Source organism: Chlorocebus sabaeus, chromosome 17 (assembly GCF_047675955.1).
Source record: "Chlorocebus sabaeus isolate Y175 chromosome 17, mChlSab1.0.hap1, whole genome shotgun sequence".
NCBI classification, from domain to species: Eukaryota; Metazoa; Chordata; class Mammalia; order Primates; family Cercopithecidae; genus Chlorocebus; species Chlorocebus sabaeus.
The window spans coordinates 31,350,076-31,422,164 of record NC_132920.1 but is presented as its reverse complement, the minus strand read 5'-3'; the positions used below and the strand labels follow the sequence as shown (position 1 = coordinate 31,422,164).

General features: G+C 44.2%; 2 protein-coding genes and 1 pseudogene across 4 annotated transcripts; all 3 read left to right on the top strand.

Moving 5' to 3' along the window:
• Positions 1 to 14,049: 14,049 nt before the first annotated feature.
• On the top strand, positions 14,050 to 37,508 carry LOC103221783 (HLA class I histocompatibility antigen, alpha chain G-like). The gene is given in 9 exon segments (XM_073005839.1): positions 14,050 to 14,462; positions 31,929 to 32,156; positions 32,286 to 32,555; positions 32,804 to 33,079; positions 33,645 to 33,920; positions 34,025 to 34,141; positions 34,553 to 34,614; positions 34,721 to 34,768; positions 36,453 to 37,508. Coding segments are annotated over 9 exon segments (1,605 nt in total). The 5' UTR covers positions 14,050 to 14,284; the 3' UTR covers positions 36,603 to 37,508.
• Positions 37,509 to 45,507: 7,999 nt separating this feature from the next.
• LOC103221776 (dihydrofolate reductase-like) lies at positions 45,508 to 46,069 on the top strand (annotated as a pseudogene).
• A 5,081-nt stretch (positions 46,070 to 51,150) lies between these two features.
• On the top strand, positions 51,151 to 54,800 carry LOC119618080 (class I histocompatibility antigen, Gogo-B*0101 alpha chain-like). Of its 3 annotated transcripts, XM_073005837.1 has the most exons (8): positions 51,151 to 51,279; positions 51,409 to 51,678; positions 51,924 to 52,199; positions 52,775 to 53,050; positions 53,155 to 53,271; positions 53,713 to 53,745; positions 53,852 to 53,899; positions 54,063 to 54,800. In XM_073005837.1, exons 1-8 carry the CDS (start codon positions 51,207 to 51,209, stop codon positions 54,065 to 54,067), a joined length of 1,098 nt encoding a protein of 365 aa, XP_072861938.1. In that variant the 5' UTR covers positions 51,151 to 51,206; the 3' UTR covers positions 54,068 to 54,800. The 3 variants fall into 3 exon arrangements, with proteins under 3 accessions (XP_072861938.1, XP_072861937.1, XP_072861936.1); XM_073005836.1 differs by having other exon boundaries at positions 53,713 to 53,899; XM_073005835.1 differs by having other exon boundaries at positions 51,179 to 51,678.
• Positions 54,801 to 72,089: the final 17,289 nt, after the last annotated feature.

The window sequence follows — 72,089 nt, the reverse complement described above, 5'->3', positions numbered from 1 at the left end:
CACAATGGCAGCAAATAAGACTATGTCTGGAACACAGAAGATCTTTTAGAGCATCTCTTAGTAATACTCTGCCCTATAATTAAAGTCAATAAAAACTGTAACAACCCACATCAGGTAGGACTAGTAATGACATAAACACTTCAAGAATGAAGGTTTGAGTCATCCAAGCAGGAAAAGAAACCTAATCACCTGAGGGACTTGTTGAAGGCAATGGGAATATGGGATGGTTAGTAAAAAAAGAAAAAAGTATTTAAACATTAGTTTTGGCTGGCACAGTGACTCATGCCTGTAATCCCAGCACTTCAGAGGCTGAGGCAGGTGGAATGCTTAAGTCTCGGAGTGTGAGACCAACTTGGGCAACATGCTGAAACTCCATCGCTACTGAAAACAAATACAAAAAATTAGTCAGACTTGGTGGTGTGCTTGTAGTCCCAGCTACTTAGGAGATTGAAGTAGGAGGATCACTTGTGCCCAGGAGATGAAGGTTGCAGTGAGCCGAGGTAATGCCACTCCAGCCTGGGCAACAGAACAAGACCCTGTATCAAATAAATCAGTAAATAAATAAATAAATAACCAGCTGTAACCATGTGACCAGTTATAGAACTAAAGATGGCAAACGTTATGAGTATTACTTTCCTATATTTTATAAAGATATTTATGTCTGTGTGTATGTATCCATACACATATTAAGCAAATAGCTTTGTTTTCATCTTTTCCTAATCACCTTAAAACATAAGACATGCTACTAATAGTTCCGTTTTATTAATGATGGTCTAACTTTTTTTAAACATGGTATTTAGGTTACAGTACATCAAAGAGAAGAGGTCATATCATGCATTCCGTTTGAATCTTTTTCTGCAGAAAGGGTTAGTGTGTTTTTAGTGGATGCAAACTAGTTGTATCATCTTTGGCAAATGCATGACTTTATAGTTGTTTTTATTGGAGACTAAGTATGACTTAAAAAAACGTTAATGGGTGCCAAGTTCACAAGCATGGACTGGGATGTTGGGTCTTATGTGTCAATTTTACTAAACCATAGCACCTACTTATATAATCAAACACTAATTTATATGTTGCTATGATGGTGTTTTGCAGTTGTGATTAAAATCTGATGTCAGTTGATTTTACGAGAAGGAAATTACCCTAAAAAATCTGGGTGGGACTTTTTGAATCAGTTGAAGGCCTTCGGGCAAATATGAGGCTTCCCAGAGGAGAAAAAATTCTGCCTGAAGATGACAGTAGCAACTACAGTTTAGGTTTCCAGTCTGCCAGCCTGGTCTACAAATTTCAGACTGAAGCCTGCAACATTGTGACTTTCCAGCCTGCCAGCCTGCGGAGGTGTAATTTGTGACATCAATAATGTAAAACGAGGGGTGGAAAAAGATGTAAAGAAGCAGGCTAGGTGTGGTGGCTTATGCCTGAAATCCCAGCACTTTGGGAGGCCAAGGCAGGCACATTGCCTGAGCTTGGGAGTTCAAACCCAGCCTGGCCAACATGGCGTCTCTACTAAAAATACAAAAAATTAGCATGGCTTGATGGCAGGCACCTGTAATCCCAGTTACTCGGGAGGCTGAGGCAGGAGAAGTGCTTGAACCCAGGAGGTGGAGGTTGCAGTGAGCTAAGATCATGCCACTACACTCCAGCCTGGGTGACAGAGTGAGATTCTCTCTCAAAAAACAAAACAAAACAAAACAAAACAAAACAAAACAAAACAAAACAGAACTCTCATATACGATTGAAGTTGGTTTCAATTCAAGATTGTTATAACTGTATTGTTATATGTAATACCATAGTAATCACAAAGAAAACATACATAAAATATACATGAAAGAAAATGAGAAGGCGTTTAAAATATATTGCTTGAAAAAATTGACTAAACACGAAGGTTGGAATGAAGGACATGAGGGATGAAACAGCTTTAAGACATGCATAAAACTAACATTAAAATTACAGAAGTAAGTCCTTCCTTATCAGTAATTACTTTTAAAGGTAAATGGATTAAACTGCCCAATCAGAACTCAGAGATTATCACAATGGATAGAATAAAAAGAATCTAACCATATACTGGCTACAATATACTCACTTTGCACACAAGGACATACGCTAGTTGAAACTGGAGGGATAGAAAGGGACATTCATGAAAATAGTAACAAAGAATTTTTTATGATCTCTCAAAGGGTTCTGTGTTGGCTGGGCTCAGATAATGGCCTGGGAGTTTTACATGGTTCAGGAATTGAAGTGGAAGGAACCAGATGCAGGCAGGATGGTTAACGGCAGTGCCCAGAACGGACACAACCACACTTCTGCCATATTTTATTTGCTAATGCAGATATCAGATCTGCTCATGTTTAAGGGGATGGAGAGACCATATCTCTTGATGAGGGAGTGGTGGGTCAAACTAAAGAAAAGCAAGTGTGATGGAAGATATTTTTTCAGCCTTCTTAGGAAAATACATGCAATCCAAAACATCCTGTCTGCCAGAAAGGAAGAAACCATCACGCCTTACCCCTCTTCTAAGCCCTGTGATTCTACAGTCTCCTGGGGAAGGACCATGTCTTAGGAAGCAGGTGGGCAGTCGAAGCTCCAAATAAAGCCCCATCTACAGCCACAATTTCACTTTATTTTGATGAAATATTGTGTCATTTTCAATAAAGCGGGGGCTCACGAACTCTTTTCAGGGATCTCTCCAGTGGCGGGGACGATATGCTTCCTCCTCCACAGTTCAACTTTACAGATAAGTGGATCTAGGTCTCAGTTTCAGTTATTTAAAACACTAGAGACTTGGATGCATGCAGGTCACAAAGGGGTGAAAGAATACTCTCTGTCACTTTCCCTTCTCTCACTCACTGCCCTCTGAATAAGAACCTGCTCTACCTTGACCTTTTGAATGGGGAGGACATTCATTCCAGTTTCCAGAGACAAACCTGCTGCCCAAACAGCATGGTTCATTATAAAGACTAAACCCTATACCAAGAGCTCTCCCCTTATCCACCATGGCAGAAAGTGAATCCCATGGAAAGACCCAGAAAATGCTGGCTCAAAAGGACCAGTGTCATGTTCCTTCCACCAAAATGAAGCCAACATATTCATCACAATATGGAGTAGTGATAAGGATATCAAAACGATTACCAAAAAAATTTGACAAATATGTTCTTTTTATTACATCAACTTTTTTTGTCCTCCACATATAAAGAAAATAAGTCTGCCCAGCAGGAGAAGTTGTTCCCCTGGGAGATCATCCTCTTTCCAGTTGAAAATCTGGAACTGGAATCACTAGAATGGAGCAAGGCTTTCTGGTATGACACAGCACTGGGTCTTGGGGCAGCCAGAGTTATGGGGGGCTCACCTTCTGGCTGACATCAATCTTTGACTCTCCATTTTTTTGTTCTCATTGTAGAACAAAATTTCAGAGTATCAAGAGCCAAAGAGATTTACTCTATTTTATTGTTTAGAAAATGCAATCTCAAGGATAATCCAGACTGTTATGGGCTAAATTGTATCCCCCCAAAATTGGCATGTTGATGTCCTAACCCCCAGTACCTGAGAAAATGACTGCACTTGGAGAGGTCCTTAAGGAGGTCATTAAGGTAAAATGAGGTCATATGAGTGTGCCCTGATTCAATGTGACTAGTGTCCTTATAAAAAGAGAAGATTAGACACAGATGGATACAGAGGAGTGACTATGTGAAGACATAGAGAGAATACATCCACAAACCAAGGAAAGAAGCCTTAGAAGAAACCAGCACTGCCAACACCATGACCTTGAACGTCCAACCTCCAGAACTGTGAGACAATGAATTTCTGTTAAGTCACCCAGCATGTGGTACTTTGTATGGCAGCCCCAGCAAATTAAAACAAACATATTATACTGCCCAATGGAGAGTTTTACCTGACTGCACTCTGACTCCAATTCGATCAAGGTCCATATGCTCTGGGACTTCTCCAGCTCCTCATGAGAAATGACAAAGAATGGCATGTCCAGCTCCTGGGGTCCCTGATGGCAATGAGAGGTAGCTCCTAATGGGGGGAGCTTTGGGGTGACCAAGACCTCATAGAGTTCATCACTGTTGGGCCAGTTGGCTTCAGTCCCCTGACCACAATGGATCCATGGGCCTGGATTCACCTCTGATATTCGTGTCTTTTTTTTCTTGGACTTCCACAAGTGGTCTCTGGTAGAGATGGAGGGAAAGGACATAGGGATTCAAAATCCTGACTACCCTAGTGGCCTCCCCTCACTTCTACTCAGAGACAACACGGCCATTTCTCTAAACTCCTTAGGACGTGGCTAAAGTCAGTAATAGAGCACAGGGAGATGCCTTGAATAGAGTTCCAAGGAAGGGTGGCTGGTGCCCTCTAGACCCTTTGACTATACGCGGTGGGCTTCTTTAGCATGAAATGTCCCAGAGACAGCCACATTCTATGCTTGGATCCTCAAACCAAAGTGTGTGAGGGTCTTAGCCCTAGCCAAATGAGCACTGAATTCAAGAGAGACCGGGAAACATTCTGAGTATCGGGACACTTTACTCCTGAATCCTGAATCCTGGAAGTTGGCTTCTGGCCAGGGAGGCAGGTGTCATTATATCTGGGCTGCCTCTGTGAGGCCTCTTTTCCCTCTGCCTTTCACATCTTTCTACCCCTGTTAATCCCAGAACAGATAGAAACATTCTGCCTTCTTAGATGCCTCTTGCTATAAGTTTCAATGCCATTTGATTGAATTAATAAATGAAAGCAACTTTAATACAAGATGAGGTTTAAAGAATGGTATTTGACATGGGTTTAGAATGAATAAATGGATCAAGTAATGGATTTTGAAAAAATTCATGTAAAATTTATTTTTAACCATTTTATTAACCTGACTGTGGAATTAATAAATGATTCCAAATTAATACAAAAAAGTGCAATCACAAATGCACTTCTGAATGCACAGAAGTGTGAATGAGGGGCAATGCATACAAGGAAAAAAGGTGTGTACAGGAAGAAATTCTTCATTCCAGGTTTTTACTGATCCCTCTGGGTCAAGATGGGCTAAAAGTCCAAAAATCTGCTTTCCTCACATGGAAAAAATATTCAGCATAAAATACAACTGATTGAACACAATTATCTATGCTTTAAATACATTAGAAAAAACCAGTAAGGAAAAATAATCCTACCATCACTAAGATTTTAAATTATAATAAAATAAAGCCTAAAAATGTATCTTTTGTTCCCAGTTCCAATGATTATAGGATTGCAGCGTTTGGCTTTCAAAAGACCATTTAAAACGACTCAGAGAAGTTTTCTTAACAAACTCCATAGCATGACCACAGCTAAACCTATGCGCAGTAGTAGAAGTAAACAACGACACCGCTGCCTTTAAAATTTCATTTTGAAAAGCATGTTTGAAAGTGGCTGACTAGCTCCTAATTTAATCACTACCATTTGAAGTCATATGTTAGATTGGCAAAATCGTCATAATTTTATGTATTTTATTTTTGTAATGCAAGTGCTTCACTCTGCTATCTGATAAAAGAAAATGTCAAGCCAGGCATGGTGATGCGTGCCTTGTAGTCCCAGCTACTCAAGAGTCTGAGGCAGGAGGAGTCATTAAGTTCAGGAATTCAAGGCTACAGCAAGCTATGATGGTGCCACTGCACTCCAGCCTGTGCAACAGAGAGAGAATACACTGTTAATGTAAAATCTTAGTGTTAGGAGTTCAATCTTGAACTGATTCTGTGAGATTCTATTTGAGAGAAGCTGTTGTGTACAATGAGGTTTGGGGAATATCAACAAGAAGTAAATGCCAACATTGCTTCTAATTTACAAACTAAAAGGAAATTCCATGAACTTTTAATGCTAAGTTAAATCATTGTAAAATGAATGACAAAAAATTATCCTACGAAACATAACCAGTTGCTAGATATATCTGAATATTAATTAGATAAAAAGATGAATGAAAGACATGTTTTAGGAATAAAAACTATAAAAGAACTGTAAAAGCTTATCACGCCCTTGGCTGGAGTTACATAAAGTTACTACTCATCTGTAAATTGGGATTCCCATGGTGGCTACTTCTTAAAGTTGATACAATGATCAAATATGTGTGTGTGTGTTTTTAATTATGATACTTTAAGTTCTAGGGTACATGTGCACAACGTGCAGGTTTGTTACGTATGTATACACACGCCATGTTGGTGTGCTGCACCCATTAACTCCTCGTTTACATTAGGTATATCTCCTAATGCTATCCCTCCCTCCTCCCCCAACCCCATGACAGGCCCCAGTGTGTGATGTTCCCCTTCCTGTGTCCAAGTGGTCTCATTGTTCAATGCCCACCTATGAGTGAGAACATGCGGTGTTTGGTTTTTTGTCCTTGCGTTACTTTGCTGAGAATGATGGTTTCCAGCTTCATCCATGTCCCTACAAAGGACATGAACTCATCCTTTTTTATGGCTGCATAGTATTCCGTGGTATACATGTGCCACATTTTCTTAGGGGATTAAATGTGTTTTGATCCATCAAAAGCACCTAGAAAAGTGCCTGAGACATAGTAAATGCTAAAGTCTCCCTAAGTAAATAAAAAATGTATAAAAATGATGCTAAATTCAAGGTCCTGATCCTCTGCACACACCCAATGTGTTTAAAATTCTGTTCATCCTCTCTTCCACATTCACAGTGAAATGTTTCTGATTAACTTAATGGGCTGTGTGAGGTGTTTATCATCTTTTACATTAAACTTGGTACATTGTACAACACTCTTATATTGTAATAATTTACCAAGCTAACACAGGCTTACCTTGTTTTTAATCCTTTTCACACACAGCATAGAACTGTATTGCTATGTTTTTAAATTTCAGATTATTTGAAAAATATTTACACTATAGTAGTCAAACAGTAATAATTACAAGCAACTTTGATAAAACATTTGAAATTAGAGAACTATATTTAGAATAAATTTCTCACCTTACAGAAAAATTTCTTATTGAAAACCCCTTTATTTCACATACAAATAAGAACTCAGAATATTTTTCTATACTCAGAACAGAGATAAACAGAGTCCTTTCGTGCGGTTTGGGTATTTTATTAGATGCTGAGTTCAAGAAAGTCTCACGCCGAAGAACCTGAAATTCCGCTTTTCTTTGAAATGGAGTCTTTTCAAAGTTAGTAACAATGAAGCTGTCATTCACATGATGGATGGCTGCACAAAAAGACAGAGACAGCGGATGCTGCATTTTGTTTTTGTAATGTTGCCTTGTCCACAAGGCACTATTTACACTTAAATCAATTAAAATTACATTAATTTTAAAAGTCGGTTTTCCCAGGTTCTCTCTTGTACTAGCCACATTTCAAGTACTCAGAATTCATGGGTGGCTGGTGACTGACGTAATGAACAGCACAGATACAGTCATTCTATCACCACAGAAGGGAGCTGGACAGCAGTGTTCCCATGTTTTAAGGACAGAATCCTGAGTATAATTATAGGATGATGACAATTCCGAGTTCCCATTCCAATTCACGGTCTCTTCTCTGATGAGTGGTGTAGGGGGAAACCCATCTCTTTTGTGAATAAAGGTTAATTTTTCCAACTACAGATAAGTAGTTAACATTACTTTTTTTAAAACCAGTTTTACACTGTTAACTTATAACCAAAAGTGCGGGGCATGAATTATATTTACATTTTAACATATGGTTTTAAAGGGAAGATCCGTGTGAAAAAGAAACAAAACTCAGAAAAAAACCCCAGAAGTTTTCATACCAATTCCCATAGTAATAACAATCCCTTTTCTGTCATTAGAGTTCACCCTCATTCTGATTTCATAGTAATCCTGTTCATGTCTTTCTTTAAAGCTTTATCCCTTGCATACATTTCTAAAACAACATAGGCTATCTCAAACTTTATATAAATTTTGAATTTTTTATACAAATGGAATCATGCTGTGTATATTCTTACAATACCTCATTTTAGCTCAAATGCATGTTTGCTAAGTTGTTATAGGTGTCTGCAGAGTGTTCATGTTTATTATTTGTAACATTTCTTTGAATAAATACATCATATATTAAATTAACCCTTCTCTCTTTTATGGTCACTTCATTTGTTGTCAGATTTTTTAAATTGCAAGCAACGCTGTTACAAGCCTTCTGGCGCTAGTATGTCGGCACAATGAGCACATATCTGTCAAAATTATACACCTAGGAGTGGACTTACTGGTAAATGTGTATGATAGCCCACCCAAAGAGATGATGCCATGCTGCTAGACAAAGTGGCAAGTAGTGTGTGGTAGATCTTGATGGTCTGTATTCTCACCAATATTTGGAACATTCATTGATTTTAATATAGAAATTCTAGTGGATTTTTCAAAATATCTCATTATGTTTTCTTCATTAAACTTTATTGAGATATAAATCACATACTATTCACCCATCTAAAGTATACAATTCAATGACTTTTCACATATTCAGTTTTAAATCTGCACATTTAATTTTAGAACATTTTCATCATCCTGAGATAATCCATGGCTTTATGTCTCTCTATACATGGAAGTAAATCCATAAATTTTGAGTTTTCACTTCAAGAGTGTTTTTTCTATCATTGGCAACTTTCCTAGCTTGACAAGCACCTTTCCAAGTACCTTTTAAAATTCTATTTTTAATAGAGATTTCATTCAGTAATCAGATTTGGAGAGTACTGACAAGTTTTGCCACATTGAGACTTAGAATTCATGAACATGGAATGTTTATTTATTAAATACTCTTAAATAAAGTATTGCTGTTTTTACTTGTGCATCTTTTAGTAGATTTATTCCAAAGATCTTGAAATATTGTGCTAATTCACAGTATCTCTTTCTTGGTTGAATTTCAGTGTCAGTTGTGGTATGTATAAACATAAATAATTTTTTATAGTTTTAATTCAATGACTTTGCTTAAAGCTTTTATTAATTCATGTAGTTTATACATTCTCTTGCCTGATTGCACTAGCTAGGAAATCCATTGTAATTTTGAGTTCAATGGAGAGGGCAGGCCTGCTGGCATCTTCTCTGTGCCCTCCTGATCCACGCTCCATATACTCTCCCTGCTCTGTGTCCTGGACACTGTGCTGCATGGCTTACTGGACCACAAAAGGCAACCTTGCTGTCTGGCTTTTATTTGGGATCAGCTAAATGGGAGCATCATCATAGAGAGAGTGAAGAGGAGCACTGGTTGGAGGGATTTCTCCCCATGACTTTCAGTATTGACACAGGGAGAAATGAGACATGATTGACCTGGATTCATTAATATGGTATCTTCACCCAGTATCTTAAATTAAATGTGTTATTTTGAAAACCTAAGAGTGATGCTAATAGTCAGCCAGGTTAGCTAATTAAAACCCGAACTCAACTGTGGCCTAGCACAGTGTTTCTCAAATTTGACTACACTTTCAATCACATGGGAGATTTTAAATAGCCCCAGGTCTAGATCAACACATAAAACCAATGAAATCTAATTCATCAAAAGTAGGATCCTGGAAACAGTATTGTTTCGAAAACTCTCCAGGTTTGACTCCAATCAGCAGACAAGTTAAAAACTAGTGGCTCAAAGCAGTGGTTCTCAATATTTCATATGTATCTAAATCATCTGGGAATTGTGACAAAACTAAACAGGCCCAGATATTATTCTAATATAACAGGCTAGAGCCTTGAGTTTATTAAAAGAAATCATCTCTCTAGATTTTGCTATATGCAACAATTGGTGAAAAAGACTAGCCTATATCAACAGAATCCCTATCACAGGCATACTGCAGAGGAAAGTGTCTTGAACACAGCTGAGAGAGACGGAAAAGTGGGAATGTATCCATTATGTGCAACCTACTTAACATCTCCTAACCACATCTCCCTGAAGGGCTGAGAGGATGCCCCCTCACCAAGGCAGTAAGGTGCCACATGACACATACAGGTATAAAAAGTGCTAGGTCTCCTGAACAGTCACCAACCTTGAGTCCTGGATATTCAGAAATTCTTATCTAGTAGCTACACCAAAGCCAGTTGATATGTCAGAGCCCCTCAAATAAGCAGAAGGCTGGTGCCTTTGAGAAAAGACCCTATAATTCACTCCGAGATACATTCTTTTTACAGGTCTTTCCCAGGGGAACATTTAGTCATTTATCGCTGTCCCCTGGGGAATGGAAAACCCCAAATAATCTGGGAGCTCAACTTTAATGTCTTTAATCCTGCCAAAGATTACCCTGGGGTTAATACTTTGTTGTAACCTGTATAAAAATATTTCCCTACACTAAATGTAGTGAAGATATTCTACTATATTATTTTAAAGAGATGAGTACAATAGCACTTTTTTTTTTTTTACAAGAGATGAGTACAATTGCATTTTTCCATATAGATAACCCATTGTTCTTAAATTATTTTCTACATCGTTTTCCTTTACCCACCGATCTGTAATGTTGCCTCTGCCGTACATACGTTCAGGGCTTTCTATTCTGTTCCAAAGTTGTAGTTTTCTACCCCTGACTCAACATCCCGACTCTCTCAACATCCTGACTCTCTCCATTAAAATAACTCTAATATAAGTCTTAATACCTGCTAAGGAAATTCTCTCTGCATATTATTCTTACTTAGAGTGTCACAGTTACTTTTTGCCTTTCATATTTTGATATAAGGCTTAAAATTGACTATGTGTCACAAAAATGCTTGATAAATGTTTGATTAAGATGTATTTCAGTTCTTAGAGCACCGTAGGAAATTAATCTTTTTTTTTTTTTTTTTTTTTTTTTTGTGATAGAGTCTCGCTCGGTCGCCCAGGCTGGAGTGCAGTAGCACGATCTCATCTCACTGCAACCTCCGCCTCCTAGGTTCACGCCATTCTCCTACCTCAGCCTCCAGAGCGCTGGGACTACAGGTGCCCACCACAACGCCCGGCTAATTTTTTGTATTTGTAGTAGAGACGGGGTTTTACCATGTTAGCCAGGATGGTCTCGATCTCCCGACCTCGTGATCCACCCGCCTCAGCCTCCCAAAGTGCTGAGATTACAGGCGTGAGCCACAGCGCCCGGCCATTAATGTCATTATTATATTGAATCATCCAAGCCAGGATCTTGGTAAATTGATTCAGTTAATTCATTGTCTTCTTTAATTACTGTCTTCTATTATTACTCAGTAGAGTGTTTTAAATATCCCAATTGATATCTTGTATAGAGTTTGTTAGGTTTAGTTTTAGAAGTTTATATGTATGCACTTTTGCTGTATCAATTTTTTAAAAATTTTCATTTTCTATCTGTGCAAAACAGCTCTATAATTTCTTCTACCTACTATGCAAAAATATCTTATTAGCTTCAAGCGTGTTCTAATCATTTGTATTTTCTGCATTCAGCATATCACCATTTGCAAATTATAAGAGTTCTGTGCCTTCTTTTCAAACCTTTTTATGTGTATTTCTTTTCTTCTTTACAACACTGGGAAGATCCTCAATTACAATTTTCAATAAGAGCAGTGAAAACTGCTGGCCCACCCAAACAAAAGTTGAGCGGCAACTCCTGAGAACTGACTGTGTTGCTCTTATGCGTCAGTCCTTTGGGACCCATCCTAAACCCAGGGATTTACAGTGCCACAAATGCACCCTGCAGCCTTTAGATGTAGCCTTTATCCACCTAGCCCTCGAAGGCCTCAGACACTGCCCAGAGCAGCCAACATCACCCAAGACAAAAGCGGCCCCGCAGCTCAACTTGCTCTTCTAGATTTCTGCCTTCTGCTGGTTCCCGGCCTGGCAAATCTTTACTGCTTGGTTAACCCCTCCATACTTTCCATCAGATTTTTCAAATATGTACTCTTTTCCCACTTGCCCAGTAGTACTCAATGGGAGGGATGATCCAAACTGCATAATTAATAATTGCTGAAAACTAAAGTAGAATGTACGATTTTTATGTCATTGTCACGTGCCAAGAGAGAAAATGCATAGGTATCAGTGGTGACTACTTAAACATGTGTAACTTAGAGATAGTAAAAACAAAAATGTTAGATAATATCTATTCCAGATTAAAATATATATCAATAAACTCAAACTTCTAGGAAAAATATCTGCATATGTAATATATGACTGTGACTCTGATAGACAAACGTGGGAATATAGTATGAAGACACTTCTCATCATCTTCACTCTATGAGGCAGATAGTGTGAAATGAGACCCAGGGATTTGAAATGTGTTGCAAGACTCTGTGAAAGGCACTAGAGTAAGTTCTACACAAATAAATCAAAGCAATGTCCTCATAAATTACATTGGGCTTATCTGTGAGATGCATGTCCTTATCAAAATGGAGTTAATTCTAGGTAGGTGATCTTGGTTAAATAAAATGGACTCTGACTCACTAGCTACTGGTCCACCATCAGTTTTTCCCTTTACTAAAAGGGAGGCCCTACCCTGAGCCAGCATTTCCCAAGAGGAGGTCTCTTACTGACATCAGCTTCTGACAGGGTAAATTTTCATGGGAACCCAAAGAGAAGAGGAAGAGCTCAAGAAAAAGTGCCTAAAGAAATGACAAGAATGATAACATTTTACACTTTTGTTGTGCTATATGTCAAATAGTGGTCTTAGCACTTTAAAAAATGCCAATTTATTTTATTGTGACTACACATCTATGGCTTGTGCCTGTTATTTTTCCCTTTTATAGTTAATGTCATAGGAATGAAGATCACACACAAGTAGGGATGGATCTGGGTTTGCACCCAGACAATCCTGCCCCAGGGCCATGCTCACACCACTGCACTTTTCCAGAATGTGAGGGTAGGCGGAGAGTCCAGCTCAGGGAGAGAGACGGGACTAAGAGAAGAAGAGTGGGCCGACTGGATCACTGTGGTGGTCTGGACCCACGATTCCAGGAGAGAAAGACAAGGATTATGTCATTCAGGAAAAATATCCAAAGTCTCTGGTTTAAACTTAAGCATCTCCAGCTCTAGGACAGGTGGCTGGCGGGTAAGACAAACTAAGCCAAAGTCGCAGCTCTGAAGATTTCCCTCTCCTGAGAATTCTGCAGGAGTTTCCCTGACCCCATGGCCACCTCTCACCCTTTGCTCTTGATTTTCCCCCAGGACTGAGGACGGCGTCCTATCTGGTTTCCATTGGGTCCGGGGTTCTAGAAAAGCCATCAGAGTGAGTGGAGGATGAGCTTCATAAAGTGGGAGATCTCCAGGATCCTCCCTGGATCCAAGATACCCGGAGAAGCCGGGTCCTGTGTCCCGGAACTCCCTTCCTGCTCCTCTGCGGACCCTGACTTGGGGAGACCTGGGCTGGTGAGGAGAGGATCAGGATGAACTGGGCTGGGGAGGCAAGAGGGAAAGGGCGACTGGGAGGGCTCAGCAGCCCCTCTCACGACGCCTCTGCCCCGGGCTGGGGTCTGCAGACTCCTCAGGCCTTTGTCCCAGAGCCGCCGCCCCACGCCACCCTCCCCTGGTTCCCGTCCCTCTGTCCCCTTCCTACCTTCCCCGACACAGTAAGAAGCTCCCAAGTGAGCGGCTCCGGTGCCGGGCGGGGAAGTGGGAGGGAACTCGGGAGGCTGGGTCCCCGCGGGGAGGCGGAGCGAGGGCGTCCCAGAGACAGGGGCGGGTGGGGACCCGAGGGGAGCGGGGCGGAGTCCCAGGGTCCCTGTGCCTCTCCCGCCCGCAACTTGTCGGTTCCTGGAGCCCAGGCCCGCACCCCGGGTACCTGAAGGCGGTCGGGCTGCGCCTTCACCATGTGGGCCCTGAGCTCCCAAGCGGTGCCTTCGTGGGCGACACGCAGTTCCTGAGCTTCTACAGTCGCGACGAGAATCAGAGCGTGAAGCCGCGGGCGCCGCGGGTGGAGAAGATGGGACAGGGCTGTGGGCGCCCTGAGGAAAGTTCTCGAAGACCGTAGGGAATGTGTTACTGAGGGGCCTGAGGTTCCTGGGCCGGCACCACCACCAGGGTCAGCCGGTGAGTGACCTCAGACTCCGGGCACAGGTGTTGGTCCCCGCATCCCCGACCCCAGAGGTACGAGCCCGGATCTCCCAGGGATGGGGGTCGGGGCCTCAGCTGATCCCTCTAAGGTGGGGAAGCGCTGGGGACATTTTGCTCCAAGTTTCTCTTTCCTTCTGGATCATGACTGATTTGTGCTGTGACCAATCACAGAGGGAGGAAGGAGCTGGGGTGGGCGGGGAGACCTCTCTCCCCTCCCCGGCCCCGCCTCCAGCTCTCCCTGGGGCAGGTCCGGGGCACCGCATCTGCAGATGCTACTGCCTGGCTGGGTGGTGACTCCGGACAGGAGCTTCCTCGGGGGACACTTTCAGTCCACCTACGACAGGGAGATTTCATGTCCCTGAACGAGGGCCTGCGGACCTGGACAGCGGCTCAAAGAGCGGCTTGGAGGATCCAGCGCACTTGGGAGAGGTTCTGGACCGCGGAGGCCACAAGGGAAGCCCTGATGGGTCACAGCATTAGGTGGTTGTTCAGACACCTGGAGCACGGCAAGGAGACGCTACTACCGGCAGGTACTGGGGTCCTCCGGGCCGCACGTCAGGACCTCTCGGAGCTGAAATTATGTTCCTTGGAGGCATCCATATTTGAGGAACGAGGGGACCGAACACAGTCTCCTCCTCCTCCTCCTTCTCCTCAGCATTTCTACTGCGGGGTTGGGGATTCTTGCCCAGGCTCCTGAGGCTGTCCCGAGGGTGGGTGGGGAGGGAGGACAGAGAGAAGGAGTGCAGGGAGGTAAACAAGAAAGGACAGTAGTTACTCTTGTCAACAGTGACGTACATGGGTCCAGCTTCACCGGGAATCTTTTCTTTCCTGGTCCTCTGTGCCCAACAATTACATATAGTCTTTAACTCAACCGGAAGATAAAACACCAGGAAACGGAATCAGAGACACAGTGGATGAAAGTAGCACGCAGGACTGCTAGGTTGTAATAGAACGTAGCAGATGTATCGAAAGTTATAAACGTTTTTGCAAATCAGAAAAGAAACCGACATTTTAAGACTGAAAAGTGATATCACCAATGTTAGAACCAAAAAACTGGGACCTGAGGGTGTCTCACCCGAGGGGCTTGAGTTAAACTCTGTTCCTGTTTCTTCTGGAGCCCCGTGGAGACTCCTGCCGTGCAGCAAAGCCTGGGAGGGGCCCCTGGCTGTGGAAGACAGGCTGAGATGTCGTCGTTGAGATAGGAGGAAGGGGACCTGCTGGACTCCCGGAGGCCTGGTACCCAGGGAAGGCCAGTTCCTGGGGCTGCCTTTGGGCTCCAGAATCTTGATCTAAAGTTAGGTTTTCCCGCTTCTCCGTGAGCTTCCAGGAGCAGGGCCACATGGGTCTCAGAAAGTCCCACAGTGCCTGGGAAGTGGGTCTGTCTCTTGTGGGACAAAAATTCTCAGGTCTTTCTCTTTCAGATTCTTACATTTCTTAAAAGAAATTGAATTGGAATTACCCAGGCCCCAAACTGAATTGATGAATTGGAAGTGTGTAATGTGCGTGTGTCTATCTGTGCACATGTGGATGTATAAACAGGTATGGGCGTCTGTGGGTATGTGTGTGTTTATAAGTGTGTATATGTATGTATCTGTACATATTTATGTATATAAGCAGGTATGTGTATGTATGTATGTGTATGTGACTTCCTCATACTTGGCACCACCTGGCCTTTACCTGGTTTTTCCCTACACTGTAGGTTGTAAGGGACAGAACAGCTCTCCACCTGCAGGCATGGAAGGGGGATCAGGAGAAGTGTTGGGGAGAGCTGGTTTCATCACACTTGGAATAAGGAAACAGGACATAAATGGATGGGTCCCACTCTTTTACAGAATTGTGCCTTTAAAAAAGTGTCAGTCACGTTCCTAAGGGATTTACATGAATTAAATCATTTAAACCTCACAAGAGCCCTATGACCTAGAGACAGCTATCAGCCCCATTTTCAGACAAGGAAACTGAGGTCACTAGGAAGTTTAGTAACCGTCAATAGGGTGACTCATGTCTCTAAGGAGACAGTCTGACTGCTGAGCCCACATGACTGCCCTTTCACACTCACCCTCATACCCATCTGCTGGCTCCCTGTGGGTCACCGCCTGTGGGCTCTGACCAGCTTCCCTTTCTTCTCCGGGCACAGAGACTGGACCAGAGTTTATTGCATTTGTCACAGTCCCGACGGGGGAGTCATGGGGTTGAAGTGACCCATAGGCTGATGGAATGTGCTTGCTGGATGCAGGGGAAAGGGAGATTTATATCTGCCCTGGAGGGAGTCAGTGGTGTTTGCATCATGGCATACGAGGTGCACTATCTAGAATGCTGAAGGGTAAAGACCAGCGGGGGCCATGTAGAGTCTATTCGTCACTGTTTTGTTTCACAGCCTGCATGGGCCTGAGAGCGATGGGGTGTTCACTCATCTCCTTCCAATCCCTGATGATTCCTGACCTCTCTTCTTCCAACTGGTAATACCTGCACTCAAGGTTGAACCATGAGGAGGAGTCTACCCACACCCCAGACCACAGCACTTCCTCCTCTCTGTCTGCCACTCCCTAGTGGGGCCTCCTGGATGGTGTGAGAGGACAGCAATGGAGATAGTAAGAGAACTTTACATTTACATTGGTAAAGAGAAAGCGGGATGTCAACCTAGGAGAAAGATAAGGGCTGCCACAGGGAAGGGGATGAGAGAAGTTCTAACTGGCCCCAAGGGTCACTTAACTCAATGAAAGCTGTGGGAAGTGTTTTCAGCTATCTATTTCTATGTAAGAAATTGCCACAAACTTAGCAGCTTACAACAACACATATGTATTATCCCACATTTCTATGGGTCAGGAATCCAGACACAGCTGTGCAGCTTTCTCATATGATTTTCATCAGAATGCCATGGCTAGGTCTTATCTGGAGGCAGGGGAAGGATCCACTGCCAAGCCCCAGCAATTGTTGGCAGGATTCATTCCTCCATGCCTGTTAGACTGACAGCCTCAGTTCCTTACTGGCTGGTGGCCAGAGGCTGACTTCAGTTCCTTGCCACACATGCCTTTCTGCTTCATCAAAACTTGCAAACAAAGAAGGCAGAAGACAGAGCCATCTAGTAATACAGGAGTGGGGCTGTTATGACCTCATCACAGAAGTGGCATCATTTTTGCCACATTCTGTTGCTTAGAAGCAAGTTTAGGTCCCACTGGTTCTCAGCTGAATGAGATGCCACGAGACAGGATCACTGGGCATCATCTTAGGATCTCTATGCACAGGCTGGATCATGACTGAACAAGATCATTACAAACCTGGGTCGCGGACTGGGCCAGATGATCTGTAGAGCTGAGCTGTGTTTATGAAATCAAAGCCCTGGAAACAAAAATCAAGAGATGCCCACTGGAAAGGCTGGTCTTGCATTCTGTGTGAAAGCTAAGATGTCATTCTCTCCAAATATTTTTCTCTATTGGTTTTCAAACCTCCTGCATCTGTAAAGAAGCAACACCACTAAACCTATGTGTTTTTTTTTTTTTCATTCGAGTGTCATACTGTTAGGCAAATCTTCTGCTTTCACTATTTCTTCAAGCTTGTTTTCATGCAGAATCCCACAAACTTCTGGTAATTATACTTTGTTGATTTCTTTTCCTTCACTCAGTTTATTTTTTAGTGATTTTATTTCTCTTGTATGGATAAATTAGTCAATTTAATTAGGGAATTTGTGTCTTCTAAAGAAATCTTTCTACTATTTTTTGGACCATATGGGCTAAGATCCTCTTGCCAAGCCTCAGCTCCCTTCCCACATGGACACAAGACAAAATTAGTCGGGGCCCTGGGAAGTCAGGGATTGGCATAGTTCTTAAGCAGGACCAGACATGTAGGTCACAAAGATATAAGGCAGATACCTTTGATTTCCTTATGTCCCTGATGACAGCATACCTGGCACTCAATACCTGTCTGTAGAGGTGAACTCAACTAAACTCCTTCCTGATCACTCAATACCATGTGAGCCCAAGCACCTGTTATGTCATGGGCCAAATTTGCTTGTTTTATGTCATTTTTCCAGATGGGGTGCTGTTCACATGGGGACCTTTCTCCTTTTCCACCTCATTTTCCATGTGTGAAACAGTGGATCTTGATCACTCAGATCTCTCAGGGTCCTTTCTACCCTTTCCTCCATCCTAATATTCTCCCTACAGTTCCCGCCAAGGTTTCCCCGAACCTCTTCTTCTCCATGTATCCAGTCTAGCATCTCTCAGTTCATTCTTCACACTTAACCCAGAGTGATTCTTCTGGAATGCAGATCTGATCAAGGTTCTTCCTGACTTCAGTGCTGCCAATGCTGCACATTGTCCTCGGATAAAAGCCAAGGTTCTCCCCAACCCCACAAGCCTTAGTTGTTGAACCTGCTCACTGCTTCAAGCTTGCTTTTGGCCCCTGTGCTCCTTTCTCTCTAATCTCCACCCTGAACTGCTGGCAGTTCCCCCAGACTTCCTGTGTGCTCTGTCTTCCAAGCCTTTGTTTGTGATACTGATTCCCTAAAAGATTTCTCCTACCATTCACCTGGATTAACTGTGTTCCTCATCCAGTTCTCTGTTTAGACATTGCATCCTCCTGGAAGCAGTTTTCCCGCACTTATTATAGTAGCCTGCATTTACCTGTTTTTTGAGTCCCCTTGTGGAATCTTTGATGTTTCACTCACTGAGGCCTAGGAGAGCCTGACACATAGTAACTGCCTAATAAATGTTTGCTAAATAAATGTGGGGTTCACCATGAGATACCACCTTATACATGCAAGAATGGCATTAATTTGGCTGAGTGGTGGCTCAAGTCTGTAATCCCAGCATTTTGGGAGGCTAAGGCAGGCAGATCACAAGGTCAGGAGATTGAGACCATCCTGGCTAGCACGGTGAAACCCTGTCTCTACCAAAATACAAAAAATTATCCTGGTGTGGGGAATGTGCCTATAGTTGAACCTACTCAGTAGGCTGAGGCAGGAGAGTTGCTTGATCCTGGGAGGTGGAGCTTGCAGTAAGCTGAGATAGCACCACTGCACTCCAGCCTGGGAGACAGAGCAAGACTCTGTCTCAAAAAAAAAAAAAAAAAAAAAAAAAAAAAGGAAAAGAAAAAGAAAAAAATGTCATTAATTATAAAGTCAGACAATAATACGTGTTGGCATGGATGTGGTGAAGAGAGAACACTTTTACACTGCTGGTGGTGAGAATGTAAATTAGTACAACCACTATGGAAAGCAGTATGGCAATTCCTTAAAGAACTAAAACTAGATCTACCATTTGACCCAGCAATTCCACTACTGGGTATCTACCCAAAGGAAAATAAGTATTATATGGAAAAGACACATGCACACACATGTTTATAGCAACACAATTCACAATTGCAAGGATATGGAACCAAGCTAAGTGCCCATTGACCAACCAGTGGGTAAAGAAAGTGTGATGTGGGAGGTTAAGATGGCCAAATAGGAACAGCTCCAGTCTGCAACTCCCAGTGTGAGTGATGCAGAAGATGGGCGATTTCTGCATTTGCAACTGAGGTACTGGGTTCATCTCACTGGGGCTTGTCAGACAGTAGGTGCAGCCCACGGAGCAGGACGGGGCATTGCCTCACCCGGAAAGTGGAGAATTCCCTTTCCTAGCCAAAAGAAGCCATGACAGACAGTATCTGGAAAATCGGGACACTCCCACCCTAATACTGTACTTTTCCAGTGGCCTTAGCAAATGGCACACCAGGAGATTATATCCTGTGCCTGGCTCGGAGGGTCCCACACCCACAGATCCTCGCTCACTGCTAGCACAGCAGTCTGAGATCAAACTGCAAGGTGGCAGTGAGGCTGGGGGAGGGGAGTCTGCCATTGCTGAGGCTTGAGTAGGTAAACAAAGTGGCTGGGAAGCTCCAACTGGGTGGAGCCCACCGCAGCTCAAGGAGGCCTGTGTGTCTCTGTAGACCCCACTTCTGGGGGCAGGGCATAGCTGAACAAAAGGCAGCAGAAACTTCTGCAGACTTAAATGTCCCTGTCTGACAGCTTTGAAGAGAGTAGTGGTTCTCCCAGCATGGAGTTTGAGATCTGAGAACTGACAGACTGGCTCCTCAAGTAGGTTCCTGACCCCGAAGTAGCCTAACTGGGAGACACCTCCCACTAGGGGGCCGATTGACACCTCATACAACCGGGTGCCCCTCTGAGATGAAGCTTCCAGAGGAAGGATCAGGCAGCAACATCTGCCATTCTGCAATATTTACTGTTCTGCAGCTTCCGCTGGTGATACCCAGGCAAACAGGGTCTGGAGTGGACCTCGAGCAAACTCCAACAGAGCTGCAGCTGAAGGTCCTGACTGTTAGAAGGAAAACTAACAAACAGAAAGGACATCCACACCAAAACCCCATCTGTAGGTCACCATCATCAAAGACTAAAGGTATATAAAACCACAAAGATGGAGAGAAACCAGAGCAGAAAAGCTGAAAATTCTAAAAATCAGAGCACCTCTTCTCCTCCAAAGGAATGCAGCTCCTCACCAGCAATGGAACAAAGCTGTATGGAGAATGGCTTTGACGAGTTGAGAGAAGAAGGCTTCAGATGATCAGTAATAACAAACTTCTCCGAACTAAAAGAGGATGCTCGAACCCATCACAAAGAAACTAAAAACCTTAAAAAAGATTAGATGAATGGCTAACTAGAATAAACAGTGTAGAGAAGTCCTTAAATGACCTAATGGAGCTGAAAACCATGGCACAAGAACTACGTGATGCATGCGCAAGCTTCATTAGCTGATTTGATCAAGTGGAAGAAAGGGTATCAGTGATTGAAAATCAAATGAATGAAAAGAAGTGAGAAGAGAAGTTTAGAGAAAAAAGCATAAAAAGAAACAAACAAAGCCTCCAAGAAATATGGGACTATGTGAAAAGATCAAATCTACGTCTGATTGGTGTACCTGAAAGTGATGGGGAGAATGGAACCAAGTTGGAAAACACTCTTTGGAATATTATCCAGGAGAACTTCCCCAACCTAGCGAGGCAGGCCAACATTCAAATTCAGGAAATACAGAGAATGCCACAAAGATACTCCTCAAGAAGAGCAACTCCAAGACACATAATTGTCAGATTCACCAAAGTTGAAACGAAGGAAAAAATGTTAAGGGCAACCAGAGAAAAACGTTGGGTTACCCATAAAGGGAAGCCCATCAGACTAACAGCGGATCTCTCAGCAGAAGCTCTACAAGCCAGAAGAGAGTGGGGACTGATATTCAACACTCTTAAAGAGAAGAATTTTCAACCCATAATTTCATATCCAGCCAAACTAAGCTTCATAAGTGAAGGAGAAATAAAAGCCTCTACAGAAAAACAAATGCTGAGAGATTTTGTCACCACCAGGCCTGCTTTATAAGAGCTCCTGAAGAAAGCAGTAAACATGGAAAGGAACAACTGGTACCAGCCACTGCAAAAACATGGCAAATTGTAAAGACCATCAATGCTAGGAAGGAACTGCATCAACTAATGAACAAAACAACCAGCTAACATCATAATAACAGGATCAGATTCACACATAACAATATTAACCTTAAATGTAAATGGGCTAAATGCTCCAATTAAAAGACACAGACTGGCAAATTGGATAAAGAGTCAAGACCCATCAGTGTGCTGTATTCAGGAGACCCATCTCATGTGCAGAGACACACATAGGCTCAGAATAAAGGGATGGAGGAAGATCTACCAAGCAAATGGAAAACATAAAAAAGCAGGGGTTGCAATCGTAGTCTCTGATAAAATAGACTTTAAACCAACAAAGATCTAAAGAGACAAGGCCATTACATAATGGTAAAGGGATCAATTCAATAAGAAGAGCTAACTATCCTAAATATATATGCACCCAATACAGGAGCACCCAGATTCATAAAGCAAGTCCTTAGAGACCTACAAAGAGACTTAGACTCCCACATAATAATAATGGGAGACTTTAAAATTTTTTTTTAATTATACTTTAAGTTCTAGGGTACATGTGCACAACATGCAGGTTTGTTACATATGTATACATGTGCCATGTTGGTGTCATTTATGTTAGATATATCTCCTAAAGCTATCCCTCCCCCCTCCACCCACCCCATGACAGGTTCCGGTGTGTGATGTTGCCCAACCTGTGTCCAAGTGTTTTCATTGTTCAATTCCCACCTATGAGTGAGAACATGCGGTGTTTGGTGTTCTGTCCTTGCAATAGTTTGCTCAGAATGACGGTTTCTAGCTTCATCCATGTCCCTACAAAGGACATGAACTCATCCCTTTTTATGGTTACATAGTATTCCATGGTGTGTATATGCCATATTTTCTTAATCCAGTCTATCATTGATGGACATTTGGGTTGGTTCCAAGTCTTTGCTATTGTGAATAGTGCTGCGTTAAACATACATGTGCATGTGTCTTTATAGCAGCATGATTTATAATCTTTTGGGTATATACCTAGTAATGGGATGGTTGGGTCAAGTGATATTTCTAGTTCTAAATCCTTGAGGAATTGCCACACTGTCTTCCACAATGGTTGAACTAGTTTACAGTCCCACCAACAGTGTAAACATGTTCCTATTTCTCCACATCCTCTCCAGCACCTGTTGTTTCCTGACTTCTTAATGATCGCCATTCTAACTGGTGTGAAATGGTATCTCATGTGGTTTTATTTGCATTTCTCTGATGGCCAGTGATGATGAGCATTTTTTTCATGTGTCTGTTGGCTGCATAAATGTCTTCTTTTGAGAAGTGTCTGTTCATATCCTTTGCCTACTTTTTGATGGGATTGTTTGATTTTTTTCTAGTAAATTTGTTTAAGTTCTTTGTAGATTCTGGATATTAGCTCTTTGTCAGATGGGTAGATTGTAAAAATTTTCTCCTAATCTGTAGGTTGCCTGTTCACTCTGATGGTAGTTTCTTTTGCAGTGCAGAAGCTCTTTAGTTTAATTAGATCCCATTTGTCAATTTTGGCTTTTGTTGCTATTGCTTTCTGGTGTTCTAGTCATGAAGTCCTTGCCCATGCCTATGGCCTGAATGGTATTGCCTAGGTTTTCTTCTAGGGTTTTAATGGTTTTAGGTCTAACATTTAAGTCTTTAATCCATCTTGAATTAATTTTTGTATGAGTGTAAGGAAGGGATCCAGTTTCAGCTTTCTACATATGGCGAGCCAATTTTCCCAGCACCATTTATTAAATAGGGAATCCTTTCCCCATTTCTTGTTTTTGTCAGGTTTGTCAGAGATCAGATGGTTGTAGATGTGTGGTGTTATTTCCGAGGGCTCTATTCTGTTCCATTGGTCTATATCTCTGTTTTGGAACCAGTACCATGCTGTTTTGGTTACTGTATCCTTGTAGTATAGTTTGAAGTCAGGTAGCATGATGTCTCCAGCTTTGTTCTTTTGGCTTAGGATTGTCTTGGCAATGCAGGCTATTTATGGTTCCATATGAACTTTAAAGTAGTTTTTTCCAATTCTGTGAAGAAAGTCATTGGTAGCTTGATGGGGATGGCATTGAATCTATAAATTACCTTGGGCAGTATGGTCATTTTCACACTATTGATTCTTCCTATCCATGAGCATGGAATGTTCTTCCATTTGTTTGTGTCCTCTTGTATATCATTGAGCAGTGGTTTGCAGTTCTCCTTGGAAAGGTCCTTCACATCCCTTGTAAGTTGGATTCCTAGGTGTTTTATTCTATTTGAAGCAATTGTGAATGGGAGTTCACTCATGATTTGGCTCTCTGTTTGTCTGTTATTGGTGTATAAGAATTCTTGTGAGTTTTGCACATTTAGAAAACCTGATCATCTCAGCTCAAAATGTCCTGAAGCTGATGAGCAACTTCAGTAAGTCTCAGGATACAAAATCAATGTGCAAAAATCACAAAAACATACAAAATGACTTAATGGACTCTAGGGACTTGGTGAAATTTGGGAATAGGGTGGGGTATAAAAGACAACAATGGGTACAAAGTACACTGCTCGGGTGATGGTGCACCAAAATCTCAGAATTCACTGCTAAAGAACTCACACACATAACCAAAAACTACCTTTCCCCCAAACACTATTGAAATAAAAAGCTTTTTTAATAAATGTGAGGTTGATTTGTAATTTAAAATTTATTTTGAATGGCTACTACAAGAAAAAGATTTAAAAGATTATAATAATAAAAATGTGCATAGAGTGAAAAGCAAATTTCCTCCTCCACCTCATCCACATTTTTTCCAAATTCCTTGCCTGGACACAACCACTGTTACCAGTTTCAGCAAGAAATTAAGACAGAAATTAAAGTTCTGTTCCTCATAATATACCTAGTAATGGGATGGTTGGGTTAAGTGATATTTCTAGTTCTAGATCCTTGAGGAATTGCCACACTGTCTTCCACAATGGTTGAACTAGTTTACAGTCCCACCAACAGTGTAAACATGTTCCTATTTCTCCACATCCTCTCCAGCACCTGTTGTTTCCTGACTTCTTAATGATTGCCATTCTAACTGGTGTGAAATGGATCAATTATCCCTGCTTATACAGTAATCCCTTCTTTTCCCAACAGCCTCCTAGCCTGAGGAACCCAAATTGAACAGGTAAAAAACATACCCCTAAACGTAATGTAACTTGTGTTCTGTTCCATGGTAGGAACCTCCTTCTCTGGGATCCCAAACTCCTAGACAAGCTGAGTATGTCGAGGGGATGGGAAGCACCAACACCCCACGTGTGTTACCGGAAGTGCTAGTGAGTATAGTCATTCATTCTTCCACCACTGGTTGTTAGAGACTTACTCTACCTGTTGGAGACTTGGCACCATGTAACAGCTGCTGGCATAACCTTAGTGTGTGCTTCATCCTGAAGGACATTACCCATCCTGATAGGATGTGATCTTGAAGATAAAACCCAGTTGCACCCTCAAGAGAACATTCCACTGCTCTGTCAGCTGGCAGCGTGTGTGGTGCAGTATAGGGTAGAACCAGAAGGTCTCATGGTCATGTGTCCACTGCCAGACGCTCTTCACTGTAAAGTAGGTCTCTTAGTCTGGGGCAATGTTATGTGGGTCCCCTATTAGAAGATCATACATATGTGAGCCCTTGAATAATGGTTCTGAGTGTGGCACTGTGGAAAGAAAGAACAAACTCATACTCCTAATACAAGGTCACCTAAATCTGAAAGAACCCCTGACTTTTTCATTGTGAAAAAGTAAAAGTATAATCAATTTGCCACCAAATTGCTCATTGACCTCCGTAAGTGAAGGTAATCTGTTGGAGTTTGTTTATCGCTGGAAGGTAGGTTGTGACAATAACCATGTCAGCCATGCTGAAGGGAGCCCAAGCCTTGGGTGCATCTCTGCCACCATAGATACTACTTTCAAGAGCCTGTTTCATGAGCACTGGGATGGTTAAGGACAGAGGCTGGCTGATGTGTAGTGAATGATTCATCCTGTACATGTGGTTGTTTAGACTATTTGTATAGAGGCTAATTTTTGCTGAGCATTAACATCTCATACAAAAGATCCTAGCACTTTGTGTGTACTGTATGCGTCTTTCCAGATATTCCTGTTCCTGATCTTCCAATCTTGCTCCTTCTGGGCCCCTGACCCGCTGTTTAAGCCATTTGCCGTTGCCTAGGAGTCTGTGCATATTCTCACCTCAGGCCACTTCTGTCTACACAAAGTGGGCGAATCAGAGCCCCACCTGCCTATTGGCAGGACCCTCTTCAACGCTGTCTCTGCTCATTGCCGAGTTGCCCACACTGCAGGCACACTCTACTGCTGCCTCATACCAACGCACTAAGCTGGCATGTTTATGAAGAAGCTCAGAATTTTCCTTTTAAGTTAGCTGGTCATAGAAACTACCCATAAGGTCATTGGTGAGAGTCGAGGTCAAGGCAAAAGTCCAGCAGTGCGAGGTGACATGAAGTCTGAGCAAGGTCTTTATGTAATTAACATCAGTACTCAGAACATACATACTTTAACCCAAGGGTCAGCCCTTGGTTTCAGTAAAGGCCCAAATGGTTTCCCTTCGCTGTATGTGTGTTCATTCCCCTCCCCGAAGCTATGTGTAACCCCATAGGGATCACAGAGGTTCCCATCAACCACAGCCAGTTACATCCACAAAAGCCTTGATCCTTGTTAGCAGATGGGAGAGGGTGGCTTTGAAGATTGAAATCCCTCCTTCATAGGACTCTGGATACTTACACAGTTGCTTCCTCCTGTGCTTCTCCATGAATCTCAGCACTGTGTTTGGGACACCATCTGCACTCTTACTCTTCACGCAATTCTGTTTGCTCCCCCGATGGCTGCTTTTCCTTTGAAGCACAACAGTGGCCATCACGTTCTTGGCTTGAGGGTTACTGGCTTACTCTGTGGGATTCTGGGGTCAGTTCCTTCCCTTTTTTAGCCATCCTTGTGCTTCACAAAACTTAGCTTCACAATTATACTCATCTCTCTCTGTATGCACCTCTAAGACATTACTGATAAAACAACTGAGTTTTTTTGAAATTACAAAAACATGCACAAGAAAATGTTTATGGGGCCAATTGATTAGCATGGAAAAGCATAAACCTTCCTGTTCTCTGCCTCTCATTAGAATTTAATCCCCCAAAATTGAACTCGTTTCAAACTTCTGGATTAACTAGGAGTTGCTGTAGCCAGCCCATTCTAGGCAGCATCCTGTAAGCCCCTGGGATTGGCGGACACAAGACCACTTTTTCCATTCATATATGTGGTTCTGTTCTGGTCAGATCAGTGGACTTCCAGTGCCCTTCCTGAATATACTGAGGTAAATTACTCAGACCACGAACTGACATTTTTGTTTTGTTTTTTTTTTTTTTTTTTAGACGGAGTCTCACTCTGTCGCCCAGGCTGGAGTGCAGTGGTGCGATCTTGGCTCACTGCAAGCTCCGCCTCCCGGATTCATGCCATTCTCCTGCCTCAGCCTCCTGAGTAGCTGGGACTACAGAGGCACCCGCCACCACGCCTGGCTAATTTTTTTGTATTTTTAGTAAAGAAGGGGTTTCACTGTGTTAGCCAAGATGGTCTCAATCTCCTGACCTTGTGATCCGCCTGCCTCAGCCTCCCAAATTGCTGGGACTGCAGGCGTGAGCCACCGCACCCAGCCCACAAACTCACATTTTTTAAATAAATAAAATAGCAGCATAGTTAAGAATTTATTTATCCTGTTACTGGGTATGTACCTGAAGGATTATAAATCATTCTACTATACTATAAAGACACATGCACACATATGTTCATTGCAGCACTATTTACAATAGTAAAGACTTGGAACCAACCCAAATGCCTATCAGTGAAAGACTGGATGAAGAAAATGTGGCACATATACACCATGGAATATTATGCAGCCATAAAAAAGAATGAGTTCGTGTCCTTTGCAGAGACATGGATGAAGCTGGAAACAATCATTCTCAGCAGACTAACACAGAAACGGAAAACCAAACACTGCATGTTCTCACTCATAAGCGGGAGTTGAACAATGAGAACATGTGGACCCGGGGAGGGAAACATCACATACCGGGGCCTGTTGGGGGATGGGGGCAAGAGGAGGGATAGCATTAGGAGAAATACCTAATGCATGTGGGGCTTAAAACCTAGATGATGGGTTGATGGATGCAGCAAACCACCATGGCACATGCATACCTACATAACGAAGTTGCACATTCTGCACATGTATCCCAGAACTTAAAGTACAATAAAAAATAATTTATTTCATTTGTACAGTCCATTAAATTTTTTGGACATTATTTAAAACTGCACTTTTCATAGTTTCTGATACATCCTAGCTCCAATAAATAACTTGCTAAAATGACTAAATCTCATAGATATATCAATGGTTTACATCATCTAACGGCACATTTGCTTGTCAAACTGAGGTCAGCCAGTCCACCTTCATTCACTGTTAGTAACTCATGTGCTGCATTGTTAAAAACCCAGCATCACCTCATATCCCCTCTAGTGTCTTCTCTGTAGAGGAGAATCCAGGCACTATATCTCCCAGGATCCCCTTCCCTGTATAGTTCCAGTTTACATTTTCCAGTGAGAGAGACTTGCACGAGAAATGGGGCCCAGGAGAGATGGCGGGACGGGCCTGTAACCATCAGTGGTGGCTGCAGGTAGAGGAGCAGGCAGATGTCAGGTTCTCAGTGGCTTCCCTGCTAGGCTAGAGACCCACCTGCTTTGCCTGTGCAGACTAAGATGAGTGATAAGAGCTTTCTCATAGGTTCTGCAGAATATAACAGTCTTGCAGCAGGATTCTGAGAATCTCCCATTCATGCTTCAAGCTGAAGTCTTCAGTATATGCTTCCCTGACCTCCCAACTGCAGCTTTCAGGAGCTCCAGTGGTGACTGGTATTATTATAGTATCCTGCTGCTGCTATAACAAATTACCACAACTAAGTGGCTTAAAACAACACAAGTGTATTCGCTCACAGTTCTGGAGGTAAGAAGTAAAAAATGGGTCACTATGGGCTAAAAGTAACATGTCATCAGAGCTGCATTTCTTTTGAGGCTCTAAAGGAAAATCTGTTTCCTCACCCTTTCCAGCTTCTTGGGGCTGCCTGCATTCTTTGGCTTGTGGTCTCTTCCTCCATCTTCCAAGTCAGCAGTCACATCACTTTGACCTCTGATTCTGTTGCCATAGCTCTAACTCTGATGCTGCTCTCTACTCCTTTCACTTATAAGGACTATTGTGATTACATTGAACCTACCCAGATAATCCAGGATAGTCTTCCCATCTCAAGAGCCTCAGCTTAATCACATCTGAAAAGTTCCTTTTGCCCTATTAGGAGACATTTTTACAAGTTCCAGGGATTAGGACACAGACATATTTAGGAGACCACTACTCTGCCTATCACATGACTTCACCAATATTTGTTACCCGTGGTTTCCAAACATTAGTGTATGCTCTTATTTCTATTTATTCCTGAAATACCAGAGTGAGTCTGTTTTTCTGAAAACGGCTCCCTAACGCCCAGAGGAGCTCAAAAATTTTCTGTCTGTTGTCTCAAAGTCTCCAAATTGTACTGATTCTTCAGTGTGCAATGGCTGTAAATTAGGCAATAATCTTGCTGGGGTGTTGGAGAGAGAAGAAAGGGAATGACTAGACAGCCCTTCTGATTCTGTCCCCTGTCCCTGATGGCTGGCTGTCTTGAGCTGTAAGCCAGTTTCCCTCCCACGTAGACCCGGTCATTTCTGACTCCCCAAGAGGTTTTAACAGTATTCATATTCACTTCCTTCATCAGTCATCTTCTTGTTTTATGTCTCCATGTTTGCATTTTTCTTCTCTTCTACCACTGTAGTTCTGCCTTGATTCTTCTGCCATTGCCTCCCTTTTACACGCATGTGCTTCAACCAGTTCTCTAGGAAGACATTCCAGACAGCTCTTTATCGTTTGTTACTATATTTGACTGCAGAGCTTTCAAGATTTGTAACATTTTATTTTTAAATTTTTGGTGTAAAAATAATTCATGCTCACAATAGGAAATGAAACAATCAAAATATGCATAAATATACTTTTAAATCTCTCCTGTCACTAAATCCAAACCCACTTTACTAAGGTGATTACTATTGTATCAGCCTTCTCTCTGCATGTCTACTTTCTTCACTTGCATGCAAACCATACTGAGTGTTTTTATCTGGTAGCTTTTGTTGAACTGAAATGACTGTAAATTTTATATGTAATTTAATCATTTTCCAGACAACTTGTGATATAACTTAAATAGTATAAAATCCACACATTCAAAATATACAATCTGGTGGCTTTTAGAATATTCACAGTTGTGCCTCCAGTACCACAATCAATTACAGATCCTTTTATCTCCTCCCAGCCCTGCAGAAAAATCCATAACCAAAGCCCAGGCCTAAGAAACTACCGACCTATATTTTAGCTCTACAGATTTACCTATTCTGAACATTTTATGTAATGAAATTATACAACATGTGGCCGTTTGTGTCTGTCTTCTTTTACTTACCAGAACGTATTCAAAATTTGAATGAGTCGTAGCTTGTATCAGTACTTAACATCTTTTTCATTGCTTAATTCTATTCCATTGTACGGATATATCACAATTTATTTATTAGTTGGCAACATTTTGGTCCTTCTCATTTGGATTATGATGAATAATGCTGCTACAAACATGGTGTATAAGTTTTTATGTGAACTTATGTTTTTATTTCTCTTGGGTATACTGTAAACATAGGAGGGGATTGCTGGTTCATGTAATAACTTAATGTTCAACAATTTGAGCTACTGATAGCCTGCTTTCTAAAGGCTATGTCTCTTAAATCCCCACCAGCAAAGTGTGAGTGTTCTAGTATTTCTACATTCTCATCAACACTAATTATTACCTTTTTAATTATGGCCATTCTAGTGGGTGGGAAATAGTATCTCATTTTTGGGTTGATGTGCATTTCACTGATGGTTAATGATGTTGAACATGTTTCTATGTGCTTATGAGCCTTCTGTATATTATTTGTCTTATTATTATTTTATTTATTGTGTATTATTATTATTACTAATATTATTATATTGAGTTACAACCATTCTTTATATATTCTAAATACAAGTCCTTTCCTTGCCAGATGTAAGATTTGCAAAAATTTTCTCCCATTCGATGAGTTTCTTTTCACTTTCTTGGTAGTGTCCTTAGACTCACACATTTTTAATTTTGATGATGTTCGATTTATCTTTTATTTCCTCTTTTTGCTTGTGCCTTTGGTATCATTTAAGATCAGGTATTTTTACCTAATCCAAAGTCATGAAGATATATACCTATGTTTTCTTCTAAGAGTTTTCTAGTATTAAGTCTCACATTTAGGTCTTTGATACACTTTGAGGTAATTTTTATATGTAGTGTGAAGTAGGGATCCAGCTTTATTCTTTTGCATATGGATAGCCTGTTGTCTCAGCACCACTTGACGAAAAGATAATTTCTTCCCCCACTGAATTATATTAGCACAGTTTTCAAAAACCAATTAACCATAAAAGTGAAGAGGATTGCTGGGCCCTCAATTATGTTCTGACTTCATTCTTTTTAATGCTGTTGTAAGTTGGATTTTTAAATAACATTTGTATTAATGCATTGATACTCTATAGAAGCACATTCAATTTTTGTGTTTTGATCTTGTAGCCTACCAGTGCGCTAAACTCATTTAGTATTAGTAGTTTAGTAGTTGCTAAACTCATTTAGTGTCCAGATAAAATATGCACACTGCTTAGATGTGCATAGTTCAGGAAAACAGGCGTCCTTGAAGAACGTTGGGACTGCATGGAGCACTCCCAAATTTGAGGTGATGACTACAGCCTCCCGGTTGCAATAGACAGTAACAAACTCTGCTTCTTTGTATTCAAGAGATGTTCTGGACTCACGCAGGGAAACTCGGGCTAGGGAATGAAGATAATTTTAAATGCAACAACTCAGAGTCACCGATCCATAGTCTGGGAAAGTAAAACTTAGGAGCTTTGAGAGTTTAATTGTAATGCTGTTTTGACACAGGTCTTTTACAAATTGGAATTCTAATCATTCAGGGATTACCAATATTGTGCTACCTACTGTATTAATAAACAAAAAGGAAACTGGTCTCTATGAGAATCTCTTTATGGTGCCTTCAGACAACACTTCACCAGGTTTAGAGAGAAAACCCTTGTCTCTACACCTCCATTCCCAGGGCGAGCTCACTCTCTGGCATCAAGTTCCCTGTGGTGAGTTTCCCTGTACAAAGGTCCAAGGGGAGAGGTAGGAGTGGGAGGCAGGGAGTCCAGTTCAGGGTCGGGGATTCCAGGACGAGTAGGGAAGGGGAAGGGGCTGGGTGCAGCCTGGGGGTGTCTCCCTGGTTTCCACAGACAGATACTTACTTGTCCAGGACTCAGGCAGACAGGGTGTCAAAGAGGCTTGATGTAGGAAAAGAGGGATCAGGACGAAGTCCCAGGTCCTGGGCGTGGCTCTCAGGGTCTCGGGCCTTATCTGCACTGGGGAGGCGCAGAGTTGGGGATTCCCCACTCCCCTAGTTTCACTTCTTCCAACAGGTGTCGGGTCCTTCTTCCAGGATACTCGTCACGCGTCCCCAGTTCCCACTCTCATTGGGTGTGGGATGTCTAGAGAAGCCAATCAGCGTCGCCGCGGTCTCAGTTCTAAAGTCCCCACGCGCCCACCCGGACTCAGAGTCTCCTCAGACGCCAAGATGCGGGTCATGGGGTCCCGAACCTTCCTCCTGCTGCTCTCGGGGGCCCTGGCCCTGACCCAGACCTAGGCCGGTGAGTGCGGGGTCGGGAGGGAAATGGCCTCTGCGGGGAGGAGCCAGGGGACCGCAGGCGGGGGCGCAGGACCCGGGGAGCCGCGCGGGGAGGAGGGTCGGGCGGGTCTCAGCCTCTCCTCGCCCCCAGGCTCGCACTCCTTGAGGTATTTCAGCGCCGGCATGTCCCGGCCCGGCCGCGGGGAGCCCCGCTTCATCTCCGTGGGCTACGTGGACGACACGCAGTTCCTGCGGTTCGACAGCGACGCCGCGAGTCCAAGGTTGGAGCCGCGGGCGCCGTGGTTGGAGCAGGAGGGGCCGGAGTATTGGGAAGAGCAGACAGGGCTCGCCAAGGCCAACGCACAGACTTTCCGAGTGGGCCTGCGGAACCTGCGCGGCTACTACAACCAGAGCGAGGCCGGTGAGTGGCCCCGGCCCGGGGCGCAGGTCACGACCCCTCCCCACCTCCCACGGACGGCCCGGGTGGCCCCGAGTCTCCAGGTCCGAGATCCGCCCCGAGGCCGCGGGACCTGCCCAGACCCTCGACCGGGGAGAGCCCCAGGCGCCTTTACCCGGCTTCATTTACCCTGCGAGACGCCAAAGTCCTCGCGGGTTGGTCGAGGCAGGGCGGGGCTCGGTGGGCGGGGCTGACCGCGGGGGCGGGGCCAGGGTCTCACACCCTCCAGTGGATGGCTGGCTGCGACCCGGGACCCGACGGGCACCTCCTCCGCTGGTATCACCAGTTCGCCTACGACGGCAAGGATTACAACGCCGTGAACGGGGACCTGCGCTCCTAGACCGCGGCAGACACGGCAGCTCAGATCACCCAGCGCAAGTGGGAGGCGGCCCGCGAGGCAGAGCAGTGGAGAGCCCACGTGGAGGGCGAGTGCGTGAAGTGGTTCCGCAGACACCTGGAGAACGGGAAGGAGACGCTGCAGCGCGCGGGTACCAGGGACAGTGGGGAGCCTTCCCCATCACCTCTAGATCGCCCGGGATGGCCTCCCATGAGGAGGAGAGGAAAATGGCATCAGCGCTAGAATGTCGCCCTCCCTTGAATGGCGAATGGCATGAGTTTCCCTGATTTCCTCTGAGGGCCCCCTCTGCTCTCTAAGACAATTAAGGGATGACGTCTCTGAGGAAATGGAGGGGAAGACAGTCCCTAAATACTGATCAGGGGTCCCCTTTGACCACCGCAGCAGCCTTGAGCTTTTTCTCTCAGGCCTTGTTCTCTTCCTCACACTCAATGTGTTTGGAGGTCTGATTCCAGCTTTTCTGAGTCCTCGGCCTCCACTCAGGTCAGGACCAGAAGTCCCTGTTCCTCCCTGAGAGACTAGAACTCTCCAAGGAATAGGAGATTATCCCAGGTGCCTGTGTCCAGGCTGGTGTCTGGGTTCTGTGCTCCCTTCCCCGCCCCAGGTGTCCTGTTCATTCTCAGGGTGGTCACTTGCGTGCCGCTGGGGTGTCCCATGAGAGATGCAAAGCCCCTGAATTTTCTGGCTCTTCCCATCAGATCCCCCAAAGACACACGTGACCTACCACCCCATCTCTGACCATGAGGCCATCCTGAGGTGCTGGGCCCTGGGCTTCTACCCTGCGGAGATCACACTGACCTGGCAGCGGGATGGGGAGGAGCAAACTCAGGACACTGAGCTTGTGGAGACCAGGCCAGGAGGAGATGGAACCTACCAGAAGTGGGGAGCTGTGGTGGTGCCTTCTGGAGAAGAGCAGAGATACACGTGCCATGTGCAGCACCAAGGGCTGCTGGAGCCCCTCACCCTGAGATGGGGTAAGGAGGGGGATGAGGGGTCATGTCTCTTCTCAGGGAAAGCAGGAGCCCTTCTGGAGCCCTTCAGCAGGGTCAGGGCCCCTCACCTTCCCCTCCTTTCCCAGAGCCATCTTCCCAGTCCACCATCCCCATCGTGGGCATTGTTGCTGGCCTGGCTGTCCTAGCAGTTGTGGTCACCGGAGCTGTGGTCACTGCTGTGATGTGGAGGAGGAAGAGCTCAGGTAGGGAAGGGGTGAGGGGTGGGGTCTGGGTTTTCTTGTCCCGCTGGGGGTTTCAAACCTCAGGTAGAAGTGTTCCCTGCCTCATTCCTGGGAAGCAGCATCCACACAGGGGCTAACCCAGACTGGGGCCCCGTGTGCCAGCACTTACTCTTTTGTGCAGCACATGTGACAATGAAGGACGGATGTATCACCTTGATGGTTGTGCTGGTGGGGTCTGATTCCAGCATTCATGAGTCAGGGGAAGGTCCCTGCTAAGGACAGACCTTAGGAGGGCAGTTGGTCCAGCACACACACCTGCTTTCCTCCTGTTTTCTGATCCTGTCCTGGGTCTGCAGTCATAGTTTTGGAAATTTCTTTTGGGTCCAAGACTAGGAGGTTCCTCTAAGATCTCATGACCCTGCTTCCTCCCAGTCCCCTCACAGGACATTTTCTTGCTACAGGTGGAAAAGGAGGGAGCTACTCTCCGGCTGCGTGTAAGTGGTGGGGGTGGGAGTGTGGAGGAGCTCACCCATCCCGTAATTCCTCCTGTCCCACATCTCCTGCGGGCTCTGACGAGGTCCTGTTTTTGTTCTACCCCAGGCAGCGACAGTGTCCAGGGCTCTGATGTGTCTCTCACGGCTTGAAAAGGTGAGATTCTTGGGGTCTAGAGTCGGGGGCGGGGGAACAGAGGGGAAAGGCCTGCATAATGGAGATTCTTTGATTGTGACGTTTCAAGTGTGTGGTGGCTGTTCAGAGTGTCATCACTTACCATGACTGACTTAAATTTGTTCATGACTGTTGTTTTCTGTAGTCTGAGACAACTGTCTTGTGTGGGACTGAGATGCAGGATTTCTTCACACCTCCCTTTTGTGACTTCAAGAGACTCCGGCATCTCTTTCTGCAAAGGCATCTGAATGTATCTGTGTCCCTGTTAGCATAATGTGAGGAGGTGGAGGGACAGCCCACCCCCGTGTCCACCGTGACCCCTGTTCCCACGCTGACCTGTGTTTCCTCCCCAGTCATTTTTCCTGTTCCAGAGAGGTAGGGCTGGATGTCTCCATCTCAGTCTCAACTTTATGTGCACTGAGCTGCAACTTCTTATTTCCCTACTGAAAATAAGAATCTGAATATAAATTTGTTTTCTCAAATATCTGCTATGAGAGGTTGATGGATTAATTAAATAAGTAAACCCTAGAATTTGAGAGAACAAATAAAGACCTGAGAACCTTCCAGAGTCTGCATGCTCGCTGTGCTGAGTCTGTTGCAGGTGGGGGTGGAGAAGGCTGTGAGGAGCCCAGTGTGGACTGAGCCTGTGGCTAGTTGCTGTTCAGTTCTTTGTGGACTTTATGTGGTCAGTCCTCAGCTGGGTCACCTCACTGCTCCATTGTCCTTGTCCCTTCAGTGGAAACTTGTCCAGCGGGAGCTGTGACCACAGAGGCTCAGACATCACCAAGGGCGGCTCCTGCGCACGGGGGTCTCTGTGTATTCTGAGACAAATTTTCAGAGTCATTCACCTCCTGCCCTGCTTCTAGAGCTTCTGTTCTGCTCTGCTTTCCTGCCCTCTCTTCCTATCCTGGTTCTAGTGATCTTGGTGCTGAATCCAATCCCAACTCATGAATTTATAAAGCAGAGTCTAATTTAGACTTACATTTGTCTCCGAAATTGGACCCATCAAGAAGGACTGTTCTTTCCTGAAGAGAGAACCTGGATGTGAGCTGCAGTGTGCTGTGGGGGGTGGGCACCAAGGGAGTGATTGACTGTGGAAAAGAATGAGGGCAAGGACTGAACCCTGGACCTCCAGTTGTAAGGGATGTGATCAGACCACACCCAGAGCAGACTGCACAGTTCTGACCCCAAGTCTAGAGGACACTTAGGCAAGGAACTTCCGTGTGTACAGGGATCACCCGGACGTGGTGCTGAGATCCAGGAAGTCTGGAGTCGAGCTACAGATTCTGTATTTATGACAAGGCTGGAGTTCATGTTGCTGGTCTCCAGATCACACTTGGAGTATCAAGAACATGAGGATCCCACATGTCTGAGCATCAGCCTCACCTCTAGGGCTTGTTATATAAACGATTCCTTGGTCGTATGCATAATACTCTGAGACAGGGGTTCTGGGGGAGTGGCCTGAGTATTTTCTAAGCTCCCGCCAGCAATCCTGTTGCTCAGCTAGATCAGGAACCACTGAGATCAGAGATCAGAGAGTGCCCAGGGTGGGTGGATGGGGTGGGTTTTCAAACCTGTTTAAAAGAGGATTTTTCTCACAGAAAGAAAAGGGAGGATGTGTGTCATCAGTTATGAGATGTGACATTCCCTGTTGTTCTCTCCACAGTGGGGTAGAGGCCAGGTAGAGAATTCAGGATGTGGCTGTCACACAAGGAACACCTGTGAATGCCGCTCTCTGACACCCGCCCACAGACTCATTTCCCACTCACTTCTTGGAGCAAACCATGGAAAACACATTTCTGTAATGTACACATAAAGTCGTATATCTGGTATTGGGGGCTAGTTTTATTGTGGGGAAGGCCACAGAAGCAGGCTGGAAACTACACATCCAGGAACAGAATCCACAGCCCACCCTGGATCAGGTCCCTCCTAGGAACAACTGCCCCTGCTGCTGAGTACAGACGCCACTGCTCACACCTCTGACACCCTGGTGCTGGACACTGGACCCTGAGGCCAGGACAGATGTCACTGCTGCACCTGGAAATTGGACATCACTACTGCCATCAACCATCTTTACTAAAATGTTTTCTGTACAGTCCCAGCCTCTCTGTCACCTCATTCTGGCTCAGAGGCTGGCAGTGATATAGGAGTTAAGAAGAAATTACTTAGACAGGTAGTGAGGGTTTGGAAGGCTTTTAATGAAAAGCAGGCTCCAAATTATATTCTTTTCTAACAAGGTGCAGCCTGTAATATCAAGCTTCAGACATAGACAAGTAAGCTGGAAGCTTGTATGGGTAAATGCCGGCAGCTGTGCGAATAGGAATCGGACACCTGCGACTGGGCATGTTCACACTGGTAACTCCATCTTCCCTACTCTGCCAGGCTCTTCCTTACAGTAAGGAGCAGACAACATGGCATTGGCCAAGTGGAAAGCCCATTTGTATAATAGGATGAGGGTGGGATGAACAGCCTTCCACACGCACTATGTAAATATCACACCTGGTCCAACCAACCTGTGGGCCCTACATAAATCAGACACCATCTCCTCAAGCCTGCCTGTAAAATCCGATGCACTCCCATTCCAGGTCAGAATTCCCTTTTGGGTGCCCCTCTCTCTCACAAGAAGAGAGCTGTTCCCCTTTGTCTTTCTTTTGCCTATTAAATACTTTGATCCTAAACTCACTCCTCGTGTGTCAGTGTCCTTTATCTTCTTGGCGTGAGATGACAAACCCTTAGTATTTACCTGAGACAATGAACCTCTTCAGCAGGTGGTCATCGGACTGGTGGAGCTGAAGACGCATGTCCATGATCAACTGCAGGGGTGACTGGAATGTTGTCCTCTTCCAAGAAGGGAGGTGGTGTCTGTCTCTTCTCAACATTTTGCATGTTGTAAACCAAAAATAAACATCAAAGCCACCCCCTCCTTACAGTCTCAATTGACACCCTCAGCCAGGGGGCTCAAAAGTTAACCTGAAAGACTGGCTGAGGCCACCATGGGAAGCAGGTGTTGAACATGCCTCATTATGCCCTCTTCCCTTTTGGAATTCAGGAAAAGTTGACCAGCATTTGCCACCAACACAGACCTTCAATCTGATCAGAAACATTTACAATCTATTCTCTCTGAAGCCTGGCACCTGGAGGCGTCATCTGCATGAGAAAATTTTGGACTCTACAACCTCTTATCATAACCCAGACGTTCCTTTCTATTGATAGTAACTCAACCAATTGCCTATCAGAAAAACTAAAAATCTAATTATAACCCAGAAGCACTACCCCGCAACCCTTGCTTGCTTCATATTGTCCCAACTTTCTGGATCGAAACAACGTATAGCTTAAATGTATTTGATTGATGTCTCATATGTTCCTAAAATGTATAAAATCGACCTGTGCCCCAACCACCTTGATCACACGTTCTCAAGGTCTCCTGAGGACTGCGTCATGGGCTGTGGTCCCTCATTTTTGGCTCAGAATTAATCTTTTCAAATATGTTACCGAGTTTGACTCTGTTCATTGACAGTGTGGAATTCTGGTGTAGTAAGAGGGTTCAAGTGCCGGAGTGTGAGGGGTGGGAAAAAGTGACACATTTTAATTATTGGAGCAGTGATCCAGGAAGAGAACTTTATCTAGTACCTGGTAGGCACGCAGAGTGGCTGAATGAGCCAAGACTAATAAATAACATATTTCCACTCATTCCTTTGAGGATAGATTATTACATCAAGTTTTTGTCTATCCCAGTTTATAGTCTAGATTGTTGGAGTGGCATTGTGTGATGATGAAATGATTATTCAAACATCTTTCCTCAGCATTGTTTCTTACCAGGATTAAAACACCCAGGTTTGTAAGACCTCAGAGGATCTGGGTCCACACCGATGTTTTATATTAATATCTATATTTTCTTGTGTGTGGAAATATTTCTGGGGAGAGAATCTCTAACATTTATTAGTTTTTATGTGACACCTTCAAAGGCCTAAAAAATCCTAACTTCTAGGTTAGAGGTAGGACCACTCCACGTCTGGACAATGAACAGCTGGTAGTAACCTGTGTTTAACAGCTTAGGGACGTGAAGTAAATGCTTACATTTTGTTTATCTTTTCCTCTGGGACCAAAAAGATAGAGGTGTACTTGCTTACTCTTACTATAAGTTTCTCTCTGTGGGATGGTGATGGGGTTTTCCTCCCCCCAAATTTCTGATTCTCCATAGCAGCTGGGAGTCCTAGAGTTAGACTCCATTCTGACACTAACTACCTGGAGTTCACCTCGGGCTCCCCAGGTTTAAGGTCCAGTCTCACAAGTCTGTCCTCACTTCAGAGGCAAGTCACAAGTATCGGGTCCCAGGTTACCTGCACTTCTGTCTATTATGGCTGCAAAGTCAGGGGTCTCTCACCTCCCAAGGACTGATAATTCTTAAACTAACTCAAAGAACTCAGGACGTTGCTATAGTCATGTAAACCAAAAAATGTCTGAGACAGGTCTCAGTCAGTTTAGAAGTTTATTTTGCCGAGCTGAAGATGCACCTTGGAAACAGAGACACAAATCATTGTAGCATCTGTGGCCCATGCTTTTTCCTAACAGGGTTTTGAGGACTGCAATATTTATAGGGGAAAGAGCAGCCAGGAGAGGAAAAAAACAGTCAACTATGCATTCATCTCGTGCTCAGCAAATCTGCATTTTACATAAGATAAAGTAAACTTTGGGTAGAAAAGTCACTGGCTTGGTGAAGGGATGATGTCTAGTCTTGTCTTTGTCTTGTACCTGTGAAGATAAGCTGTTAATTTACACTGTCAGGGGGAAATTCAACAAAACTCCGTTTTAGAGTGAAGATGTTGGGGCCCACAAGGAATTGTCTTGTGAGCAGTTTGTGAGGGAGGCCACCTGGGGAGATATGGGGTCTTCTATCTTTGCAGTTATTTGTTTAGGAACAAAAGAAAGGCAATTTTTCCATCACTCAGTCTCCAAACTTAACTTTTCCCTTTGGTATAGTGAATTTGGAGTCCTGAAATTTTATTTTCCTTTCACACTCAGTATTGCAGTTTTTTTATTTTTATAGCTTAAATCCCTACCTTTTTGGTACCCGGGACCGGTTTCACGGAAGACAGTTTTTCCATGGACCAGTGGAGGTGGCGGAAGGCAGAGGGAAATGGTTTTGGATGACACTGTTGCACCTCAGATGATCAGGCATTAGTGTTTCATAAGGAGCATGCAACCTACATCTCTCGCATGCAGAGCTCACAATAGGGTTCGTGCTTCTATGAGAATCTAATTCCGCCACTGATCCGACAGGAGGCGGAACTCCGGTGGTCATGCTCATGCTCTCTCACCCATCGATCAACTCCTGCTGTGCGGTCTGGTTCCTACCAGGCCAGGAACTTGTACCAGTCCGCAGCCCGGGGGTTAGGGACCCCTGGTTTAAATTATGCCACTATAGCAGAACACCTGAGACTGGATCACTTATAACAAACAGAAATTTGTTTCATTCATGGTGTCAAGGATGGGAATTCCCAAATCAAGGGACTGTATCTGGTAGAAAACAAAAGGGCAAGAGAGGGTGAGAGGTAGGGGGTAAAGGAGGTCAAACTGACAGCCTCAGGTCCTTTTATCATGAGCCTTAATCTATTAATGAAGGCAGAGCTCTGATGGTCCAATCACCTCTCAAAGGACCCATTTCTTAAAAGTGTTGCATTCGGGAAGAAATATCCAACAGATGCTTTTTTGGGGAAACATTCAAACCACAGCAGTTACAAAGGATACAAATGGGCAGCCAGATGAAGAGGTGCACAGGGTGAGGTCTGGAAGGGCTCTGAGCACAGGAGCCTCTGTCCCCATGGAGATGGAGTTCACCACCCTCCCAGCACGTGGACAGAGGGATGTGCTCACCAATTGGGAAGCTCTCTGAAACCCAATCTCTAGAGGTTTCTATGTAAATTTCATTGTTTGACAAGATTAATTAAATCACCGGCCATTGTGTGACTGAACTCAACCTCGAGCCTCTCTTTCCTTCCCAGACTTTAGGGATGGGGCTAAAAGTTCTAATCCTCTAATCACAGCTTCATGTTTCTGGCAACCAGCTCCCATTCTAAAGCTATCTAGGGGCCCCTTACCCCACAGTCATCTCATTGCCATATTGAAGTCATGTTTATCACTGAGGAGATTGCAAATGTTTTAGAACATGGTTGTCAGGAAACAGGGACAAAGACCAAATATGTTTGTTGGACCACAGATCACACCCTGGTTTTGACCACATTATCTCTTCTTAAAATATTTATTATTTTATTTTAGAGTTAATCTCTTGCTCTGTTGCCCAGGGTACAATGCAGTGGCACAATCATAGCTCACTGTAACCTCGAATTCCTGGACTCAAGTGATCCTTCTGCCTCGGCCTCCTGAGTAGATAGCATTACAGGTGCACACCACCATGCCCAACTAATTTTTACATATTTTATAGGAATGGGTCTCACTATTTTGCAGAGGCTGGTCTCAAATCCTGACCTTAAACAATGTTCCTACCATTGCCTCCCAAACTGATGGAATTACAAGCGTGAGCCACTGTGCCTGATCAATCACAGATCTCCTATACCAGAGGAATGATAACAGTGAAAAGATCCTGGTACATTACCAGAATCCTCTTTAGTCATTAACAATTATCCCAGTGCAGTCCAAAAATAGGAATAGTCTCAGCAACATATGGCTGCACCCTTTCAGGCATCTGGTGAAATTGAGCTAAGAGACAATACTCTCTCTTACTTATACCTCTTTTGAGTAGTTCATGTAACATTGGATTTTCCTCATTACATAACCCATTTATTCATTTATTTACCCTCAGCTACTATTTCTCCTTCTGTTCATTTATACTAAACATTTACAATTTCAGAAGGAACACTAGGCTCTGCTGCTGTGCTGGCTTGGACTGCAGGGACCAATACTGTTCTAGCAATTGTCTCGCATCATCCATTCCAGTTCATGGAGGGTAGGGTTATGCAGGTAGAGAACTGGGTGGCTATCTGACCCCAGGCAATACAGCTGCATTCAGTGTTAGTCCCAACTTTGCCAGATGCAGTGAAGGCACAACCTACTTCTCCAGGCCCTTAGGAATTATTACATAAAAGACATAAAATATATTTACAGTTTCTTGCTTAGGAATAATTCCTGTTTCTGGACTCTATTTGCATCCCTAGTCCTCGGAGCACTGCATCAGGGATGAGAAAAGCAAGTTGAGGTGAATTACAGTCATTATTCCAGTGTCCTCCCACCATGGGAAGGAATATATGTAGATCACACCAGCACCTTCCCCTGATCCACCAGGAAAAGAGAGGATACTCTCATGTCAAGTGTGAGCACACTCATGAAGGTGTATAAGCCCACCTTTCATACTTGTTTCCCCACTCTTGCTTTATACACCCAATGTTTCTTGGCTATTTTAATTTTCTATGGAACTCTTCCTTTGAGGAGGATGTCTCTCTGACCATTGTTGGACATTTTGAGCAGGTGCATTTTCCGGTGTAAAGAAATATGACTCAGTGGTCCACATGGTTGCAGTACCTCCCATTCAAGTTCTTTGTAGCACTCTGACCATTTGTATCTGAGATAAAGGAGGAACCCCTCTTAGAAGCCTGCCAGGGCCTCCCAACCTGGAAATAAAGAAAAACCTTCAGTTCCTTCAAGAGAAATTCCAGGCACCTGGCCAGCCCTAAAAAGCAAGTGAATGACCTTATAAACAAGAAGGTAATGATAGCTGAAAACAATAGCTAAGGAAGTTAAAGTCACAGGATGTTTGATTCTCTACAGAAACTAAAAACATCTTAACATATGTCCCTGAGTTGTTTTTCAGAAACACGAGATCCCACCTAATAGATCCACTGACAGGGAGACCTTATAAAGGGGAAACTGAGGACTGAACTCTGACCGCCGTTCTTTGTTCTAAATTTCTTCCTGAGGGGACTGGAGAGAGTCAAGGCCACAGGCCAGATCTGAATATTCCTCTCTACTCCCCTAGCTGTATAAGGAAGCTTTGCTTCCTTATCTATCACAAATCAGAGAATCTTTAAATCTACCTAAGACCTGTAAGCTCCCTCATCAGGATTTTCCACCTTTTAAGACCGAAACAGTGTATCACTTCTATGCATTGATTTATGATGTTGCCTGTAACTCTGCTTTCCTGAAATTTGCCCCTGCCTTTAAAAATCCTTGTTTGTGAGCCATCAAAAAGGTTGGGACTTAAGCGTGAGTTGCCCGATTCTCCTTGTTTGGCGCCCTGCACATAAATGCCCTCCTTTCTCTCACTACAATCTCAGTGTGGATGTTTGCTTTTACTGCAACATCCCAGGTGAGTGGACCCCAGTTTAGTCTGGTGACACACCTACCACCAGCTGAACAATGTCCTCTCCAGGGTGAGGATCTATTCCTGTCAAGACCCATTTGCTGCTTCCTGGGGCTAATGGTATCAGTCTAACTTGCCAGCTATGTATTTTCAAGGCTTCTCATAAGATAATCTGCCACATAGGCATATGTTCTCTCTCTCTTTTTATTTTTTTTGTTAAAGAAAGCCCTTCTTATGTGTATTTTGTGCCTGTGATGTGTGGAATGCAAGAGGAATATGTCTTGATTCCACCTATCTCTGCATTGCTAAGGCCCCAATGTCTACTTATTTCACGGACTCAGGCGATCACCACAAGCAAACGTGGATTTTTTGTTGTTGTTGCTTTTGAGATGTGGTCTTGATATGTTTCCCACTTTATAAATAGTTCATATTTCCTGTCCCTTCACTATTGATAGACAATTGTGTTGTATCCAGATTTTACAAGTCGTGCTGCTATGAAAAATATTTTAATATATTTTGGCACACACATACAAGTATTTCTACTGGTTGATAACTAAGAGTGCTATTGCTGGGTCATCGGTGAGTAGATGCTTGGCTTAGTCTCTGGTTAACAAATTTCTAGTAGTAAACAAACAGTAGAGGAGCGTGAATCTCTTAGAAATTATCCGGATAATAAACAAGGAAGGAATGAGAGACCGAGACTCTAATAACTCTTTTGCAAACCATCATGAGTTAACGAATTTAACCATTGAACAGCAATGGCAATTAACAACACAATAAATCAAAAAACTAATGTCAGGTTCTTCCTCTTGATGGAAGAACACAATACAGCACCATCAAACAAGTACAAGTGACAAAGAAACCAAGCCTGAATATAAGCTAGCCTTCATAGCCAATTACCAATTTAGAGGCAATACAGATAATAAAAACACATATTAAACAATGGCTTGGGGAGCAATCAGCAAACTGCACACTATGGGAAGCTCTACCATACAATATAAATTTCAAGAAAGAATCTATAGAATAAAAGAGAACAAAAGCATATTTCTAGAGGTAAAACTAAATTATAATTTTGGATGATAAAAATATAAAATAGAACAAAGAAGTGATGATGTGAAAGTCAGGATGTATTTTCATTTGGGGGAGGAAAGAGTTTACTGCTGAGCTGGGGAAATGATGGGGCTTCTGGTTTGCTCCACAAACGTCTATTCCTGGTGGTTAATGGGTATTCGCTTTTTATTCAAGGACACAAATTTTAGACTGTTTCTTTTTCCTTCTGGAGTCCTACATTTTATTTTATGACACAAAGGTTAAGGAAAAACTAATTTATAGAGTATGGTTACTGTTTTGCACAAAGCCCCCCCCCCCCACCCCATCTTCCCTCTGAGCATCCAGAACAACCAGCAGACCCAGGACCCCCAGCAGGCGTGACCTCACTTCTAGGTGTGCATGCAGCTCACATCAGCAGAGGCAATATGCAGGTCTACTCCTTAACTCTTGGAAAAACCTGATAGGACACAGCTGAGGCGAAGCTTTCCCCACCATCTGCAGGCTCTTGGCCATCAGTGTAGAGGGAGCGGGTCCTCACCTCTCCCACAGGCACCTTCACAGCCACAGCCTCCTCTCTGCATGGGGAGTTCATGGCCCTTCCCCTGAACACGGTGACGTGGATCTCGCCAAAGGTGGAGATGACACCATTCCTCCCCCCACTATCTTTTGCTATAGAGCAACTGGAGTACGTTCCACCCACACACAGGACAGGGAGCTGACAACCAAGGAGGGGAGGATCAATACTCCAGCTTTCTCTACTGGTAATAACTTCTCTCCATTGGCATAATCTTGTTCATAGTCTCCAAATTATTTAAACTGCTACTATATCTTTAGTGGCATATTTATCTATCATAATGTTATTTTATTCTCAATTACCATTCCCTATTTTATTTCTGCCTTCAAAATAAAACAGTTGCTTTTGGTTGGCTGGGCCCTCAGCAGTGGCAGCTGCCAGGTCAGCCTTGGTGAGTGGCGCCTCAATTGCTGTGCCCCTGCAGTGTCCATCGCAGCCACTACGGCCACTTTGTGCAGGGACTCCATGAGCAAGCCCTGTGCGCTTCTCTTGCTTTACAGGAAACTTGACCCAGGCTGGTGTCCAGTGAAGAAATCCCAGGTGCATGGAAAGGAGAGGAGGGTCTCAGGGCTGTGAGTGATCTGCAAAAGGAAGCGCATGGACCACCAGGTGGCGCTGCTGCGCTGCTCCTGCTCCCAGGAGGTGAATGCTCAGGATGAGCTTTGAGGTGGAGAGAGGGATATCATTGTTCATCCTCCAGGTTCAGAGTAAAAACCTTTCGGCCAATCTTGGCCGCGCATTCTGGTGTAGCGAGCGGGCTCGGAGGTGCTCACCGCTGCTGTCATGGTTTGTTTGCTAAACTGCATCGTCGCTGTGTCCCAGAACACGGGCATTGGCAAGAACGGGCACCTGCCCTGGCTGCCGCTCAGGAATGAATTTAGGTATTTCCAGAGAATGACACAAACTCTTCAGGAGGAGGTGAACAAAATCTGGTGTTATGTGTAGGAAGATCTGGTTCTCCATTCCTGAGAAGAATCGACCTTTAAAGGATAGAATTAATTTAGTTCTCAGCAGAGAACTCAAGGAACCTCCACAAGGAGCTCATTCTCTTGCCAGATGTCTGGATGATATCTTCAAACTTACTGAACAACCAGAATTAGCAAATAAAGTAGAGATGATTTGGATAGTTGGTGGCAGTTGTGTGCATAAGGAAGCCATGAATTACCCAGGCCATCTTAAACTATTTGTGACAAGGATCATGCGGGACTTTGAAAGTGACACAGTTTTTCTAGAAATTTATTTGGAAAACTATGAACTTCTGCCAGAATACCCAGGTGTTCTCTCTGATGTCCAGAAGGAGAAAGACATTAAGTTCAAATTTGAAGTATATGAGAAGAATGATTAATATGAAGGTGTTTTCTGGTTTATTTTAAGTTGTTTCCCCTCCCTCTGGAAAAAATTATGTATTTTTCCACGAGAAGAAAAAGACTTTTGTTGACTTTGGATCTATGAATAATTATTTCTAAGCAACATGTTTTTATCCCACACTAGTCTTGAATATATCAGATACCATTTATGAAACATTCTTGCTATAACTAAGTGCCTCTCCAAGACCCCAACTGAGTCCCCGCACCTGCTACAGTGAGCTGCCATTCCACACCCATCGCACATGGGACTCTGGCCAGTCCTTGACATTGTCGGGCTTTTCAAATGTCGGTAGTATTTATGAAAGATGAAGATGCACATACCTTCCAACTGAGCAATTTCACTAGTGGAAAATACCGAAATCTTCCTACGTGTATATCTAGAGGTTTGTAGGCAAATGTTGCAGCCCTGTTTGTAACAGTGAAAAATTGAAAGCAACCTGGAAGTCCAGTGATGAGAAAATTAATATATTTCGGTCTTTTGGGGGACCCAAAGCAGCTTCCAAGACTGAAATTTCAGCAAAAGCATTTTATTTGCTAGGTCTTACCAGAAATCATCAATTGAGGTATGGAGAAATGGAACTGAGAAGGTAAGAAAACCAGTTTAAAGTCAGCGAGCAGGTTCTCATTGGTATCAAGCTCCATACTGCTGAGATACAGGGAAACGGAGGGGAGAAAGCTGGAGTATTGATCCTCCACTCCTTGGATGTCAGCTCCCTGTCCTGTGTGTGGGTGGAACGTGCTCCAGCTGCCCTATAGCAAGTCCCAGGTGTTTGCAGTAAGAAGCTACTGGCATGCATGGGAACAGTGAATGGCAAACACTTAAAGCAATTCCATGTTTAAGTATATAACCTCTTCATATATATTTTTTTTTGGCAGAGTTTCACTCTTGTTACCCAGACAGAGTGCAATGGCGCGACCTCAGCTCACTGCAACCTCCGACTTCCCGGGTTCAAGCAATTCTCCTGCCTCAGGCTCGCAAGTAGCTGGGGATACAGGCGCGCACCACGACACCCAGCGAATTTTGTGGTTTTGGTGGAGACAAGTTTTACCATGTTGGTCAGGCTGGTCTCGAACTCCTGACCTCAAGTGATACGCCCGCCTCGGTCTCCCAAAGTGCTGGGATTACAGGCGTGAGCCACCGCACCTGGCAGATCTTTATTCTTTTTATGTAATAAAAAGTATAAAGCCACACATAGTTTATTTGAAATATTTTATGATTTAAAAAAATACAGAAGCAGGAATACCAATTCTAAATTCAAGTGAGGGATCGTGGTAGTTTGAACCACAAGGTTGCATGTAGTAAGACACTGTGATTTAAGATATATTTTAAGGTTGGAAGTAGCAGGATATTCTGATGGAGTTTGACTTTGGTTTTGGGCCCACTGAGTTTAAGATGCCTTTGAGAAACGAAGGAAGAAGAGAGAGAATGAAAGAAAAACTGGCCAGGCACAGTGGCTCACACCTGTAACACATTGGCTCAGCATTCTGGGAGGCAGAGACAGACAGATCCCTTGAGACCACCTTGGGCAACATGGTGAAGCCCCATCTCTCCAAAAAATACAAAAGTTAGCTGGACACTGTGGCGCCCACCTGTAGTCCCATCTGCTCAGGCGCTGAGGTGGATGAACTGAGCCCGCGCGGTCACGGCTGCAGGGAGTTGTGATTGTGTCACTGCACTCCAGCCTGGGTGACAGAAGAGACCCTGTCTCGAAAAAGAAGCTGAAAGCAATGGAAGCATGACTTCAGAATTCTAGAAAGAAAGTGATTTTCAATGGATAAATCTATATTCAGCCAAATAATCAAGGGTGAAGGTAAAATAATACATTTTTAGGCAAGCAAAGACTCAGGGGTTACCTCCATGGATCCTTTCTTGGGAAGCTATTGGAGAAAATACTCCAGCAAAATGAAGGAGGAGACAAACCAGAGAATGACACGGATCCAGCAAATAGGATCCAACACAGGAAATATTCCAGCTAAGGAGCTGGCTTAAAAAAAAAAAAACACACACAGTAAAAATATTAATAGGTTAGCTGGGTAGAATGGCTCATGTCTGCAGTTCCAGCTATTCAGGAGGCTAAAAGCAAGAGGTTGGCTTGAGTCCAACATTTCCAGACCAGCCTGGCCACCATAGTGAGGTCCCTTCTCTTAAAAATAATAATAGGTTATTGCCAGATTTGGGGTATTTGGAAAGAAGTTCATTGAAGATAAAGCAAAAGTGAAAAAAACAAGGGGGAAGGGTGGTTAGGCAATCATTAATTCTAGGGCAGAAGGAAGTACAGGATAGGAAGTAAGAGCATATTACGCTGTTTTTCTCAACAATGAGCAATATGTACATAGTCGTAATGATGTGGTGACTGCTTAGCCCCTAACTCCGGTAACTAGTTTGGGACAATACGGGAGGAAAAGTAAAGATAGTGATGGTGTAAGAGCTAAATCCTCATCTGTCATTCAAGAAATCACTATAAAATGTATAAAATAATCAAGAAATGACTAAGTAGTTATGTGAGGAGAAAAACAGAAGACATTGCTAAAAGAGTTAAAAGTCATTGCTCTGAAAGATTAGGAGGGACAGGGCAGGGGACGGTTAGGATGCATTATAAACAGAAGAGGCTTTAAAAAATCACAGGTATTAATATATGCACCCACTTGAAAAACTGAAAACATAATAACTTGGAAAAACCCATGAAGGCAGCTACCAGAAGGAAAAGCTGAGAGAATGAAAAGTGCTTGTCTCTGGAAAGAACAAATGGCAGGACTGTTGCTTTCATTGTAAGACTTTTAGAGCCATTTGATTTTACTTAACCATTTTCATCTATTTCTTTAATAAAACAACTCTATCATAATAAAAAGTTACATTCATTCATAGAAAACAAACAAACAAAAACCCTTCGTGCCCAGCCCATCTCATTCTGGGAGTGTGTGAGGGATGAGGGCAGAGGGAAGGGCTGGGGAAGCAGGAGGTAAGGAAAAGAGCAGGGGAAAGGACTCCAAAGCAGTGGAGGAGCCTAGCAGGGGGTTCTGTGCATTCGGTGTTTCTCTACTGGGCAGTGTGGTAGTTACACGACTATAAATAATTACCAAAATTCACCAAAAAGCACAACTAAAACTGGTGAATTTTATTACATGTAAATGCCCTAAAAGCAAAAAAAAAAAAAAAAAAAAAAAAAAAAAAAAAAAAGGGGGGCGGGGGAGGCATAAATAAAGACATTTTTAGATCATCAAAACCATAAAATTCATTTCCTAGGGATCCTGTACTATATTTAATTTTAAAGAAAGTTCCTCAGGGTGAAGGGAAATGATACTAGATGGTGACCCAGATACACAGAAAGGAACAATGAACAACAGGAATGATGCATATACACGTGTCACATTCACACTTATTTTCTTAATTTCCTGAAGACATGTGGCTGCTTGTCTAAAACAAAAAGTATTACACTGTATCACTGAGTTTATAATATAGATTGACGTAATATATAAAACAGTAATAGCATAATGGTAGGTTAAATGAAACTACACTGTTACAAGTATCCTTTATTTTGCCGGATGTAGTTTAATAGAACTTGAACTTCACTGTGAGAAGTCAAGAAATTGGGTTTCCATTCTTACAACAATAACAAACTAGTGTAAAGAAATATAGCTAAAAGCCACTAGGAGAATTAAAACTATAAACTAAAAACTGTTTATTTGACACATAAGAAAGTAGCAAAGGAGGAACAGAAACAAAAAGATAGGAGACAAATTGAAAACATTTAGCAAAATTGTAGACCAAAATCCAACCATTGTTAAGTGAAGAAATGACAGGACTTTGCTCACATTAGCAGGACCGCTGAGCACTGTGGGGAGAACAGACATGGGCAGGAGGTGAGGGACAGTGTTAGTGCCACCATTCAGGAGTGACAGGGTAGCGGGGACTTAGGGGAAGGGGGGGGTGTGAGGGATGAGAGGGGCAGGGAGAAGAGCTGGAGAAGCAGGAGGTGAGGAAAAGGAGAGAGGAAAGAATTCTAAAGCAGTGGAAGAGCCTAGCAGGGGGTTCTTCGCATTCGGTATTCAATACATTTTGTTGGACTTCCTAAAAACTAATTGGCTCCTTATGATTAAAAAAAAAAAAAAAACAGTTACAAAAATGCCAAGTGTCCAGATAAAATATGCACGCTGCTTAGATGTGCAGAGTTCAGGAAAACAGGCAGTGCTTGAGCGTCCCTGAAGAGCATTGGGACTGCATGGAGCACTCGCAACTTTGAGGCGATGACTACAGGCTCCTGGTTGCAATAGACAGTAACAAACCCTGCTTCTTTGTATTCAGGAGATGTTCTGGACTCACACAGGGAAACTCTGACTAGGGAATGAACGTAATTTTAAATGCAACAACCCAGAGTCACAGATCCATAGTCTGGGAAAGTAAAACTTAGGAGCTTTGTAATGCTGTTTTGACACAGGTCTTTTACAAATTGGAATTCTAATCATTCAGGGATTACCAATATTGTGCTACCTACTCTATTAATAAACAAAAAGAAACTGGTCTCTATGAGAATCTCTATGTGGTGCCTTCAGACAACACTTCACCAGGTTTAGAGAGAAAACCTCTGTCTCTATACCTCCATTCCCAGGGCGAGCTCACTCCGGCATGAAGTTCCCCGTGGTGAGTTTCCCTGTACAAAGGTCCAAGGGGAGAAGTATGGAGTGGGAGGCAGGGAGTCCAGTTCAGGGACGGGGATTCCAGGACGAGTAGGGAAGGGGAAGGGACTGGGTGCAACCTGGGTGGTCTCTCCCTGGTTTCCACAGACAGATCCTTGTCCAGGACTCAGGCAGACAGTGTGACAAAGAGGCTTGGTGTAGGAGAGGGATCAGGACGAAGTCCCAGGTCCCGGGCGTGGCTCTCAGGGTCTCGGGCCTTGTCCGCCTTGGGGAGGCACAGAGTTGGGGATTCCCCACTCCCCTAGTTTCACTTTTTCTCCCAACTTGTGTCTGGTCCTTCCTCCAGGATACTCGTGACGCGCCCCCAGTTCCCACTCTCATTGGGTGTCGGATGTCTAGAGAAGCCAATCAGCGTCGCCGCGTTCCCGTTCTAAAGTCCCCACCCGCCCATCCGGGCTCAGAGTCTCCTCAGACGCCGAGATGCGGGTCATGGCGCCCCGAACCCTGCTCCTGCTGCTCTCGGGGGCCCTGGCCCTGACCGAGACCTGGGCCGGTGAGTGCAGGGTCGGGAGGGAAATGGCCTCTGCGGGGAGGAGCGAGGGGACCGCTGGCGGGGGCGCAGGACCCGGGGAGCCGCGCGGGGAGGAGGGTCGGGCGGGTCTCAGCCTCTCCTCGCCCCCAGGCTCGCACTCCTTGAGGTATTTCCACACCGCCGTGTCCCGGCCCGGCCGCTGGGAGCCCCACTTCATCTCCGTGGGCTACGTGGACGACACGCAGTTCGTGCGGTTCGACAGCGACGCCGAGAGTCCGAGAGAGGAGCCGCGGGCGCCGTGGGTGGAGCAGGAGGGGCCGGAGTATTGGGACCGGAACACACGGATCGCCAAGGGCCACGCACAGACTGACCGAAGGAACCTGCGGACCCTGCTCCGCTACTACAACCAGAGCGAGTGGGGTGAGTGACCCCGGCCCGGGGCGCAAGTCACGACCCCTCCCCATCCCCCACGTACGACCCGGGTCTCCCCGAGTCTCCGGGTCCGAGATCCGCCCCGAGGCCGCGGGACCCGCCCAGACCCTCCACCCGGGAGAGCCCCAGGCGCCTTTACCCGGTTTCATTTTCAGTTGAGGCGAAAATCCCCGCGGGTTGGGCGGGGAGGGGCGGGGATCGGTGGGCGGGGCTGACCGCGGGGGCGGGGCCAGGGTCTCACACAGTCCAGAGGATGTACGGCTGCGACCTGGGGCCGGACGGGCGCCTCCTCCGCGGGTATTACCAGTTCGCCTACGACGGCAGGGATTACATCGCCCTGAACGAGGACCTGCGCTCCTGGACCACCGCGGACATGGCGGCTCAGAGCACCCAGCGCAAGTGGGAGGCGGCCGGTACGGCGGAGCAGCTGAGAGCCTACCTGGAGGGGACGTGCGTGGAGTGGCTCCGCAGACACCTGGAGAACGGGAAGGAGACGCTGCAGCGCGCGGGTACCAGGGGCAGTGGGGAGCCTTCCCCATCACCTCTAGATCGCCCGGGATGGCCTCCCATGAGGAGGGGAGGAAAATGGGATCAGCGCTAGAATGTCGCCCTCCCTTGAATGGAGAATGGCATGAGTTTTCCTGATTTCCTCTGAGGGCCCCCTCTGCTCTCTAGGACAATTAAGGGATGACGTCTCTGAGGAAATGGAGGAGAAGACAGTCCCTAGAATACTGATCAGGGGTCTCCTTTGAACCCTGCAGCAGCCTTGGGCACCGTGAATTTTTCTGTCAGGACTTGTTCTCTGCCTCTCACTAAATACCTTTGAAGGCCTGATTCCAGCTTTTCTGAGTCCCTCGGCCGCCACTCAGGTCAGGACCAGAAGTCGATGTTCCTCCCTTAGAGTCTAGAACTCTCCAAGGAATAGGAGATTATCCCAGATGCCTGTATCCAGGCTGGTGTCTGGTTTCTGTGCTCCCTTCCTCACCCCAGGTGTCCTGTTCATTCTCAGGGTGGTCACATGAATGCTGCTGGAGTGTCCCATGAGAGATGCAAAGCGCCTGAATTTTCTGACTCTTCCCATCAGATCCCCCAAAGACACACGTGACCCACCACCCCGTCTCTGACCATGAGGCCACCCTGAGGTGCTGGGCCCTGGGCTTCTACCCTGCGGAGATCACATTGACCTGGCAGCGGGATGGGGAGGAGAAAACTCAGGACACCGAGCTTGTGGAGACCAGGCCAGGAGGAGATGGAACCTTCCAGAAGTGGGGAGCTGTGGTGGTACCTTCTGGAGAAGAGCAGAGATACACGTGCCATGTGCAGCACGAGGGATTGCCAGAGCCCCTCACCCTGAGATGGGGTAAGGAGGGGGATGAGGGGTCATGTCTCTTCTCAGGGAAAGCAGGAGCCCTTCTGGAGCCCTTCAGCAGGGTCAGGGCCCCTCATCTTCCTCTCCTTTCCCAGAGCCATCTTCCCAGTCCACCATCCCCATTGTGGGCATTATTGCCCCGGCTGTCCTGGCACTTGTGTTAATCGGAGCTGTTGTGGTCACTGCTGTGATGTGGAGGTGGAAGAGCTCAGGTAGGGAAGGGGTGAGACGTGGGGTCTGGTTTTTCTTGTCCCTCTGGGAGTTTCAAGCACCAGGTAGAAGTGTTCACTGCCTCATTACTGGGAAGCAGCATCCACACAGGGGCTAACCCAGCCTGGGACCCTGTGTGCCAGCACTTACTCTGTTGTGTAGCACATGTGATAATGAAGGACGGATGTATCACCTTGATGATTATGGTATTGCGGTCCTTATTCCAGCATTCATGAGTCAGGGTAAGGTCCCTGCTAAGGACAGACCTTGGGAGGGCAGTTGGTCCAGGACACACATCTGCTTTCCTCCTGTTTCCTGATCCTGCCCTGGGTCTGCAGTCATAGTTCTGGAAATTTCTCTTGGGTCCAAGACTAGGAGGTTCCGCTAAGATCTTATGGCCCTACTTCCTCCCAGTCCCCTCACAGGATATTTTCTTCCCACAGGTGGAAAAGGAGGGAGCTACTCTCCGGCTGCGTGTAAGTGGTGGGGTTGGGAGTGTGGAGAAGCTCACCCACCCCATAATTCCTCCTGTCCCATGTCTCCTGCGGGCTCTGACCAGCTCCTGTTTTTGTTCTACTCCAGCCAGCGACAGTGCCCAGGGCTCTGATGTGTCTCTCATGGCTTCAAAAGGTGAGATTCTTGGGGTCTAGAGTAGGGGGCGCGGGGACAGAGGGGAAAGGCCTGCGTAATGGAGATTCTTTGATTGTGACGTTTCAAGTGTGTGGTGGCTGTTCAGAGTGTCATCACTTACCATGACTGACTTGAATTTGTTCATGACTGTTGTTTTCTGTAGCCTGAGACAACTGTCTTGTGTGGGACTGAGATGCAGGATTTCTTCACGCCTCTCCTTTTGTGACTTCAGGAGACTCTGGCATCTCTTTCTGCAAAGGCATCTGAATGTGTCTGCGTCCCTGTTAGCATAATGTGAGGAGGTGGAGGGACAGCCCACCCCCGTGTCCACCGTGACCCCTGTTCCCATGCTGACCAGTGTTTCCTCCCCAGTCATCTTTCCTGTTCCAGAGAGGTGGGGCTGGATGTCTCCATCTCAGTCTCAACTTTATGTGCACTGAGCTGCAACTTCTTGCTTCCCTTCAGAAAATAAGAATCTGCCCGGGCGCGGTGGCTCACGCCTGTAATCCCAGCACTTTGGGAGGCCGAGGCGGGCGGATCACGAGGTCAGGAGATCGAGACCATCCTGGCTAACACGGTGAAACCCTGTCTCTAATAAAAATACAAAAAATTAGCCACGCATGGTGGTGCGCCCCTGTAGTCCCAGCTACTTGGAGGCTGAGGCAGGAGAATGGCGTGAACCCGGGAGGCGGAGCTTGTAGTGAGCCAAGATGGCGCCACTGCACTCCAGCCTGGGCAGCAAAGCGAGACTTTGTCTCAAAAAACAAAAAAAAACAGAAAATAAGAATCTGAATATAAATTTGTTTTCTCAAATATTTGCTATGAGAGGTTTATGGATTAATTAAATAGGTCAATTCCTAGAATTTGAGAGAGCAAATAAAGACCTGAGAACCTTCCAGAATCTGCATGTTCACTGTGTTGCGTCTATTGCAGGTGGGGGTGGAGAAAGCTGTGAGGAGCCGAGTGTGGACTGGGCCTGTGCCTAGTTGCTGTTCAGTTCTTCATGGGCTTTATGTGGTCAGTCTTTAGCTGGGTCACCTTCACTGCCCCATCGTACTTGTCCCATCAGTGGAAACTTGTCCAGTGGGAGCTGTGACCACAGAGGCTCAGACATCGCCCAGGGCAGCCCCCGCACACGGGGGTCTCTGTGTATTCTGAGACAAATGTTCAGAGCCATTCATCTCTTGCCCTGCTTCTAGAGCTTCTGTTCTGCTCTGCTCTCCTGCCCTCTCTCCCTGCCCTGGTTCTAGTGATCTTGGTGCTGAATCCAATCCCAACTCATGAATCTATAAAGCAGAGTCTAATTTAGACTTAACATTTGTCTGTGAAATTGGACCCACCATCAAGGACTGTTCATTCCTGAAGGAGAACCTGGCTGTGAGTTGCAATGTGCTGGGGTGTGGGGTGCGGGGGGCGTTGCTGTGGAAAGAGGGATGGGGGAGGGAGGACACACCAGCAGCACTGCTGAGAAAAACATAGGCGGCCTCTATCTCAGTGTGAGGGGACCTTGTGCTGAAGCTGCCACAAAACAGCATTTGGCCTGAGGCTATGTTAATAAAGATACTGCCTTTAGAATAGGGAGGTGCTCTACAGTGATCATTCATTCAACTGACCTTTGTCATTGGCCAGACATAGGACAGAATGGTTCTGCATCTGGGGAACACCACTGAATTAAAATCAGAAAAATCTCTGCTTTTGTAGCACATGTTCCAGTGGAAAGAGGCAGATGATAGATACACTATAACTATTATCAGAGTAAGGAAGGAAAGTACTAGAAGGTGGTAAGTGCTGTGAGGCAGGTGATCCAGGATGTGGGCAGTGGGTACAGGGAGGGTGGCTATTGTGCTGGGTGGCCAGTGTGTGCCTTCTTGCAAAGGTGACTTGAGGAAGGATTTGAGGGACATGAGGATGTCTGGGGAAGTTCTTTCCAGGCAGAGGATCCTCCAGTCCAAATGCACTATGGCAGGAAGGTGTCCATGTTCCCAGAAGAACAAGGAGGCCAGGAGGGCTGGACAGAGAGAAACTGAGGTGATGTCAGAGGTGCGGCCAGAGCAGGTGGGCTTCAGGGGAATGGGGTCGGATCTGACCTTTGCTCTGAGTGGGATGAAGAGTCAGAGGACAGTTTTGAGCAGAAGAGGGCCATGATGTAACTTCTCTTTTAAAAGGATCTCTGACTGCTGAGCTGAGAACAGAATTGAGAGCTGAGGGACGAGGGAGGCAGAAGGGAAAACAGTAGGAAGCGAGTACAGTATTCCAGGCTGGAGATGTTGGTGACCTCGACTAGGGCATGAGAAGGGGAAAGAGTGGGACATGAGGGGATTCTGGATGCATTTGAAGATGAACTCACAGCATTTGCCAGTGGATTGTATCTGTGGTGTGAGAAAGATGAATCAAGGACACCCATAGTTGTAAAATAAGTGAGTAGAAGGAAGGGTGGAGCTGGTGTCAGTGGAGATGGGGAGACTCTGGCAGGAGCATACTGAGGAGGGGGCATCACAGGCACTCAGTGGAGATGTCTGCTAGGAATGCAGGTTGGGGAGATGGGGTGGAATTTGGACAGACAACTCCAGAGTTTAGAGGAAAGGAGAAATAGACTGGGCAGGAGAAATAGATTTAGGAGGTCACACCATATAAACGATACTTAAAACCTCAAGCATGGATGAGGGCACCAAGGGAGTGATTGACTGTGGAAAAGAATGAGGGCAAGGATTGAACCCTGGACCTCCAATTGTAAGGGATGTGATCAGACCACACCCAGAGCAGACTGCACTGTTCTGACCCCATGTCTACAGGACACTTAGACAACAAACTCCCATGTGCACAGGGATCACTCGGATGTGGTGCTGAGATCCAGGAAGTCTGGAGTGGAGCAAGAGATTCTGTATTTATGACAAGACTGGAGTTCGTGTTGCTGGTCTCCAGATGACACTTGGAGTATCAAGAACATGAGGATCCCACATGTCTGAGCATCAGCCTCACCTTTAGGGCTTGTTATATAAACGATTCCTTGGTCTTGTGTGTAATACTCTGAGACAGAGGTTCTGGGGAGTGGCCTGAGTATTTTCTAAGCTCCCGCCAGCAATCCTGTTGCTCAGCCAGATCAGGAACCACTGAGATCAGAGATCAGAGAGTGGCCAGGGTGGGTGAATGGGGTGGGTTTTCAAACCCTGTTTAAAAGAGGATTTTCCTCACAGAAAGAAAAGGGAGGCTGTGTATCATCAGTTATGAGATGTGACATTCCCTGTTGTTCTCTCCACCATGGGGTAGACACTAGGTAGACAATTCAGGATGTGGCTCTCACACAAGGAACACCTCTGAATGGGGCTCTCTGAAACCGCCCAAAGACTCATTTCTCACTCAATTCTTGGAGCAAACTATGGAAAACAAATTTCTGTAATGTACACATAAAGTCGTATATCTGGTATTGGGGGCTAGTTTTATTGTGGGGAAGGCCACAGAAGCAGGCTGGAAACTACACATCCAGGAACAGAATCCACAGCCCACCCTGGATCAGGTCCCTGCTAGGAACAACTGCCCCTGCTGCTGAGCACAGACACCACTGCTCACACCTCTGACACCCTGGTGCTGGACACTGGACCCTGAGGCCAGGAGAGATGTCACTGCTGCACCTGGAAACTGGACATCACTACTGTCACTCAGTAATCTTTACTAAAATGTTTTCTGCACAGTCCCAGCCTCTCTGTCACCTCATTCTGGCTCAGAGGCTGGCTGTGATATAGGAGTTAAGAAGAAATTATTTAGACAGGTAGTGAGGGTACGGAAGGCTTTTAACGAAAAGCAGGCTCCAAATTGTTTTCTTTTCTAACAAGGAGCAGCCTGTAATATCAAGCTTCAGACACAGAGAAGTAAGCTGGAAGCTTGCACGGGTGAATGCTGGCAGCTGTGCCAATAGGAACAGGACACCTGCGACTGGGCATGTACACAATGGCAACTCCATCTTCCCTTCTCTTTGCCAGGCACGTTTACAGTAAGCAGACAGCATGGGGCCGGCCAAGTGGAAAGCCCATTTGCATAATAGGATGAGGGTGGGGTGAACAGCCTTCCATTTGCATTATGTAAATATCACACCTGGTCCAACCAACCTGTGGGCCCTACATAAATCAGACACCGTCTCCTCAAGCCTGCCTGTAAAATCCGATTCACTCCCATTCCAGGTCAGAATTCCCTTTTGGGTGCCCCTCTCTCTCACAAGAAGAGAGTTGTTCCCCTTTGTCTTTCTTTTGCCTATTAAACCCTTTGCTCCTAAACTCAATCCTCGTGTGTCAGTGTCCTTAATCTTCTTGGCTTGAGATGACAAACCCTTAGTATTTACCTGAGACAATGAACCTCTTCAGCAGGTAGTCATCGGACTGGTGGAGCTTAAGACTCATGTCCATGATCAACTGCAGGGGTGACTGGAATGTTGTCCTCATTCTGTCTGTCTCCTCTCAATATTTTACATGCTGTAAACCAAAAATAAATATCAAAACCACTCCCTCCCAATCATTTTAATGGACACCCTCAGCAGTGTGCTCAAAAGTTAACCTGAAAGACTGACTCAAGCCATCATGGAAAGCAGGTGTTGAACATGCCTCATTATGCCCTCTTCCCTTTTGGAATTCAGGAAAAGCTGACCAGGATTTACCATCAACAGAGACCTTAAATCTGATCGGAAACATTTACAATCTACTCTCTCTGAAGCCTGGCACCTGGAGGCTTGATCTGCATGAGAAAATTTTGGACTCCACCACCTCTTATCACAACCCAGACATTCCTTTCTATTGATAATAACTCAACCAATTACCAATCAGAAAAATTAAAAATCTACTTATAACCCAGAAGCACTACCCCGCAACCCTTGCTTGCTTCAAATTGTTCCAATGTTTTGGACCGAACCAATGTATAGCTTAAATGTATTTGATTGATGTCACATATCTTCCTAAAATGTATAAAACCAACATGTGCCACAACCACCTTGAGCACATGTTCTCAGGGTCTCCTGAGGACTGTGTCATGGGTTGTGGTCACTCATTTTTGGCTCAGAATAAGTCTCTTCAAATATGTTACCGAGTTTGACTCTTTTCACTGACAGTGTGGAATTCTGGTGCAGTAAGAGGGTTCAAGTGCTGGAGTGTAAGCGGTGGGGAAAAGTGACAAATTTTAATTATTGGAGCAGTGATCCAGGATGAGAACTTTATCTGCTACCTGGTAGGCACACAGAGTGTCTGAATGAACCGGTGACGAATAAATAACATATTTCCACCCATTCCCTTAAGGATAGATTATTACATCTAGTTTTTGTCTATCCCAGTTTATAGTCTAGATTATTGGAGTGGCATTCTGTGATAGTGAAATGATTATTCAAACAGCTTCCCTTGGCTTTGTCTCTTACTAGGATTAAAACACCCAGGTTTGTAAGATCTCTGAGAATCTGGGTCCACACCGATGTTTTATATTAATATCTATATTTTCTTGTGTGTGGAAATATTTCTGGGGAGAAAAGTTCTAACATTTATTAGTTTTTATGTGACAGCCTCAAAGGCCTAAAAAATCCTAACTTCTAGGTTAGAGGTAGGGCCACTCCACGTCTGGACAATGAACAGCTGGTAGTAACCTGTGTTTAGTAGATTAGGGACATGAAATAAATACTTACATTTTGTCTATCTTTTCCTCTGGGACCAAAAAGATAGAGGTGTACTTGCTTACTCTTACTCTAAGTTTCTCTCTGTGGAATGGTGATGGGGTTTTCCTCCAACCAAATAACTTTCTGATTCTCTAACAGTAGCTGGGAGTTCTACAATTCGACTCAATTCTGACACTAACTACCTGGAGTTCACCAGGTAGACACTAACTACCAGGGCTCCCCAGGTTTAAGGGCTGAGTCCCACAAGGCTGTCCTCACTTCAGATGCAAGTCCCAAGTATCGGGTCCCAGGTCACCTGCACTTCTGTCTATCACGGCTGCAGAGTCAGGGGTCTCTCACCTCCCAAGGACTGATAATTCTTAAACTAACTCAAAGGACTCAGGAAGTTGCTTTAGCCATGTAAAGCCAAAAGAGAAAAAAAAAAAAAAGCCAAAAAACATCTGAGACAGGTCTCAGTCAGTTTAGAAGTTTATTTTGCCGAGCTGAAGACGCACCTTGGAAACAGACACAAATCATTGTAGCATCTGTGGCCCATGCTTTTTCCTAACAGGGTTTTGAGGACTGCAATATTTATAGGGGAAAGAGCAGCCAGGAGAGGAAAAAAACAGTCAACTATGCATTCATCTCGTGCTCAGCAAATCTGCATTTTACATAAGATAAAGTAAATGTTGGGTAGAAAAGTCACCGGGTGGGTGAAGCAATGATGTCTAGTCTTGTCTTTGTCTTGTACTCATGAAGATAAGCTGTTAATTTACACTGTCAGGGGGAAATTCAACAAAACTCAGTTTTAGAGTAAAGATGTTGGTGCCCACAAGGAATTATCTTGTGAGCAGTTTGTGAGGGAGGCCACCTGGGGAGATATGGGGTCTTCTATCTTCGCAGTTATTTGTTTAGGAACAAAAGAAAGGCAGTTTTTCCATCACTCAGTCTCCAAACTTAACTTTTCCCTTTGGTATAGTGAATTTGGAGTCCTGAAATTTTACTTTCCTTTCACACTCAGTATTGCAGTTCTTTTATTGTTATAGCTTAAATCCCCACCTTTTTGGCACCCGGGACCGGTTTCACGGAAGACAGTTTTTCCATGGACCAGTGGAGGTGGCGGAAGGCAGAGGGAAATGGTTTTGGATGAAACTGTTCACCTCAGATGACCAGGCATTAGCGTTTCATAAGGAGCATGCAACCTAGATCTCTCACATGCAGAGCTCACAATAGGGTTGGTGCTTCTATGAGAATCTAATTCCGCCACTGATCTGACAGGAGACAGAACTCCTGTGGTCATGCTCATGCTCTCTCACCCACCGATCAACTCCTGCTGTGCGATCTGGTTCCTGCCAGGCCAGAAACTTGTACCAGTCCGCAGCCCGGGGTTAGGGACCACTGGGTTAAATTATGCCACTATAGCAGAACACCTGAGACTGGATCACTTATAACAAACAGAAATTTGTTTCATTCATGGTGTGGAGGATGGGAATTCCCAGACCAAGGGACTGTATCTAGTAGAAAACAAAAGGGCAAGAGAGGGTGAGAGGTAGGGGGAAAAGGAGATCAAAGTGACATCCTCAGGTCCTTTTATGATGAGTCTTAATCCATTAATGAAGGCAGAGCTCTGATGGTCCAATCACCTCTGAAAGGTCCCATTTCTTAAAAATGTTGCATTCGGGAAGAAATATCCAACAGATGCTTTTTTGGGGAAACATTCAAACCACAGCAGTTACAAAGGATACAAATGGGCAGCCAGATGAAGAGGTGCACAGGGTGAGGTCTGGAAGGGCTCTGAGCACAGGAGCCTCTGTCCCCATGGAGATGGAGTTCACCACCCTCCCAGCACGTGGACAGAGGGATGTGCTCACCAATTGGGAAGCTCTCCGAAACCCAATCTCTAGAGGTTTCTATGTAAATTTCATTGTGTAGGCAAGATTAATTAAATCACCGGCCATTGTGTGACTGAACTCAACCTTAAGCCTCTCTTTGCTTCCTAGACTTTAGGGATGGGGCTAAAAGTTCCAATCCTCTAATCACAGCTTTGTGTTTCTGGCAACCAGCCCCCATGCTGAAGCTATCTAGGAGCCCCTCACCCCATAGTCATCTCATTGCCATACTGAAGTCATGTTTATCACTGAGGAGATTGCAAATGTTTTAGAACCTGGTTGTCAGGAAACAGGGACAAAGACCAAATATTTTTATTGGACCACAGATCACACCCTGGTTTTGACCACGTTATCTTTTTTTATAATATTTTTTATTTTATTTTAGAGTTAATCTCTTGCTCTGTTTCCCAGGGTAGAATGCAGAGGCACAATCACAGCTCACTGTAACCTCGAATTCCTGGACTCAAGTGATCCTTCTGCCTCGGCCTCCTGAGTAGATAGCATTACAGGTGCACACCACCATGCCCAATTTTTAAATATTTTATAAGAATCGGTCTCACTGTTTTGCAGAGGCTGATCTCAAATCCTGACCTTAAACGATGTTCCTACCATTGCTTCCCAAACTGATGGAATTACAAGCGTGAGCCACTGTGTCTGGCCAATCACAGATCTCCTATGCCAGAAGAATCATAACAGTGAAAAGATCCTGGTACATTACCAGAATCCTCTTTGGTCATTAACAATTATCCCAGTGCAGTCCAAAAATAGGAATAGTCTCAGCAACATATGGCAGCACCCTTTCAGGCATCTGGTGAAATCGAGCTAAGAGACAATACTATCTCTTGCTTATACCTCTTTCGAGTAGTTCATGTAACATTGGATTTTCTTCATTACATAACCCATTTATTCATTCATTTACCCTCAGCTACTATTTCTCCTTCTCTTCATTTATACTAAACATTTATAATTTCGGAAGAAACACTAGGCTCTGCTGCTGTGCTGGCTAAGACTGCAGGGACCAATACTGTTCTAGCAATTGTCTCCCATCATCCATTCCAGTTCATAGAGGGGAGGGTTATGTAGGTAGAGAACTGGGTGGCTATCTGACCCCAGGCAATACAGCTGCATTCAGTGTTAGCCCCAACTTTGCCAGATGCAGTGAAGGCACAACCTACTTCTCCAGGCCCTTAGGAATTATTACATAAAGGACATAAAATATATTTACAGTTTCTTGCTTAGGAATAATTCCTGTCTGGACTCTATTTGCATCCCTAGTCCTGGGAGCACTGCATCAGGGATGAGAAAAGCAAGTTGAGGTGAATTACAGTCATTACTCCAGTGACCTCCCACCATGGGAAGGAATATATGTAGATCACACCAGCACCTTCCCCTGATCCACCAGGAAAAGAGAGGATACTCTCATGTCAAGTGTGAGCACACTCATGAAGGTGTATAAGCCCACCCTTCGTGCTTGTTTCCCCACTCTTGCTTTATACACCCAGTGTTTCAATTGGCTATTTTAATTCTGTGTGGAACTCTTCCTTTGAGGAGGATGTCTCTCTGACCATTGTTGGACATTTTGAGCAGGTGCATTTTCCGGTGTAAAGAAATGTGACTCAGTGGTCCACATGGTTGCTGTACCTCCCATTCAAGTTCTTTGTAGCACTCCGAGCATTTGCATCTGAGATAAAGGAGGAACCTGTCTTAGAAGCCTGCCAGGGCCTCCCAACTTGGAAATAAAGAAAAACCTTCAGTTCCTTCAAGAGAAACTCCACGCACCTAGCCAGCCCTATAAAGGAAGTGAGTGACATTATAAATAAGAAGGTAACGATAGCTTAAAGCAATAGCCTAGGAAGTTAGGTCACAAGATGTTTGATTATCAACAGAAACTAAAAATAACATCTTAACATATGTCCATGAGTTGTTTTTCAGAAACATGGAATCACACCTAATAGATCCACTGACAGGGAGACCTTATAAAGGGGAAACTGAGGACTGAACTCTGACCGCTGTTCTTTGTTCTAAATTTCTTCCTGAGGAGACTGGAGAGAGTCAAGGCCACAGGCCAGGCCTGAACATTCCTCTCTACTCCCCCAAGCTGTGTAAGGAAGCTGTGTAAGGAAGCTTTGCTTCCGTATCTATCACAAATCAGAGAATCTTTAAATCTGCCTTAGACCTGTAAGCTCCCTCATCAGTATTTTACACCTTTTAAGACCGAAACAGTGTATCACTTCTATGCATCGATTTATGATGTTGCCTGTGACTCTGCTTTTCTGAAATTTGCCCCTGCCTTTAAAAATCCTTGCTTGTGAGCCATCAAAAAGGGTGGGAGTTAAGCGTGAGCTGCCTGATTCTCCTTGTTTGGCGCCCTGCGCATAAATGCCCTCCTTTCTCTCACTACAGTCTCAGTGTGGATGTTTGCTTTTACTGCCCCAGGTGAGTGGACCCCAGTTTAGTTTGGTAACACACCTACCACCAGCTGAACAAAGCCCACTCCAGGGTGAGGATCTATTCCTGCCAAGACCCATTTGCTGCTTCCTGGGGCTAATGGTATCAGGCTAACTTGCCAGCTATGTAGTTTCAAGGCCTTCCCATAAAAGAATCTACCACATAGCCATATGCTATCTCGCTTTTTTTTTTGTTAAAGAAAGCCCTTCTTATGTGTATTTTGTGCCTGTGATGTGTGGAATGCAAGAGAAATATGTCTTGATTCCACCTATCTCTGCATTGCTAAGGCCCCAATGTCTACTTATTTCATGGACTCAGGTGATCACCACAAGCAAACGTGGGTTTTTCGTTATTGTCGCTTTTGAGATGTGGTCTTGATATGTTTCCCTGGCTGGCCTCAAATGTTGCTCAGGCTAAAATCTAACTCCTGGACTCAAGATATCCTTCTGCCTCAGCTGCTCTCATAGCTGGAATTTCAGGTGCACTTGGCAAACACTTGGAGACAAATTCTTGTTGATTTCAATCACCTTCCAAACCTGGAAGGGAGTTATTCTGAGGGGCCCTGAACAGCACTGAGGGGACGGTGCTAAATGATTCATGAGAAACTGACCTCATGATCCAACCACCTCCCTCCCTCCAGGCCGCACCTATAATGCTGGAATCACATCTCGACATGAGATCTGCACAAGAACAACATCCAATCTATATCAGGAACCAACAGATCTTACATTAATGAACCCCTCAAATTACCATAGTGATTTCCACAGGACTTGCCTCATATGGGCATTCTTTTCATAGGTAACTTTCCCATTGCTCTCCTGATTAATTATACGGCCTGGCCATTAGTCACTCCCTGTAAGTCAGTAAAAATTAAAACATAGGAGTTTTATCATTGTTCAATTCTTCCACCACTGCTAAGAAAACACCATGCAATTAAGTCCACAAGAGCTCTTCTGTTTTTACCTTCTTTGATCAAACAGGTGGACTTCCAAACAGGATGTTGTCCATTCATCGTGCAAAGGCTGGACACAAACCAACCAGCTGTTTGTGGGTCAGGTGACTGATACTGTAGTTCAAATCCCAGCGCTGTCTGCTGCAGAGTTCCATCTTGCTCGAGGAAGGTCAGTGTTTCTTTAATTTACACCTTCAATGAATGGAATGAAGCCCACCCACATGATAGACATCAATCTACTTTATTCAAAGTCTAGCTATTTATATGTTAATCTCATCCAACAAACATCCTCACAAATCATCCAGAATAATGCTTGACCACCTCTCTAGGCACCATGCTTTAGCCAAGATGACCAATTTTGTTTTTCATTATTATACTTTAAGTTCTAGGGTACATGTGCAAAATGTGCAGGTTTGTTACATATGTATACATGTGCCATGTTGGTGTGCTGCACCCGTTAACTTGTCATTTACATTAGGTATGTCTCCTAATGCTATCCCTCCCCATTGCCTCCACCTCATAACAGGCCCCAGTGTGTGATGTTCCCCACCCTGTGTCCAAGTGTTCTCATTGTTCAATTCCCACCTATGAGTGAGAACATGTGGTGTTTGGTTTTCTGTCCTTGCGATAGTTTGCTCAGAATGATGGTTTCCAGCTTCATCCATGTCCCTACAAAGGACATTTGGGTTGCTTCCAAGTCATTGCTATTGTGAATACTGCCACAATAAACATAGGTGTGCATGTGTCTTTATAGCAACATGATTTATAATCCTTTGGGTATATACCCAGTAATGGGATCACTGTGTCAAATGGTATTTCTAGTTCTAGATCCTTGAGGAATCACCACACTGTCTTCCACAATGGTTGAACTAGTTTACAGTCCCACCAACAGTGTGAAAGTGTTCCTATTTCTCCACATCCTCTCCAGCACCTGCTGTTTCCTGACTTTTTAATGATCACCATTCTAACTGGTGTGAGATGCTATCTCATTGTGGTTTTGATTTGCATTTCTCTGGTGGCCAGTGATGATGAGCATTTTTTCATGTGTCTGTTGGCTACATAAATATTTTCTTTTGAGAAGTGTCTGTTCATATCCTTTGCCCACTTTTTGTTTGATTTTTTCTTGTAAATTTGTTTCTTTATAGATTTTGGATATTAGTCCTTTGTCAGATGAGTAGATTGTAAAAATTTTCTCCCATTCTGTAGGTTGCCTGTTCACTCTGATGGTAATTTCTTTTGCTGTGCAGAAGCGCTTTAGTTTAATTAGATCCCATTTGTCTATTTTGGCTTTTGTTGCCATTGCTTTTGGTGTTTTAGCCATGAAGTCCTTGCCCATGCCTATGGCCTGAATGATATTGCCTAGGTTTTGTTTTAGGGTTTTAGGGTTTTTATGGTTTTAGGAATGACCAATAAAATGAATTATGACATTCTTCAATATAAGAATACTCTGAGGAAATTAGTCTGTGACCGAATAAAACAAGAAGCGAACAACTGTTTCTAAAAATTTACAACCAATAGTCAAAAAGCCCTCCCTATAGATTGTTTCTCAAGTTCACTCTATAATTCTGGGTAAAAAACAAACACACATGTATTTATTGAAAACTACAGAAGAAGAGAAAATTGAAAAAGCAGAAAGTGAAAAAACTAATAATAATAATACAGATGACAGCAGGTATTTCATTGGAAACAATGCAAATAAGGAGACAGATGAGCAACATCTTTAGAGTCCTAAAAGGAAAATGCTGTGAAACTAGATTCTATTCCCGGAAAACAATACCTTTTTCAAATATATATGTATAATTTTAATTGACAAAGTATAATACATTTGTGAGATGTTGTCTGATGTATTGATATATGTATACCGTGTGTGATGATTAAATTAAGCTAACACACCTTGAATATATCTATCAAAAAATAAAGGGATTTTAGGCCAGGTGCGGTGGCTCATGCCTGTCATCCCAATACTTTAGGAGACTGAGGTAGGCAGATCACAACCTCAGGAGTTCAAGACCAGCCTAACCAACATGGTGAAACCTCGTCTCTACTAAAAATACAAAAATTAGCTAGGCGTGGTGGCACGCACCTGTAATTCCAGCTGCTCAGGAGGCTGAGGAAGGAGAATCACTTGAACATGGGAGGCGGAGGTTGCAGTGAGCCAAGATCACACCATTTCACTCCAGCCCGGGCAATAGAGTGAGACTCTGTCTCAGAAACAAACAAACAAACAAACAAACAAACAAACAAACAAACAAACAAAGGGATTTTAGACATACAGGGAGTGAAAAAACAACCAGCAAATCTAAACTATAAAAAATGTTTCAGTCCTCTAGTCAAAAAGAAAATTAAGGGACTAGTTGGTATAGAATTTAATGATGAAGAGACAGCTTCATTGAACCCTCCCACTGAGACAGAGAATGCAGCGCGGGGACCTGGGAATTCCTCAACCCAATCCACTACTTTGGGCACCTGCGCACTCCTCCTGGGGACCTGAGGTTGGGTGCTATCACCTTAGCTGTCACCTACCTGCAAACACCACCTATAGGCATCCCACCCAGCTATCACAGCTGCCGCTAGCAATGCACACTGCTTGGGACCCAGAGAATCAGCCCACCATTGCCACTGCCAAGCTAGCTGCCCAGGAGCCAAAGACCCCACCCACCCACCCACCCAGTCAACCACTGCCACTACTGGCATCCAAGCAAGCCACCCAGAGGCCCAGGAATCAGTCCACCAGTAACCACCAACACAAATACCAGTATATACCACCTTGGGGCACAAAGATAGGAACACTCAGCACACCACTGCCACCACTGGAGACTGAAGACTGTCTCATGTGGCATCCCAGCCTCCAGCATAGCTTCACCACAGGCTCACTAATAACCACACCCTAATGAACAGAAGAAATAACAGATACCATTAATATTGTCTACAGCCAAATAAATTATACAGAGACCATAGTACTCTACTATGTACTACACCCAGAATCAAATCCAAAGTACCTCACACAACCAACACCATAGACTTATCTTCAGGAAGAAGTTCTCCACAATGAAACAAAATTCAAAAATAGGAAGAACTGGCTGTTATATCAGATGCAAAAATGTTAATGTTAGGACACAGAAACATGAAAAAGCAAAAAAGAAAAAAAAAAGCCTCAAAGGAACACAATAGATCTTAATCAAAAAGAAATTATCAAGATTCCAGATAAAGGATTCAAAACATTTATTTTACAGAAGTTCAGTGAGATACAAAAGAATTCTGAAGAAAGCACAAAGAAAACATAAAAATAATTCAGGATATGAATAAGAAGTTCACAAAAGATATAGATTTACAAAAAACCAGAAATTCTGGATTAAAGAATTCATGACATGAAATTCCAAATACATTTGAAAGCTTCAACAACCAACAATACTAGGTCAGGCAGAAGGACGAATTCCAAATCTTGAAGATATACATTGTGAAATAATTCAGTAAGACAAAAACACACACAAAAAAAGAATGAGCAAAGACTTTGTGACATTTGGTACAATATAAACAACCAAATATTCAAATTATTGGTATCCTCAAGAGAAAAGAGATAAAGAACATATTAGAAAACCTATTTAATGAAAGAATAGATGAATAATTCCCAACTCTAGCAAGTGATTTAGACATTCAGATACAAAATGTTCAACAATTCTGAGAAAACTACAATGCAAAAAGTTGTTCTCCATGGCATGTAATCCGACTTTCTATAGTCTATGTAAAATGCAAATCCTAAAAATAGCAAGAGAAAAGCATTTAGTTACCTATAAAGGAAATCTCATTAGACTAACAGCAGATTTTTTTTTCTTTTTTCTTTTTTTAAGACAGAGTCTTGCTATGTTGCAAGACTGGAGTGCAGTGGCACAATCTCGGTTCACTGTAACCTCTGCCTCCTGGGTTCAGGTGATTCTCCTGCCTCAGCCTACCAAGTAGCTGGGATGACAGGCACACACCATCACATCCAGCTAATTTTTTGTATGTGTGTATTTTTAGTAGAGACAGGATTTTACCATGTTGGCCAGGATGGTCTTGATCTCTTGACCTCATGATCTGCCCACCTCAGCCTCCCAAAATGCTGGGATTACAGGTGTGAGCCATAGTGCCCAGCTCTAACAGCAGATTTCTTAGCAGAAATCTTACAAGCCAGAAGAGAATAGGATAGTATAATCAAAGTTCCGAAAGAAAAGAACTGCCAAGCCAAGAGTAATAAACCAAGCATAATTATTCTTCATAATTGAAAAAGAAATTATCTTTCCAAGACAAGCAAATGCTGAAAGGCTTCATTACCACTAGACAGGGCATACAGGAAATGCTCAAGAAAGTCCTAAACCTGGAATTGAAAGGACAACGTTTTCAACATGTCCACATTATCACCATGGAAACATACCCAAGTATGAAACTCACTGGTAAAGCAATCACACAGAAGAGGAAGATAAAGGTCTCAAATGGTCCTACTACAGAAATCCACCAAACCGTAATGACAAGCAATAAGAGAAAAAGACAGTAACAAAGGACATATAAAACAACCAGAAAACAACAATGTGACAGGAACAAAGCTGTTGGGAACAGGCCCCCAAAAATCTGGCCATAAACTGGCCCCAAAACTGGCTATAAACAAAATCTCTGGAGCACTGTGATATGTTTATGATGGCCATGATGTCCACGCTGGAAGGTTGTGGGTTTACTGGAATGAAGGCAAGGAACACCTGGCCCACCTGGGGCAGAAAACTGCTTAAAGTCATTCTTAAACCACAAACAATAGCATGAGTGATCTGTGCCTTAAGGACATGCTCCTGCTGCAGATAACTAGCCAAATACATACCTTTATTTTGGCCCATCCCTTTGCTTCCCGTAAGGAATACTTTTAGTTAATCTATAATCTATAGAAACAATGCTTATCACTGGCTTGAGTTAATACATATGTGGGTAAATCTCTGTTCGAGGCTGTCTGCTCTGAAGGCTGTGAGACCCCTGATTTCCCACTTCACACCACTATATTTCTGTGTGTGTGTCTTTAATTCCTCTAGTGCCACTGGGTTAGTGTCTCCCCAACCGAGCTGGTCTTGGCACAAAGCCCCACATATTAATAAAAATCTGGAATGTAAACAGATTAAATTCTCCACTTATAAGATTTAGAATGGCTGAATGGGTAGAAAACATGATCTAACTATATTCTGCTTACAAAAAAACTCACCGGTAATACCGCCTCACCACAATCCGTAGAGACAGAAAGTAAAAGAATGGCAAGAGGTTATCTATGCAAATGGAAACCAAAAGTGAGCAGGAGTAGCTATACTTATAGCGGATAAAATAAACTGTAAGTCAAGAACAATTTTCTTTAAAGATAAGGAAAGCTATCACATATCATAAAGAGATCCATCCAAGAAGAGAATAGAACAATTCTAAATATATATGCACTAAGCACTGGAGCTCCTAGATTCCTAAAACAAGTATTACTACATCTAGCAAGAGAGATAGACTCTAATACAATAAGAGAAGGGGACTCAACATCCCAACCTCAGCATGAGACAGATCATCTACACAGAAAATCAAGAAAGAAACATTGAATTTAAACAGAATTTTACACCAAATAAAGCTAACAGATATTTACACAGCATTCTATCTAACACTACAGAATATACACTCTTTTCATGAACACATGGAACATTTTGTGGGAGAGAGCCTATTTTAACCGACAAAACAAGTCTCAACAAACTTTCAAAAATTGAAATATTAAATATCTTCTCTGGCCACAATGGAATAAAACTAGAACTGTACACCAAGAGAAATGATGGCAACTAGACCAATAATACATAGAAATTAAACAACATGCTCCTGAATAACCATTGAGTAAACAGAGAAATTAAGATATAAATCAAAAAGTTTCTTGAAACAAATGAAAATGGAAACACAACATACCAAAACCTGTGGGATACAGCTAAACAGGGCTAAAAGGGAGGTTTATAGCAATGAATACCTACCTAAGAAAAGTAGAAACATTACAAATTAACAATATAACAATGAACCTCAAGGAACTAGAAAAGCAAGAAAAAAACTCATCCAAATTTCGCAGAAAAGAAATAATAAAGATCATAGTAGAACTAAATAAAAGGTTTTAAAAACCATGTAAATGATCAACAAAGTGAAAACTTTGTTCTTCTAAAACATAAAGAAAATTGACAAACCACTAGCTAAACAAAACTAGAAAAAAAGAGAGAAAATTTGTTAAGAATAAAAGTTCCTCTTCAAAGTTTTCCTTTTTGGTTTAGAATGATAAGTGTTAAGAAGATAGTTCCTCTTAAAAGCTTCCTTTAAGTTTCCCTCGCTCTTCATACTAACAAATCTTCTATTTTACTAATGACTCCTTTTTGTGCCCCCAAGTAGTTGTTACATACAGTAAAGAAATAAACACATTCTATGTTCTTGTACTTGAACCAAGGCCTAACTCCTTTGTTCCCTAGTCTGCCTGGATCTGCCTGGACATGACCAGACATGTCCCAGCTTGCAGCCTATGCTCTTTCCTTATCTGGAAATATTATTGTCTTCCTGGTTTCCCACAAGCAACCCCCTCCTTTGCTTTGTTTCCCACTTGGCCTTTACCTTATTTGGGAAAGTTTAAGTTTTCAGCCAACTGGGATCAGTTTAGATTGTGTGGTCCAGTTCCAGCCAATGGAGACAGGACACAATAGTAGAAACAACTTGCTTTAGGAATAAAAACCCCTGCTTTCCTTTGTTCTGGGTGCTCTCGTGGCAATCAGGCTTGTGGGTAGCACCCTTCTGCAGAAGTAAAAATTGCCTTGCTGAGATATCCTTTGTTCAAGTGTTAATTTTCTTTGTGACTCCAAGCTTTATTTCTAACAATTTTCTGATGGCTCATCCAGGATTCCCATTCTCCTTTGAGAAGTGGGCTTGGTCACCCCATCTAGGGTAGGCGCACCCCACTGCCCCACTACGGTGGCTCCAGGGATGGGAGATTGAGATTACTCATTGTGACGAGTAAATCCAGGCTCTCAGCAATGTGGAAGGAGAAGGCCTGCAAGTACCACAACGACCAGGTAACTCTGTGCACAGACCAAGGTAAAAAAAAAAAAAGTCGCAAGGGCAACAGTATTTCCTTGGTGGACAGGATATTCTGGAGGTGAGAGGGTGTGAAAGGTAACAAGCACTACTGCTGTGCAGGGTGAGTGAGTCCAATCTGCGGTTCCATAGTCACCTTATATGGCTTATGGTGGCCCTCTTGTAGGGATCCTGATG

Excerpts from the sequence above, each read along its gene's own strand:
- LOC119618080 (XM_073005835.1), top strand. The coding sequence starts at position 51,207 with ATGCGGGTCATGGCGCCCCGAACCCTGCTCCTGCTGCTCTCGGGGGCC. Across the intron at positions 52,200-52,774 it reads GGAGACGCTGCAGCGCGCGG|ATCCCCCAAAGACACACGTG; the intron begins GTACCAGGGGCA and ends TCTTCCCATCAG. Across the intron at positions 53,746-53,851 it reads GAGCTACTCTCCGGCTGCGT|CCAGCGACAGTGCCCAGGGC; the intron begins GTAAGTGGTGGG and ends GTTCTACTCCAG.